This window comes from Rhipicephalus sanguineus, chromosome 5 (genome assembly GCF_013339695.2).
Source record: "Rhipicephalus sanguineus isolate Rsan-2018 chromosome 5, BIME_Rsan_1.4, whole genome shotgun sequence".
Taxonomy (NCBI): Eukaryota; Metazoa; Arthropoda; class Arachnida; order Ixodida; family Ixodidae; genus Rhipicephalus; species Rhipicephalus sanguineus.
In genome coordinates, this window is record NC_051180.1 from 33,312,915 (window position 1) to 33,365,685 (window position 52,771).

General features: G+C 44.2%; 3 protein-coding genes across 3 annotated transcripts; all 3 read right to left on the bottom strand.

Moving 5' to 3' along the window:
* Positions 1-1,516: 1,516 nt before the first annotated feature.
* LOC119393448 (glycoprotein antigen BM86-like) lies at positions 1,517-21,036 on the bottom strand. Its single transcript, XM_037660475.2, has 14 exons — positions 20,946-21,036; positions 20,465-20,533; positions 17,417-17,548; positions 16,590-16,718; positions 16,324-16,455; positions 16,131-16,240; positions 14,981-15,033; positions 13,818-13,960; positions 8,435-8,608; positions 6,907-7,011; positions 5,989-6,061; positions 5,769-5,824; positions 2,488-2,575; positions 1,517-1,667 (listed from the first exon to the last, which is right to left on the bottom strand). Exons 3-14 carry the CDS (start codon positions 17,532-17,534, stop codon positions 1,631-1,633), a joined length of 1,218 nt encoding a protein of 405 aa, XP_037516403.1. The 5' UTR covers positions 17,535-17,548; positions 20,465-20,533; positions 20,946-21,036; the 3' UTR covers positions 1,517-1,630.
* Positions 21,037-25,723: 4,687 nt separating this feature from the next.
* On the bottom strand, positions 25,724-31,746 carry LOC125758588 (glycoprotein antigen BM86-like). The gene is made up of 6 exons (XM_049415915.1): positions 31,444-31,746; positions 30,387-30,475; positions 29,888-29,940; positions 27,443-27,582; positions 26,610-26,780; positions 25,724-25,785 (listed from the first exon to the last, which is right to left on the bottom strand). The coding sequence occupies exons 1-6, from the start codon at positions 31,595-31,597 to the stop codon at positions 25,724-25,726; spliced, it is 669 nt and encodes a 222-aa protein (XP_049271872.1). The 5' UTR covers positions 31,598-31,746.
* A 328-nt stretch (positions 31,747-32,074) lies between these two features.
* LOC119394610 (glycoprotein antigen BM86-like) lies at positions 32,075-39,631 on the bottom strand. The gene is made up of 7 exons (XM_037661929.2): positions 39,499-39,631; positions 37,276-37,389; positions 36,949-37,080; positions 36,044-36,151; positions 35,013-35,078; positions 33,244-33,375; positions 32,075-32,343 (listed from the first exon to the last, which is right to left on the bottom strand). The coding sequence occupies exons 3-7, from the start codon at positions 36,974-36,976 to the stop codon at positions 32,162-32,164; spliced, it is 516 nt and encodes a 171-aa protein (XP_037517857.2). The 5' UTR covers positions 36,977-37,080; positions 37,276-37,389; positions 39,499-39,631; the 3' UTR covers positions 32,075-32,161.
* Between the last annotated feature and the right edge of the window lie 13,140 nt (positions 39,632-52,771).

Consider the following 52,771-nt stretch of genomic DNA (forward strand, 5'->3'; position numbering starts at 1 on the left):
CTCCACTGTTGATTCTATCTTGTTTTAATGATGACTAATGTTGGCTAATGTTGTAAAATGATGGCAAGGTTTTTGGTTATGTTGAAGGCCAATTGGCTATTGTTGGCTAAATCTTCCTGGTCTCCTCCACTGTTGACTGAATGTTGACTTATTGATAACAAATGTTGGCTACCGGCTGTTGTAAAGGCGACATTGTATTACTGAATATCAGCCCAGTGATTCAGTTGTCTACCAATATTTCTATGCGATAACCACCCCTTCACTGACACTTGCTCCGAGGTTTTACGTCATCGATTTGGATTATCGAGCCTGCTTTCGCACCGCTTACTACCGACACTTACTACTTATTGCTTGCTACCGGTACGCTTAACGCGCAGTCTGGTAAGCATAGAGGTCATGCGTGGCGTATGAAGGTCGTATTTATATACTGTCCGCTCGCTGACTGATTGAGTTCCACACTCATCGTGAGATCGCTTTTTTTTTATAAAATGCGTGATTCGCTTTTTTTTAATAAAACCACTCGTTCGCAGTGCCACCACTCGAATTTTTTACCCAGTCTGAGTGGAGCAGCTGCGAACGAGTGCGTTTTCAAAGACCGGCACTTTCCTGCTGTTCATTGCGCCTTCAGCTAATATATTGCTCGAGGGATTTGGTCATCGGCAGCATCTGACTGTCCCTTGTATTTTGCCTACCGGTTTCTTAACCTCGCTGTAAATGAACCCATCGCTTTTGTAGCAGTATGGTTTAAATGCGACTAATAAGCTCATATGAAGATAGTGACAAATTAACTACTCACTCTAAGAAAAAAAAATAGTATGTGTGACTCCTTTCGGGAAGTCTTGACTTGCCACGTGACTCACTTTAAAGAGACACGTTAACTCTTTTGTGGGTCACACGACTCTCCTAAGAGAGTATAATGATCTCAAAAGAGAGTTGACGTGCCTCTTTAAAGAGAGTCATATACGTGGCAAGTGAAGAGTCCCCGAAAGGCGTCAAAAGGGACTCGTTTTTTTCCCCTTAGATTGCAGGAAAGTGCCATAACGGGTAAACTTCGAAGGCTCTCGCTGCAATAAATGCATGCGTACTCTGCTTGTGTGAAGGCATCACCACCTGTAGAACAGGACGACTTCGAACGATATTCTTGAGCCAATTTTCAAAGAAACACTGATAATATTTATGGTCTTTCATTCCCTTTCATGTTGTGCATTTGGAGGCGAGAATGTTCGAGGCCCGTGTACTTAGATTTAGGTGCACGTTAAAGAACCCCAGGTGGTCGAAATTTCCGGCGCCCTCCACTACGGCCTCTCATGATCATATGGGGGTTTTGGGACGTTAAACCCCGGATATTATTATTTCTTGTTGTGCATTATGCTACCCTACTTTGAAATCCTGCATAATAGAATGGTTCGAAGTGTTTAACATTTTGATACCTCGTCCAAAGCCCGATAAAGCATAAATTATATGGTTTTGGATGTGTGCAAATTTGATACAATGACATGTCCTTCCCAAATGACACAAAATTGTGTTTATTATCGTGAGCATGGTGCTGCGGTTGAGATCCAGCACGTATCATACGTGCCTTGACTTGACTTGGATGCCTTGTTTCCGAGAATGTCTTTTTCGTACTATGTTACATCTCCTCGCATGGTGAGTTCCTGTTCTTTATTCTGAAAGAAACACAGAAAATGCATCGACTAGGGTTAACTCATTTGAATGCAAATGCAGTGAATGCAAATACACATTACAGGGCTAAGCTACAAATTCCTGCGTTCACAAATCGATTTTCCTTTGAAATTGAATATCGCTTTCCGCATAGGCGTTTCAAAACTGCTATTGAAAGCAGTTTTAATCAAACAAACTGAATTAAATATTTACTACGTATATTTGCTCCATTATAGGCAGCTTTCATTTACATGCAATATGTCAGGTTTGAGTTTTATGATTGATACTTTCGTATTCCTGTAAAAATATGATCTGCAAAGGTGCAAAGTGCAAAGGTATGCACAATCTTGTTACATAGTCTAATTACTGTACAAATTTGGCGCATGCCCACTTACACGTAATCCTGCTTATGTGCTTGCATAATGCATAGTAATATTTTTTTTTGTTAAATGCTTTCGCAAGTTATCTACAGCGTTACGAATGACCGGGATGTCTTCAGGCTGTATAACCTTTTGCCACGACGCCTCTATTTTAAAATAAAAAAATGACTAAACATTCACTTTCAAAACTAAAAAAAATCATTGTTTCTCAGTCATAAATTTTCGGGGACCCCTGTGCACCGGTGGAATAGGTGAGGTACCCCTTGCAGTGAGAGAAAGATCGGGTCGGGTGGGGGGAGGGGGGGGAGAGTTCACAACACATTATGCAGCGTGAAGTACGTGGCTTTTATTTAAATGGGTCTCCCGTGGAACCCCATTTGAGAACCACTGCTCCACGATATTTCGAATCACAGCCACACACGCGTATCGCGAAAGAGACACTCACCGTCGTATAACAACGGCTGCGGCACCAATACAGATCACGATGAGCACACTCAGAACAACGCCCACTGCAGTCAGCTTTTTCTGTGTGTCTGTAACGGTACCGAAATACGCCGAAATAATAATTAGCTGCCACACGTTTAAAGATCAGTGAAGACTACTTTGATCTGCTCGATCGCCACGCAAATACAATTCCAAAGTAATCGTCCAGACTCAACAACACTTTTAGTAGCTGAGCTTCAGGCATAAGACTATATATATACGCAGTTCCGAGTAGTAACCGCCATCTTTGGCGCAAGTGGGAATCGCGGGCACAAACACGGCATAATGTGCTCACGCGCATACATAACAAGCACACATAGATAATGTAATGTAATCTTACTCTAGTGATTTAGCAGACGACCAAATATTTTGTTAGATGTTTTTATAAAATCAATTAAGTTACGCCAGAACTGTCGCTGCGAATTGTTTTTGCGCTGCTATCAAGTAAAACAACGGTCTCCTGGCGACTCATGCTTTGTACCACAACACTCTAAGAAAAAAAAGAGTATGCGTGACTCTTTTCGGAGAGTTGACTTGCCACGTATAGGACTCTCTTTAAATAGTCACGGTGACTCTCTTGGTGGGTCAGGGTCAGCTCGCTCTAGGAGAGTCCCCTGACCCTCTAGGAAGAGTGCTAAGACTCTCATCGGGAGGATCACGTTACCACTTATAGGGAGTCAGACGACTCTTGCCGGTAACGCTGCTAGGGGGGTCAAGGGACCCACACCGAAGCATCAAGCGACTCCACAAGTACTTTAAGCTACTCATTTGATCCTTGCTCTACTTTTGCGCGACTACTGTTGAAAATAGTGGAGTATTCATTTTAAGCAAGTCCAATAATACTTGCCGTTCTGCCCAGCGACTGTAATAAAAGAATAATTCAGTTTTAGCATTATTTTAATACAACTCGTCAAAACAACACATATTTTCCAGCAAAGTTATATAGAAAGCGCGAAAAGATGGTCTGTGATTTCCAATTAAGAAGTTTGGGTATTCCTCATTTACATGCTTCTATGAGTATAGCCAACTAAAATGTGTGACTGTGATGTGCACAGTGTCATATGGTGCTAAATGAACAGCAGAAATCGCAATCATGTTTCCATATTTATTCCTTGTGATTAAGAATAAATCAAAAAGTGGTGACGGCTTGAGGCACCAGACTTGTGGCTTGCTAGGTTGTCGCTCCTGTCCAGCGTGAGCACATGAAAAACGGTATCTGAAAAGCAGAACGTGATATTACGATGAGAAAATTAAATTGCAGTAAAGGTTTGCAAAACGTACACAATAAGTGGTTCACACAGACATAATAAAGGCTAACAACAAAACAACAAAGCACATCCTCCGGCAGCCAGGGGCATGCCGTGAGCGGTTATTGACCGCATGTTTTACAAAAATAACCCATCCTTAAATACTCAGATAAACAGATGCGAGTACTAGGGCCCGAATGACACCCAGCGCGTGCGTACGACGTCTATACGTCGAGATCAGACATGTCATATGCTAGAATTAGCGCACATAACTCCTACAATCACGTACACTCATTCGATTCTGTTATAGCGCCCAACGTCATCGCGGTGTATGCAAACCACGAAAACAGCAAACAGAAACGAGGGAAAAGAGTGCGCGCCGGCGGCCGCAACAACGCGCGCCGTCGAAATTCTAGAGCTTTTTCACTTTACCGGCGAGGCGTGTCCAACTTGAATGACTACCGCGTACGTTCTGGAAGCCACCGTACTATATCTGCACCTCAAACTACCGTCTTTAAGCCAACAAAAACCATTACATATAGTGCGTCTGAGCGTTCTGTACGCAGGCTTTTTTTTTCCACGTTCCCACGCGTGGAAGCACGCTGCACACTCAAGGTCGATGGAAATGTTATTATGAAGTAGACTAAAGTGCATCTCAAAACGACATCTTGCACCTTCAGTAGTGCAGACACGACGTGCGATCAGCAAGAAATGACCCTCGATTATTTTTCCATCGCTCACTTTATGGGAGCTTGTACAGCAACGCGCATAACGGTGGCAACTCGTTAACTGACAGCTTTAATTGGGCATCCGCAACAGCCTCGCGGATACAGGCTACTGTTGGAAATGGCTGGCAGGTTCCGCAGAGCTGCTGCAGACGCCAAGCTAAAGCTGTATAATTAGTACCTACGAAAGCAGTACACTCACCGTTAACTGGCGGCCGTTGTCGGTGTCCGCAGCTCCATGAATATTTCGCCCTCCAAGCGTCACTTCGTGTACGGCTCGAGCCGGCGTCAACACCACCGAAGACACGCAACCTACGCAACCACGCAACGCATTCCAATAGACCAGGAGACTGAGAGACTCAGACGACTGAGAGAGGAAAGCGGCGCGCCACCCCGGCGCCAATCCCGACTACGTTGGCGAGCAAGGCGCCACAACGGCGCCAAAGGGCGAGCGTGCGATATGTATGGCGTATACGGCGGCTCTTCCGTATAGCGAAGCCAATCGAAACGCGCTTCAGGAGGGTCCAGTGACTCCTTCCCAAATGCGAACTCTTTTTCTCTGCCTGTACCTTCCAAAAGGGGTCAGATGGACACCCGAAGAGAGTCGCGGTTCCATGACCCTCTTTTGACTTTTTTCTTAGAGTGAAGGATACAAGGTTGCATTCACTTAGAGATAGTGCAAGCATCAAAAAGCGAGTTTTTTTTTTTTTTTGCAACAAAGAACTCAAAATTATACGGTGCTTCTATAAGTAACTTTTTCAAGGGCTTCATCACTGTTCTGCACGATCGATTGGGTTTGTTATATGCTTACGTGCGAAGTACATTTGTGCTCTAAACTATAATTGGTAGGGTTCTTCATTATCCGTTTCGCTATCTCCTGCATTTTGTTGCGTCAGTATTTGCAATAACCAGACATAAAGCAAGAAGCGGCGGATGTACCTGGGTGACTGATATAAATGTATCACTACATAATTGAATTCAGGAAGCACAAGTAGCTTTGCAGGAATCGTGAATGTTAAGGGAATCTTTCTCAGTGAAGCATTTTATGCTTAAAGTAACAAGAAACTGACATTCATTTCATGTACATGTGATGTGTCGTTGTTGCTGGACGTCTGACTCACTATTTGCGAAGCTTTGTTTTTAACATACCATATATAGATAAAGAACACAAAGTTCCTAGCTCAGTTAAGAAGGCATATCCACTATATAAAGAGCGGTGTAGATGCGACTGCAACGGTGATAACATTGCGGAACAATTTTCTGGTGCTTACCAGCGTATGCTTGAAATGGAATTTCGCACGTCGGCCCCGTGAAGTACGGTGGACAACTGCAAAGGTATAGTTCATTATATTCATTAGATTCATTAGATTGGTTACTGATCATTTAACTTATCTGAATGCTACATTAATTGACCAGATTTGCATGGTAACTCTTGTTTAAAGGCAAATAAAGCACATGCGTTTTAATTTTCGAGAGCGAGCTGCCATTTACCTGCAGTAGAAGGATGTCTTCACTCCAGTTTCGCAAGTGCCACCATTTTTGCATGGTTTCCTAGAGCACTGAGCTGCAAATAGAACATACAACATGCCAAAGTTAGTGCTTCGCACTATACTATGCCCCAGAAAGCCTGCTCATCATTCATTCTCACATAACAAAAAGGCCACTCATATTACTTACGTCGCAATGACAGCTTTTTTGCATTCTCTTTCTCAATGAACTTCTCACGCTCGCAAAGTCTGAGCATTGTGAGTTACATATACAAGGAATTTCGGGCCACGCGAGGATAGTTATTCTTTCCGTCTTTTTCGGTAACAAGAATACTTAAGTACAAGGGAGGTTCTACGCTATCATGTTCTAACATACAGTTAACAAGTGCCGCGACATAAGTAAAGAAATGGCTGGCTCTCACGTAATCGAGAGTAGATCTAAGCATGAAATGGCTACCGGCAGAGCAGGTTGGTTGTAGATGATACCAGCCACAATTTTATTATTTGGTCACGTCACGACGCAGGCTTGAAAGCTTACTGAGCAGGAATGAACTTGTTTTGAACTGAACATCATTGCAAGAATGTATAATACAAAATGGATAATGGAAATAAGGATAGCGACAGTAGTTGGTGCCGCTTTTGTTTTACTTTCACTTAATGAATGACGTCTACCGTCTTGTGCTGGTCAGACTCGGGGCTTTCGCTAATTTGCACAATTTTGTCTGGTGCTCATTTATGAACTATAATATCAACCGCAATAGTTTGCTCGATAGTAATACCCTGTTAATACCGCGGTGCTGTTTTCCTTAACTAAGAAAAATATGATAGATGTAACGGTGTTTCAGCTGGCATATACAGCTTCGCGCTGACTTCGGTTTCCAACGACAATGAATCAAAAGGAAGGCACTGGCCGGATACTCACGGACACACACGCCCTCGGCGTTCTTGTAATAGTTCACGTGGCACACGCATTTCCCTTCCACGCACTGACGTTCCGGACCCGTGCAGTAGAGCTCGCATTTTTGCTCTGAAAAGTGAGATTGTTTAAATAGGCGTATTCCACGTAAACCTTGTAAAACGCTTCCTGTGTCAGCCTAACTTCGTCCTTGTTTGCGCTGCTTCAATATAAAGTAAAAGTGATTTAGTAATTGTGAGATCTGTGCTTTATTGGTGCGGTGAATAGGAACGAGAGTAACACGAAACACCAGCTTCCCGTGTTCTGCCGATTGTTTTTGAGGCAGCACAGCTTACAGTGAGTAATCTGCACAGCGCGAATCCCAGTAACCTGTACAATAGAAAATCCACGCGATTAGCCTACTGAGGTTTACGCAGTGCATATAACGTCAATAGTACCAGTAAGTTATTGTGTTCCTGTGCACGGTTACGTATACTTATTTTTAAATTGCCACATGGTATTTACTTATACACACAGCTTAATTTGTGTCCTTTAAAATGCGTTCAGCCAATTCCATAAAATAAACTCCAGACTAAGTAAGTGCACAGTTGGAGATCACACTGAAGGTTGCCACTCGTTGTAGCCCTCGCCGATATTGAACTGTAGCATCTTGAAAGAATAGACAAACATATAAAATCGAACGTCCACTTTGTTTGTGTGTCGTACTGTTTTCACAACGTATGTGACACAGACAGAAGAAACTACGGGCACGGACTAGGCACACTTGGTCTGCTAGCCTGCGCAGGAGTATGGAAACTAAAGGTATAAAAAAAATTGAAAGTAAGAACGAAGGTTAGGCGAAAGCAACAGCCGAAACCATATTGAGAGGCGCTCATCACGAACTTCTGAAAGGTGGCAGATCGATTCAGGCCGTATTGAGCAACCGCAGCAACGCATTCACTGCTTTTTTCGGCAATGTCAAGTACCGGCCGTATATATAGCTCCAGAATGTTCGAAATCAACTTTAAGTCCACAGCGCATATCATTATATGTAAAGGCAAGCACTGGTTGTCGTAAGAGAACGAGGAGACGGGGAGGCCGTCACCAGAAGATTACTAAAAAGAGTCTGCAAAATAGTGAAAGCCAACACGTTGGTGGACCATCGGCTGCGTCGCGCTTAATAGGCGAGACCTCGCTCGAAAGCATATTGGCCAGTCGATGGGTGTTAAGGAAGCCACATAGGAATGCTGTGCACTGCTAGCTGCTTTCCTGCAACCATGACGATACTTGCCCTTATAAGGCGGTCACGACGTCCGCCATTGGAAATGACACCGTTTTTTCACCTTTTCTATCCTTCGAACAAACAGGGCATGAACACCTCACTCACAATCTATTTATACAGACGAGGAACTACGTTATATGTTCGCAAGGGCATCTAACGTGACGGTAGCTCATAAAAAGTTGCGTACGTAGTAGAGCGATTACACCTTAGTTCTTCGAATGCGATTATACAGAGCAACAAAGCAATGTGGAGAAATTACATGCGTAGTCTCACCTGTGCATATGTCGATATCCAGCATGCCCTGGCTGAAAGACGCCATGGCTTGGTATCTTTCCGAGCAATGCAGGGCATAACGTCCATTATCTTCTTTTTTACACACGTAGAGTCCTTTCAGATAGTTTAGGTTGTCAGTAAGGTAAGTTTCGCAGAGATCTTCCTCTTTGACATCTACGAATGGCAAGGGCAAAAAACACAATAAGAGACATAAAAGACGCGTGAATAAGCTTGCTTTTTATTTCGTCCTAGTGATGTAGTGAATGTGGTGGGGTTCAAATCACGGTCGTGGAGGCCTCATTTAGATGGAGGCGAAATGCTAGAGGCCCGTGCACTTTAGGTTTATGTGCACGTTAACGAAAACCAGATGGTCAAAAAACCAGAGCCCTCCACCACAGCTTCCCTCATATTATTCATATCGTGGTTGTGGGACGTCAAACCCCTACAATTATTATTATTATTATTATTATTATTATTATTATTATTATTATTATTATTATTATTATTATTATTATTATTATTATTATTATTAGATTAGATTAGATTATCCGCATCAGCCGAAACAACAAGCTTCAGCAGTTACGTAAACAAATCTCCGAGATTTGCCTTCAAGCGAGGTGATTACACGGGCCTCTATCATCACTTGTCCACCGTTGAGTGGTCACAGGTTACTGACAAACCAAATGTTGATGAGCAGGTTGATCGGTTTACGGAGCTTGTACTGAGCAGCATGCGTAATTTTATTCCCCAATATACACCTAAACAACGTAAATATCCCCACTGGTTCTCATCTGAACTTATCAGTGCACTGAAGCATAAAGATCACGCACACAGGAAATCTAAATGTTCTCCATCCAGCGAGTGGAAGGAAGAGTTCAGCTTCCTTCGAACTCTCTCTAAACGCCTATATAAACGGGATAATAGTTCGTATATTGAATTCTTAGAAAAAAGCGCCTCTGACAGGCCGGCTGAGTTTTGGAAGTATGTACGTAAACGGTCCAGCAAAAACGGAGAGTCCTTCAGACTACTGGACTCAAATGGGGTAGAAGTGCATGCCGTCGCTGACTGTTTTGCCACGCATTTCTCATCCGTTTATAAGGCCTCAGACTCTAGCACTGATATCAGACAACAGCCCAAGGCGGTTAGCTCATCCAATGCTTTGTCGCTGGATGAAAATCTTATCTCCGAATGCATTAAGCGCTTAAAGCCATCCTTATCATGTGGGCCAGATGGCATCCCCTCCGCCATACTAAAAGCTTATGGTAGTATATTTGTCCCAGTACTAACTACGATATTTAATAACTGCCTGGACACTTCCACATTTCCAAGCATGTGGAAAACTGCTCGTGTTTTTCCAGTATTTAAGTCGGGCTCTAAAACAGATGCTTCTAATTATCGCCCGATTTCTCTACTATGTGCCACATCAAAGATCTTCGAGCTGGCTCTTCACGGCATATTGTCTTTTAGTGTGAAAAACTCACTGATTCCTAATCAACATGGTTTTCTCGCTGGCCGCTCAACTACCACAAATCTTGCTAGTTTCATGACGCAGATCTCCACACCTAATTCTCGGAGAGGACAGGTTGACGTAATTTAGTGTGACCTGAGCAAGGCTTTTGACGTAGTCAGCCACACGCTGATTATGGTTAAACTTGCGCACTTTGACGTTGACTTGTCAGTTGTGAATCTCCTGCAGAGCTATCTGCTCAATAGATATTGTTATGTTGCCGTAAATGGCCAAACGTCTCCTTTGTATAAAGTGACTAGTGGGGTCCCTCAAGGGTCGGTATTAGGCCCACTCCTATTTTTAATTTACGTTAATGATGTTTCTTTTGCCATTCGTAATTCTTCTTTCCTCTTGTATGCCGATGACATCAAGATTTTTAAGGAAATTCATTCAGTTAACGACTGTCGCTTGCTGCAGTCAGACTTGCGCTCTTTTTCCGAATGGTGCGACGGTAATAACCTTTCTCTGAATACCTCGAAGACAAAATTCATGTCTATCACTCGCAGAACATCTAGCGTGTCATTTCAATACTCTGTCAATTCTGTGCCGTTATGCAAGGTTTATGAAATCAGTGATCTTGGTGTTGTTGTTGACAGCGCGTTAAACTTTTCTTCTCACGTTAAGCGTGCTGCTATGCGGGGCCTTCGTTTTCTCGGATGTGTTTGTAGAATATCTCGAGAATTCAGGTCTCCCATGGCCCTACACAAATTGTACACGGCAATATGTCTTCCGCAACTTGAGTATGCGTCCGTGATATGGAATGGCATTGCTCAATCCAGCGGTAACACCATTGAACGAGTCCAGAAAAAATTCCTCAGCATATATAACCATCGCTTTGCTAAAAATGACTCTGGATCTCGTTCAAGTACTGCTGAATTATTATCACTGCCATCACTTCACTGCCGACGAAATCGGTCTGATCTCTTATTTCTTTACAAGCTAGTCCACGGTATCATATCCTGCCCTGTACTTCTCAATTGTGTAAATTTTCGAATTCCGCGTAAGTTAACCAGAGAGAACAGACCGTTTCATGTACCCGCCTGCTTCTTCCAACACTCTACCGTTCACAGAATACAAAGTCTCTATAATGTTAATTTTCTTGATCTTGGCGTTTTTCATAGCCCACAATCATTGTTTTTATCCGAGCTTTGCACTGTTTTGACATAGTGTGGCACAATGTACAAAGTCTTCCCTTCTCAGTCTTTCCACATAGTTGTATATATGCAATCTAATTTTTTGTGCCCCGTCAATATATCTCGTGTTGTCTTATTTTACTCCTCCCCTTTTGTGTTCATTTCTTTTTGTCTACGTGTTTTTGCTCTTTTTATTTCTGAAAACTGTCTGTATTGTATTGTTTATTTTTATTGTTTTTTTTTTGCGTGCGCCAGCACAAAGACCTTACGGTTGTTCCTGGGCACGTTAAATAAATCATTGATTGATTGATTGATTGATTGATTGATTATTATTATTATTATTATTATTATTATTATTATTATTATTATTATTATTATTATTATTATTATTATTATTATTATTATTATTATTATTATTATTATTATTATTATTATTGCTTGTTATATGCTCACATAACTGGCTTCTTGTTTTGTAGCAATGGTGTTATGAAAATCTTGTTCCATAGTGTATAGATAGTGTTGTACCTCGCGTCTGTGTTCTCATGTCATAACACGGAGCTCAATGTCCTAAATTTTGTTTGTTTGTTTTTTTGTTTCAACCAGTGCTTTTCTTCGGAGGTACAAATGTTGCGCTCGATGGTATGAACATGTAGAAAAGCTGTCTTACTTTTAAATTCTGGTTTGATAATAATGCAGGAATAGAAGATATTGGGAGGTATGCTACCAATGTGATGAAATGCATTCGTCATTTTATGGAACAGTGAAAGAATAAGCGATGCCGTAATATACAAAGCTTAATCTACTGAAGAAAACAATAGGTTGCAGAACATCATCAAATCGAAGTATTGACTAAATTAGATATTTAACTTCGTAGGGAGCTCATCAAACGTACGTGACTGTCTCGGTAGTTGAAGTAACAAAAACATCTTTAAAAATTCGGCAGATCCCACGCCTTGTGAGAATCGGTTTCATGCGAAACAAGCAGTGAGTAGTTGTTTATACTGCATTTTTTGTCTTTGAGCGAAACGTTACGAGGTGCATCGACGTGTTTTTCTAAGCGTTGTAGTTGTGTGCCCATCGTGGCTTTACCAGGCACGTCGACGACACTGGCGTTTAAAGGGTAACTTATGGCATTATCGAAACGAAGTGCACATTACGGTGCGATGATGTGAATATCATACGTAACTTTCGTTAGCGTATTCCTTTGGGGTCAAGCAGCGCTTGAATATAGCTTGCTGAATCATAGCAATACAAATGTTATGTTTATTAGACTTCTATGAAAGCGGAGCCAACACTGGAAGCTTAATTGACGTTAACCCGGCGGGACGCCTGTATCATATATATGGCATAAATGTGCAATGTTTGTTATAAAATTAGATAGAAGCACAGTAACCACAATTGACGTTGCGCCAACATTAGACCTGCATGGGGTCTTTTTCGAAAGAAGTTTCAAGACACGGCGTGGCTCTGTGGTAGAATACCTGGCTGCCACGCAGAATGCTTGGGTTGAATTCCTGCTAGAATCCTGATTTGTATTCTTCGCATTCGTCGGGTTAATGCTGCCGATGTCGGTTTTTTTAACGCTATCGCATTTAAATGACCAATGTCTGTTCTCGCCGTTCCTGGGCAGATAAAAACTTTCAATCACCTGCGGCGCATACCCGCTTACCGTGACCTGTGGTATACGGGTATGTGCCACACGTGTCTGGAGGAGAGGTTTTGACGACGTACGCCATTGGATTTTCACTTCATTCATGTCATGACCAGACAGTCATATTCGTCAAACCCTCTTACCCTCCCATGCCAATTCTGGTCTACGCCAAACTAAGGATGCGATCACGAGAGCACCCAGACGTAGGTGTCTAGATAGATAGATAGATAGATAGATAGATAGATAGATAGATAGATAGATAGATAGATAGATAGATAGATAGATAGATAGATAGATAGTAGATAGATAGCTAGATAGATAGATAGATAGATAGATAGATAGATAGATAGATAGATAGATAGATAGATAGATAGATAGATAGATAGATAGATAGATAGATAGATAGATAGATAGATAGATAGATAGATAGATAGATAGATAGATAGATAGATAGATAGATAGATAGATAGATAGATAGATAGATGATAGATAGATAGATAGATAGTAGAAGATAGATAGATAGATAGATAGATAGATAGATAGAAAAGCTCAAAGTTTCTGAGGTTCGCTAAGAAATGCGTCGCATTTAAAAAACCAGACATAACATCTTTTCCTAATAGGCCTGTGCCAGCCTCATGAACTCACAGGCATTGAAAGAAGAGACACGGAAAACCTACAATTTAAGTAAATTTCCAGAGAACTACATTTTATGTGGGTGGCAGGTACATGAGATCGAGCGCACGCAGAATAATTTCTAAATTTTACATTTACAACACCATATAAAGCCTCTTGAAGCAAGAAGGATGAAGTTTAGCATAGTACACAGGTGACCCACCATTCCTTCAAATGTGATACAGAAACTCCAGTAGACACTTGGAATAGAGTTCCCTGTTGTAGTTTTTTATGAGAAACATCAGGATCAGATCCGAGGAAACTGGACTGCGCAACGTCATTGTCGCTTTTACTTTGTTTGCGATGTTTAGATTATCGGTGACTGTACTGTGTTTTGCTTGATCAATATTTTTGCATAATATTCTTATCAACCCCAAAAACAAGGATGTCTCATTGCTTGCTGCTTCGCAGGTCACCTACCGGAGACACTGTCCTTGACGATGTGCAGAGCTGGCGGGAAGAAGCAGTCATCATTTCCGTCGGGATGCTCACAGGTGCGGATTTTGTCAAGCAGTACACCGGGGGGTTCGCTTCCAAAGTTGAGCTCAACCTTGTACTCATCACTGTTGGCGTGAAAATGACTAATGAAGGAAGTGTATGACTATGCAAGGGAGCGTCTACATAGAGATCCTAGCTTACGAATGATTTATGTAAGTGTTCGCTGCAGTACGCAATTGGAGGTAATGTTGGTCATCGCTGCTGCACCGAAAAAAATATAACGATGAAATTTATGTGCAGCGATGTGTTTCGTCTAACGCCGGCAGTTGTATCTCCACATATTGGATATTCTTAAAGAGACAATGCTCTCTGTTGCACATTTTCTATATGTGACGTAAGAGAGCGAAGTAAATGACGTGCCGTTACCATAACAATAGCAGCGGCATAAAATTTTTCAAACTCGCAGTTGCGCCGCAAGGACGAAGCAATGAATGCCACAACACCAAATTTAAGTGTTCGACGAAATAAGGCTAGCAGCTAACTTCTTTAGCATCCTACTTGGCGTGACTCAGCAAAACATTTCCGTAAGGAAATGCGGCTGCTCCAGCGAGCGAAGCTACGTTTGGGCTGTCTATCGCTTCAGCGAAACCGAGCGGTGAGAACACGGCATGTACAAAGTTACGCGCCGTCTGCTGTTCAAGGCACGCTGTTCAATGTGCGCCGGTCAAAGTACGCAGTTCCTGTCGGAGCCACGCAGCCGCCATCTCAGGGACTCCTCATGGACCTTTCGCGAGACTGAAGACGGTCGGCGCGTTTTCTCACCCCTTAAGCTGCGATCGTCGGCAGCCCTTGCGCGCTTTCACTCGCACATTGAGCATACGACGCGCCGGGTGATGGTATCGCCCTTGGTCTTTAAATGCGACCTTACGGCAACGGCAAAAATGCGCCTGGAGTGTACACATAATTGCAACCGCAATAAAATGAAGGAACGGGGATATGTGTTTCAGCACTTGTAGTACTGGTATTAACTGACTGATCTTGAAACTGATAGCTAAAATATATAGCAAAACAAATAAAAGAAAACAAATTAACTACGCGGGATGATGTGCGCCATTTGAAGGGGAGAAAAAGAAGTCTTTACTCACGAACACTGAAGAATGCGTACGCCAGTCAGCGAAACTCCGTACACTATCTGCATCTGCAAAAGCACAATGCAAGAAGTACTGGTAACTTGTAATCTATGTTTCTCTGTATGGGTCTTCAATGTTATTCGAACATTAAGCTGAAACAAGGACAGCGAGTGTGGCACCAAGCTCCTGTCATATTGACAAAGTAGTCAACAGTCAACAGAGCGTGTCCTATGCTGTCGCGACTCTGCAAGTCCATGTTCGTTGTTCCGATTTTCGCAGAAATTTGATATTTTTTGCGCCACTTATATATGCACAGAAATCTATAACCACGCGGATTTCACCCATAATTAGGCTTTAAAGCGTAGAGGACGCTGAATTACATTTCTTGGAGTTTATTTCACTTATAAGTAGTATAAATCATTTCTTCATGTTTATTTCACTTACAATCAAATTACATTTCTTGATGTTTATTTCACTTATAAGTAGTATAAATCACAAAGGATCAGTGTAATGTAGGAAACGGGAATTGTCACGATATGCGCTTTTTGTGTTTCCTCGTGTTCGAGAAAAAGTGCACCCACTCCTAGCTATATCGCTACCACCATGAAATAAGTTGCCATAATAAAGCTTAGCGAGTGTGTGTGTGTGTGTGTGTGTGTGTGTGTGTGTGTGTGTGTGTGTGTGTGTGTGTGTGTGTGTGTGTGTGTGTGTGTGTGTGTGTGTGTGTGTGTGTGTGTGTGTGTGCGTGTGTGTGGTTGCGCGCGTGTGTCCTACTCGGGTGCAATTATTTTGCGTCGAAAAATGTTCAGCATACACCGCACCAACTCTTCAAGAGTGTCTCTTTGCAAGCACTTCATATAGCTCGAAATATATTTGTTATCACAGACGGCCCTCAAATGTAGCATCTGCACATTATATTGACTCTTTCAAACAAACATTCACGGTATCACTTTAACATCGAATGAAATAGAACTATGCAAAGTATTATATCTAAGAAAAAGTTGTAGCTGTGCTTGTAGAGGCATAGATTCGTCGGTACAAGAAGTATTGTGGACTTACGAATATCTGTGCTATATGTAGCCCGGTAAAGCCAGTTTAAATGAATGCTAGTTCACGCATTGGCATGTGTTGCGACAGCAGGACACTTAACATCTGGCTCACGTACCGCTTGCTCCACCATGTCGTGCTTGTCACCGCAATCACCAGCAGCGTACTCTGCACTCGGAGAGTTTGTATCGTTCACTCGAAAGCTGGTAACGTACTTATGTATCTTCTCTGAAGGCAAAGAAACATGAATAAGAATAGTCAGGGACATGAGCAATAATGAATCGGCGAGAAAAATCGGCGTACATTCTCACCTAAAAAGCACTTCTTTTCGTCGTCATGCCAACGAAGGGGCGGAATGCACGAGCACGTCTCGTTATGGTTTTCGATCTTGCATTCCCCGAAGATGGATGAACACTCGCTTTGTTTTGCTGATGTGCATGAGTCTGAAATAAAATTTTAAAACCCGTGTGTACACTTTCATGTGCTGGTGTACCTCAGAAAAACACGCACTGGGTGAAAAATTTTGTGCGTGATTGGAATTCGAGATGACAGGCGTCAGGACTTGCGGTACACTTACCAATGCAAGTGCCGTTAATTTCTACGGTGTAGTCTGGACAAAGACACACTGCCTTTCCTTTGTCGTAGAAGCATGTTTTTTGTTCACTCTCGCATTTGATGACGTCCTCTTCACGACATTTCGTTCTCTCTTAAATAATAAAATTCAGTAAAAGATACTATAAAAACGGTACACATTCTATATCAAGACCATTGTCCTATTTTGCGAAGCCTTTCGTTCGCAAATGCCCCTTGCAATTGAACATTGAGGCTTGGTAGTGGTATGTGCAGCATAAGGATTGGCTTAAATGTATTTTAAGAATTCTAGAGGAGAGCGCTTTCTTGATTATGGGCCCAAAAAAGCTATTGTCGCGAAGGTGATCATAGTCTTTATCATCTCATTACCCAGCTATCAAAAGTAGTCCGAAAGCAGAAAGCAAATATTTTACAGCTAACGTAATCAAATCTAACGTAGCTGGGAAACGCTTGCCTTAGGGTGCTTGCTTGAAAGAGTGCTAGTCATAATTAGCCTTTTAGTTACTCGCGGCTTTTATTATACACGGCTGTCCGGCCTTGTAAGCTATTTTCCTGGCGCACTCCTCGTATGATTTGCTATAGTTTAGCGCAGACATATTCAGAAGTGTAGTCAAATTATTGACCTTAAATATGAAAGTAAAAAAAAACAACAACAATAGGATTATCATTTGAAAGCGTACACATAGCGTCTCTAATGTTTGACACGGCTCTTGACGTGCATCAGTTAGCGAATTTGGCCGGAATGAAGTCCTCGGGTACAATGCGTGCCTTTTTAAAGTTAACCGTGGCGTTGAAACACACTGTTTGACTTACCAACACAGGAGATGCCGTCATTTGCGAGTTGCTGTGAGGGGCTGCAGTCACAGGTATAGTCAGCCTTATCTTCAGCCAGCTGCGTACATCCATGATCGCATATATCTTTGGCATGCATTGTGCTGCATACGTCTAGAAGAGAGCATTAGTGACATCCCTCAGTTTAGCAGGTCCATATGTATTTTTTCATAAGGCTAAAGAGCAAATAAAATGGAAATGCTGAGGTGGCAAAACATGCAGATTTGATGCGACATAAGTCTTCTAGACGGAAATGCTTGGAATTCATAAACAAAGGCAAGTTAAAAAAATTACAAGTTCATCTAAGGTATTAGAAAAGAAAATAAAGCAGAGAAAGGAAGGAAGGAACACAAAAGGGAGAAGGCAGGGAGGTTAACCAGGCAGCAGTCCGGTTGGCTACCCTACGCCGGGTGAAAGGTAAGGGTAGTGGAAAGATGGGAGAGTCAAAGAGAGGGGGAGCGAGAAAAAAAAATCACAGCATATCCACAGAGTGAATGATGATGAGTGGGCGAAGCTGCGGAGGTTCATCGGTAAACCGTGAATCTTCCGTGAATTCTGCCCAGTACATCATCACCGACGTGAGATAGGGCGCGTTTATACTAAAGGTTCGATGAGTTATGACGACTTGCAGCTCACTTTAATTTTACATGTACGCTGCGAATTTTCATTGTTTAGAAAACCATTGCTTTAGAAAACATCTGGCGTCTTTCGTTAAGCAGCTGGCGTCTTTTCCTTTTGCTTTAGAAACATCTGGCGTTCTTCCGTTTTGCTTTTACAAAACATCTGGCGTCTTTCGTTGGTTTATTTCATCAATGAACGGCGTTTTGAACAAAATTTTTATTGTTTAATCACGCACAGGAGAAATCTCATCAGGCACTACCTTGGAGGTAAAGAATGGCTGCTAATGGGAATGAGAGACAGAAGAAGTCGGCTTTTAGCTACCGCTGCGAATTTTTTATTGTTCAACAACGCACAGGAAAAATGTCCCACCGGCACCACCTTGGAGGTCAAAGCGTAAGACTGGTTACGGACTACGACTACGACTACGAGGGACGAACGGGTGCCGCCTTAAGGAGCTTCGCCCCTAAAAGGAAATGATCAATAAATGCGCTGACACGTATGTGGCGGTGGCACTGTACAACAGTCATAGGCGTTCACAAAGGCTCGTAGTCCTTAAGAAGCACAAAAGTGCTTTAACTGCCTTGTGGGCCGCCGAGCGATGGGGACGGTGCTCCAGCAGCATATTCACGGAGAGCGGCCGATCGTCCAATCGTCGCATCGCATCAGAAAGAGTTCGTCTTTCACTTTCAGAGGCAAATCGAGGGCAGCGGCATAGCAGATGATCGATGTATTCCTCAGCACTGCAGACCTCGCATGCAGCTAAATAAAACTGAGGGTTCAATAAAGGGAAGTGATGTCGAAACGTAGTGCTCGCGCACAATCTTTTATCTTCTGGAATGTTTATCTCAAAGCTAGTGCACACTTCTAAGACTTATTTGTGAACACGTGCTGTGAATGCCAGCGCTCTTTGTAAACAGGGGGTGGGTGCTCGAGCCGACGTTTCGACAAGTGGACTTGTCTTCTTCAAGGCTGGAACTGATTTCAGTTCCAGCCTTGAAATCAGTTCCAGCCTTGAAGAAGACAAGTCCACTTGTCGAAACGTCGGCTCGAGCACCCACCCCCTGTTTACGAATTTTTTTTTTTATCGCAAGCCTCCATCTTCCCCTTACTGCCGTTTTTTATGGAGCGTCCTTTGCGTGACACAAAGTGAACGTATTTATCCCGGCAGCAGTAAACAGGCGCTGTGTTTGCGCCATCTATAAAATTATCAATTCATGTAGGTTCGGGCATTCCTTAACAGGCTTTAGGGCCAAGTGAATTGAACGCTTTTTACAGCAGAGCTGCCATGCTCGAGGTTTGCCGTGTGTCGTAGATAGAAAATTATGATTACCATGAACCGGCACGTGGTTAGTCATCGCCCAAACACTCTATACAGATGGTTAACAAGAGAAGCTGAAATGGGCGGCCCCTATTAACCAGTATAGTATAGTATAGTATAGTATAGTATAGTATAGTATAGTATAGTATAGTATAGTATAGTATAGATAGTATAGTATAGTATAGTATAGTATAGTATAGATAGTATAGTATAGTATAGTAGTATAGTATAGTATAGTATAGTATAGTATAGTATAGTATAGTATAGTATAGTATAGTATAGTATAGTATAGTATAGTATAGTATAGTATAGTATAGTATAGTATAGTATAGTATAGTATAGTATAGTATAGTATAGTATAGTATAGTATAGTATAGATAGTATAGTATAGTATAGTATAGTATAGTATAGTATAGTATAGTATAGATAGTATAGTATAGTATAGTATAGTATAGTATAGTATAGTATAGTATAGTATAGTATAGTATAGTATAGTATAGTATAGTATAGTATAGATAGTATAGTATAGTATAGTATAGTATAGATAGTATAGTATAGTATAGTATAGTATAGTAGTATAGTATAGTATAGTATAGTATAGTATAGATAGTATAGTATAGTGTAGTATAGTATAGTATAGTATAGTATAGTATAGTATAGTATAGTATAGTATAGTATAGCAAGGGGTGGAAAAGAGAGAGGTGAGAGGTTAAAAGCCTAGCCAAGCCAGGACCAGCTAGGTGCCCACTAGCTCTGCTGTGACCCAGCCTTACGTGACTTATAGTGCAAGCTGCATTAATTTTTTTTCTATGTGACTGTTTTGTTACCAGCACAATTCGTTTTAATCTGATGTATTGGCGAAGCAGCATTGTCTGGCAGTTTTGTTGATAACATATGCGGCTTTTGAAACAATTAGGTTCCATTTATAAGGTATTTGTGCTGAGATTTAAGGATACCTCTATAATTGGCTTCCTGTACAAGGTACCGTCAGCGATGTATTGTAGAAGAACTGCAGTTCATCCTGTGACAACATGGAATGTATAAATTTGTAGATCTCGCTTAGTGCATGCAAAATACCGCTGGCTACTCACGCTTGCAGTCTTTAGTGTCTGGGTCAGCGATGTAACCAGGTGGACAGAAAGACCCATCGGCAGGTGTTCCTGAATATCAATAGAATTTTTATTATCGCTATCAGTTGTATCAAACAACGAGGTTTTATATAATTTAATAAAAGACGAACTGATGAAAATTATTCACTATGAGAATTTCCACATTCGGACACCTATGCGCAGTCAAGGTTGTCATTGATAAATCATCATACATCGCCGCGATCTTTCTGTTGTTTAGCTTTTTTCAAAGCCGGCGCCTCACTTGGTTCTACACAGTTTAAGAAGCGTATGTAAATGATCAATTGAAGAAATCAAACGACAGACATCATATCTTCTTGATAAGAAGTAATATCTTTCAATCTACGAACGTAATCGTGTCCAAAACAAGTATCTCGCTGAATTTCAGCGCCGTAGGCCGCGATGTTTTTTGTACAGCGGCGAACTGTGTTAGCTTTATACTCACGTTCGCAGTGGTCGGTGTCCCAGTTTTGGCAACAGCGGGCGTCCCGGTGTGATTCCTTCAGCAAACATACATCCTTACAGGTTAAGGTAGTGTTCAGGCATGCGATGGCTGAAATATGAACGCTCTTTAAGATCTATAAAAAGTAGGGATGGGCGAATATTCGGGTGTTTTGAATATTCGAACGAATATTACAGTATTCGAATTCGCTTCGATACGAATTTTAGATTATTAGAAATTTCGAAGTATTCGAAATGAACGAATATATGTATACATTTGACTGCACATAACCACCTGTAAAGGTGGTTTCGCTGCAGCGTCTGGTTGCTGTGCCATGAAACAACTCACCCAGGGGAAACCTGCACTGCTGCGAAGCCACACTTCAAGGTTAAGTGTACATATTTTAAGTTCAAAAGCGTGTTATATGGGCTTATATGCGCTAAGTATAGTAATTTTTAAATTGTAACGTATTGCACCACTTATACCTTGCACCCTATTGCTATTCAAATTTTGATACTATTCAAGGCTGCTTCCACTTCATATCAAACCAAAAAAGTGACATTCACTCATACCTAGTTCCAATCATAAAAAAATATTGTGCAAGGGTCATGACAAAAATGCTCATTTTTCTTAATAATATGCGGTAAATACTGTTCGAACTATTCGATTCGAAATTATTCGACCAAATCACTATTCGCTTCGGATTCGCTTCGAACCTCAAATTCACTATTCGCCCATCCCTAATAAAAAGACGTTGACGAAAGATGTTCTAATATCAAAATTTCAAAACATAATGGCGACAAATCTTTAGTTTGCGATAAACCTTCGACACATGTTCGGCCTGCACACTAATCAACAGAGGCGTAGCCAGAATGTTTTTCAGGGGAAGTGCGAGGGTTCAACTACCATTTATGTAGGTTCGCGCGTGCATTTGTATGTATATATATACACATGCAAAACTGAAAAATTTCGAGGGGGGGGGGGAGGGCGTTGAGCCTCACCCCACCTCACACCCTGGCTACACCAATGCTAATGAATCTGGCAAAAAGCTCAGCTCGAAATTGGCACAGATGCATAAACACATGAAATATCCCATTCATGAAAGAGTAAGACGTATAATGCACGCATAGGAGTCGATTAAAACATAGTTACTTCTCTTACGAAGATACGAATTACGTACTCTCACAGACACGTGCCAGCCATCGTAAGAAAATGCGATCATGTGTAAGCGAGCGCGCTTTCGTCACTTATGGCAGCAAGCGAATTACGCTTCAACGAAATATTCAGGCAACCATTCTATTAGCTGGAACTTTTCCAAAAGCACTCTAGCTGCACACTACTTACGCTTGCAGGATCCGTGGATGAGTTTAGTGTGCGGTGGACACTCGCATGTGACGCTGTTGTCTGTATTTATCTTCGCAACCTTGTCCTGTTCTGCACATCTTGCGCGGACAGCCTCTTTTACTGTGAAGTTGAGACCGTGTAAAGTAACCGATTAATATCGTAGGTTAATCCAGTCAGGCATGGATATAAACTCTATAGTCTACGTATGGTATGGTATGGAAAAACTTTATTTAGGTCCGTCGGGGCGTGAACTAGCACGTAGCGGGCCGCTCCCACGTCGGGACAGATAGGCCTAACGTTATCACAAAAAATTATGTCTTATCGCGAAATTATGTGAAATTGCACAGGCTGATGGTCATGTGATTGACAGGAGAGATAATTGGCTTTTTATTTATTTGTATTTATTTATTCAATACTGCGGACTCGTGGTACAACAGGGTGGTCAGTACAAACACAGAATGAGTAGCAATGGCATAACAACAACAATAAATGCTCAAGAACATTCCTTTGCAATCTGATCACTTGTTTATTATTTATTTATTTGATTTGCGTACATAGATACACATAGACAGAAAGAAAAGAAAACTGGGGGACGCCTAAGCTTCGCCCTTAAGAGTTGAACGCGATAGCGATATACGGCCCCATCCTCATTATGCTCTGTTTCGCTTGTCATTATGTTCAGTCGCCCGGTCTCGCACGCACGCACGCACGCACGCATGTACACACACGCACGCACACACACACACGCACACACACATAAACACACACACGCACACACGCGTGCACACACACACACACACACACACACTCTCTCTCTCTCTCTCTCTCTCTCTCTCTCTCTCTCTTTCTCTCGACATACATATATAGTAAAGGTAAAGGTTTCCGCCCGCTTCAACAGCACTTTTATGACAACAGCGTACCCACTACGTGTGTGTAAAAGAATGCGCGCACTAATGTGTGCGCCTTTTGTAATGGGTGGCATGCTTTAAACCGGCAGCAATTACGCGCGTGATACGTTTTCGAAGTTTCGAAGTTTAGAAGCGCCTGCCTAGTCTTTCGGGAGGAGGGAAGAGTAAAAGAGGAGAGAAAGAGGAAAGAAGAAGGGAAAGTAAAGGGAAAATTCACGAAGACTTGGACAAAAAATAGGTACAAACACGAAAAAAAATGTCTATAAACGGGTGGCCAGATCCGTTTGGTCCATAAAGGTCAGCAGAGCTCGATGGGCCCGGTCGCGTCGAGAAACACACCCTCTCGGATAGAGGTAATAGTCAATAGTCGCGCACTTAAATGCAAGGAATTTTTATTCCTTAATCAGTAGGGCCCGCTGCGTAACAAATGCAGGGCAGTGTAATATAAGATGCTCAAGTGTTTCACTGGAGCCACAAGCTGCACACCACGAACCGTTTACACACCCTTGAAGGTATAAGCGTTCGCGCACCAATGCAGAGCCGACTCTTAGTTTATATAACAGTGCTCTGGAACGACGAGGCAAGCCACGACCCCGTAAGTAAGACATTTACATTCACTAACGGCAGGAAAAATATGGGGCTTGGGCGTTTTGTTGGTGGTGTCAGGAGGGCCTGCTAGTTAGGGGTGTCAAATACGTGGCTGGATCTAAAGCTGCTTTGTTATTCAAAAGTGGAGAAAGAAATTGGAATCTAGATTTTTGCCTTCGTACTTGTAATAAGGGAATATTATCGTCTTGCATTAAATCAGGATTATTAGGATTATCTATCCTAATAACAAAATGGGTGACGCAGGAACGCGATTGTGTACAGTGGAGGGCTATAACGGATTGAGTGGTGTGGGCGATTATAGAATTCGCGGGCTCAAAATGAAAGATGGCCTATGTGGCACTCCTTTAATTGTAGATCGCTGAACGACGCCTTCACAATACAATGGACAGTAAATGGGCCGGAAAGGATGACTGCTTTCTTTTGCTTACCTCTGCAGTTCAACTGCAAGTCGGGATAGTCGTTGCATTGGCAGCTTGCAGGAAAGGTGCCGTTCTGATCCACACACAACCCTCGCTCGCACTTGTGCACTCTGCAGGACTTCATATCTGCGGCAAATGATAAACATGATTGAATATTAATGTAATCATGCAGCAGCTTCGCTAATTGCTAAAACGGTCACAACGAGCTGCCACTGTTGCGCTATAAAAATTAATAATCCTACACGATAGCACTACATGAACGATGTAATAAGAGAACAACTGATCTCTTATTCCAACGTAAACTTAGAGATATATCATTAATTTCTGCTGTACAATCTGCCCAGAGATATGTAAGCGCATGGCATAAGGGCGAGAAGGCTACTTACTGTAGCAGCGTTTCTCCGTCGCATCAAAGAAGAAATCAATGCCACACTTGCAGGTGAAACCCGAGTTGTCACTGTACGGCTCACAGCGCACGTCTCCGCATACTTCGGCGCCGACCGTGAGGCATGGGTCTATAGAAAACAGAGCATGATGTCCGAGTCGGCATCGTGATCAACTGATGACTTTCGGAACATCATTAGAGTCAACTAATCGTCGACACTTTCTTTTACAATTTTATGTGACAAAATTTCTCGGAACAACAGCTTAGATTTAGCTCTACGTACAGCCACCGCTTCGACATTGTGGGTATAGTAGTGGTAGCAACTTTATTCTGAACTCTGGCAAATTCGTGGCCTGGGCCTAGGCCGCCCCCGAGGAGGACCGGAGACCCTGTCTCCTCGCCGCCTCACGGGCTTGCTGGATGGCCCACAATTGATCTTGCAGGTTTGAGCTCCGCAGCGCGCCCGTCCACCGCGCCGCAGCTTCATCTGGGGAGACTGCATTTTCTTCGCCTATAACCGCACATTTCCAGAGAATGTGCCTAAGAGATGCGTGAGTCCAGCCGCATAATTTGTAGTTCTCATTTGGTGCGTATTTTCGTTTCCCGCCTTCTTCGTTTAACGCGCCTTCACTAAATGGAAACCACAGATCTGCGTAACTGTATAGTATTTTTTTTCTTTGTGCACCAAAAGCGTACAGAAGGACTATTAACTTTAAAACAGTGACTATACAAGGTAGGAATATAAAAATTTCGCCGTTCCTTCTTTAAAAAAAAGGATTTATTCAACGAATATCCATAGGTTATTGAAAATTTACTATGTGTAAAACTGCAAGATATTGTTTAAAAAAAAACATTCTATATTTTGCGCGGCGTACCACGGTAAACAACGTCATCGCCACATATGGTTAAACACATGACAGTACGCATACATTTTATACGTGCAGTTATGTTTACTAAGGACACAGAGGGCTAGTTTCCGGCTCCGTTCTCTACGGAATTACTCAGCGAAACCACATGTGCTACCTAACTATTCTCACTGCACCTCGATGCAATAGCCATGTGGAGCACATCTTTTCTTTAGTGATTTTAGGTAACCACTAAGGAAAAAAAATGCTTTCATTTATTAGCGACGCACAAGTGTTGCTTACCCTGTGGTGGTGTGGGAGCCTCGGGGTCAACTGAAAAAAAAAATTAACAATAACAGCATACGAAAAAGAAACATTAGGATGCAGTTCACTGATTGCAATATTTAGTTTCAGCCCGTGCGCAAGGTCTCTTTTTTCTTAAGAAGCAAAGCAATTTTGCTCAAGGGGCCCCGAGGGCAACTTATATATGTGCCGTGTATTTCAGGAGGAGGCGGGGGCGGTGGGAAGGAGGGGTATGTCTTTATGCATTGCTAAACATAGAGGGGGAGGCAGATTCACGTTAAAATATTAGTGACAACACTTTGCCTCTGACTTTAAGAACATGTTTTAGCATAGTTGTAGACATTAGCCATGTCATTATTGCAGAGGAACGTCTTTTAGCCCAAAGAAAGTAAACTGCTTTGTTTTACGCAATCCTAAACTCTATTCAAGACAGGTCAAACGAGGAATAAGGCTTGAAGCTAATAACTGTATGAAACAAGAAAGGAGCGACTAGGAACAAGCATTTTGACAAAAGTACTTGAGAAAACGCCCGCTCAAAAGTCAAGCAAGACACTCTGCGAGATTTACTACAAGAATCTACGACGTGAATAATCTACGTCATAGCAAGTCAACTTTGTATATTACCGTCCTGCGTTATCTACTATGCTTATTTACTTTAGTCGGAGCAGAACATACTCTATATTTGTCCTCGCGCCTTTAATAAGAGAGGCGATCGTCTTTTATCATTGAGAAACGAAGGAATCATCCTACACGCTTCGCTACATTTTCTACACCTATCCCGTGTCGACGTGAAATGCCTCTGACGAGATGTGCCGTTTTGCTTCCGCAATTCATTGCAAGGTGACGCCACTTACCTTCGCAAATGGAGCGCTTGAGGCGACCCTGTGTCTTTACCTTCACCTCCCGATAGCCCTGTTTGCACTTGAACCAAAAGATATCGCCAGCCTTGACGCACTCGTTCACGCCGTTGTAGGCGTTTTCCTGGTCTTTCAGCAAACTATCGCAGAGGTTTTCTTCCTCAATTTCTGCAATAATTTTTGCCCACAGTCAGAAGAAAGAAAACGTAAACGAGAAGAGACTTCCGAATTCAGTCTGTGCAACAAATTATGCGAACCATCATCTTTGGTAATCGGCAAAACACGTATGCATCAATCATCTTAGTGTATTTGTCTTCACAAAATTGATTCCTCAAAGTCGAAACCCTGTTTCAAATGAGGAAATAAAACGACTTGTTCGCCCGTATTGCCTTATATGTCTAAAATATTACTTAACCAGTGAGAGTTCTAAGTAGTGTACCGAGATATCACAACTGGAATATCCCTTTTAGTCGAACCCTCGGTACTTAAAGAATAACTTTGTATTTTAAAATTCAACGTAAGAAAGACGATTCGTCTGGCTCGGTAACGTGATCAACGTGTTATTAGCAGTACTGACACGAAGAGATGCCGGAAGATAGGCTTATATAAATAATATTTACACTGGGAAAGTGGATTCAGCCACAAAAAAAATGGCGAATCAAGGAAAAAACACTTCGACTTCCTCTTCGGGCGCAAAGTAAGCGGCTAAGAACAGTATTATTAATGCTTGAGCGTTATATGCAGCATTTATACTCGAGTTTATCGCAACATTGAAATGTCGTTTTTCTTAGCTCCTGTCAGCATACGACGGAACTTGGTTAAATGCTTACCTGTTGCTGAACCTCTTACAATAGGAAGCATCGGATAAAGCATGCAAACGTCTCCAATCGGGTGTTCGCACGCTTGAAGTCTCTTTTGCAACGGCTTTGGAAGTGGATCGTTCAGAATGAGTCGTGCCGTGATGTTGTCTCTGTAGAGTAGAAAATTACTTTCGTGTACCCTGTGAAGGCATATTATCGCAGGTAACGACCTGGGCGTTACGTGAACAATCAGTACAAACACTTTGTTCGCTCTAGTGTGAAGCTCAAGTTGACCCCAGAGAACTCAATGTGACGAGAACTCGCGTTCCGTAGCGGTGACGAAAAAAACTTGGAGGACGCTTGAGCTTCGCCTTCAAGAGCAAAACGCGATAGCGTAATAGGGCCCAGTTCGCATCGCCTTCTCACTCGCTTGCGTGCTCGTTTCGCCTATCGGTGGACACCTGAACCGTGCATTGAAGAAGGGAACATTTGTGCGGGTAACATTGATCGTTTGAAATTCTCATTTGCGAAGTGCCCACTACGCCATAATTCATCATTTCGCGAAGTAGCGAAGTAACCTCTTCGCGTCCGTACAGCATTACGCTAACTTACACTTGCAAAGCTGCACAACTTGTGCAGCTTCGTGGCCTGTGCTGATGCTATGTCTGATGATGGTGATCAATTACGCCTCAGCGCTTTGTAATGGGTGAACCTTTAGACCAACCATTCTTTGCGCGCTTCGCATGGTGTGACGCCTGGTGGGACATTACACACCTGCAACGCAATATTACAAGTGTCAACGCGTCTCTTCACACTACATGATGCTTGTATAGATGAGGGTTGCAACGTGGGCTTGTTGGTTACTCATATGAAAGGCTTTTGGTGTAGCGCGAAAGGACACAGGGACACGAGAAGGCACAAAGGAACACCACACAGCGCTTCTAGCAACAACATGTTTATTTTCAAGAACCAGACCGCTTATATACCATCAAAACCAGGCAGACAGCTGAACACGTGGCATCACTCAGATAATGCGCAACAAACCACTTCACCTAAGCAAAAACATGACAGGATAAAACTGTAAATCAACGCTTGCGCAAGAACCCCAACTCCTTAGGTGACAATGTTATCGATGGCTTGCTCACACACAACTCACCAAGCGCATCGATAAGCTCGGCTTCAACTATAGGACGGGTGATCTCTTCTTTATGTTGACCAACAATGACGGTGTTCATAAACAATGGTCGGCAACCGCATGCATGAACGTGGAGCGCTAGAAACCCATCAGGCGCCAGTCTATTTGATTTGTAATGGTGCTCTCTTAATCGCTCATTGACGCACCTGCTGGTTTGGCCGACGTATTGCTTGCCACAAGAGGGAGGAACACGATAAATTACAAAACTTTTGCAATCAACAAATTTGTTTGCATGCTTTTTTGGGCAACCAACGTTTTCTGCTCTAACTGTATTTGTCATGGCGCACAGTTTCGCAAGCTTAACGGGCACTGAAAATACTACCTTAATATTATCGCGTAGTGCCACCTTCTTGAGATTATGTGACAGGTGGAGAACATGTGACAGCTACGCTTCGTTTGGGAAATGGGAGCTATGTTCCCATTTCGTTCGAATCATTCGAAACTAACCAAGAGAGAACACCGTGCAAGAGAGGTATCGCGACGATGTGTCTCAGCAACGCATTGAACAAATCTTGTGCCCACGTAACGAAGCATAGCTTCCAGAAACAGGTATCACGCCTAAAAGAATCTGGCTATCCTGATCATGTTTTAGTGTTTGTCGCACAGATACAGTTAAAAAGAAGTCGCGGAACTTCAAGCCAGTGTAACGCACATGGCCGCGTAACGAGAGAAACGAGACGCACCGCTGTAATCCCCTCTGTTCACCAGCTGTCACTTAATCTCGAGAAGGTGGCACTACGCGATGATATTAAGGTATTCTTTTCAGTGCCCGATAAGCTCGGGAAACTGTGCGCCATGACACAGTTAGAGCAGAAAAAGCTGGTTGCACAAAAAGGCATGAAAACAAATTTGTCGATTGCAAGAGTTTTGTCATTTATCGTGTTTCGCTCTCTTGTGGCAAGGAATACGTCGGCCAAACCAGCAGGTGCGTCAATGAGCGATTAAGACAGCACCATTACAAATCAAATAGACTGGCGCCTGATGGGTTTCTGGCGCTCCACGTTCATGCATGCGGTTGTCAATTATTGTTCCAGAACACCGTTATTGTTGGTCAACATAAAGAAGAGATCACCCGTCTTATAGTTGAAGCCGAGCTTAGCGATGCACTTGGTCAGATGTGTGTGAGCAAGCCATCGATAACATTGTCACCTAAGGAGTTGGGGGTTCTTGCGCAAGCGTTGATTCGCAGTTTTATCCTGTTATGTCTTTGCGTAGGTGGAGTGGTTTGTTGCGCAATATCTGAGTAATGCATATCTGAGCATAAAAGCATGATCACTTACGTGCAATTGGCAATCGTCACCGCATGCACCTGGTAACCAAGTGCCGTTCTCATCTGAAAACAAAAAAACGTTACAACATAATGAACTAAACCTGAACTGAAGGCACTCCGGGGAATTCAGCTCTTAATACTTTAAGTAACCTAAAATTTACACACACACACACGACGGCGCACTAAAGGTATGGTAGAGTACACACATCCTTTCCAAACACACAAAGTGTCAAACGTTGTGTGTACCATCACTGCTTTCAGTCTGTTCCAACCTCTCTTTCTTTCGTCTCCTCATTTCGCTTTCTTTTACTTTCTGTTGTAAAACAAACCGAAGTATGTTTGCTGAACATACGACAGTGTGTTTAGCAAACAGCAACTCGCCCAAGAGGAAGTTATCCTGTGCCAAAGAGTCACTTCAGCATTCGAGGGAGAGTAAAGTATCCCGCGCTGAACTCTTTCTTACGCGACATATGAAAGCGACAACAAAAGATAGCTAACGTGGTACCAACCGCAGCTTTTACGCGTGGAGCGTAGACACTACAGTTCTGAGATTCAAGGGAGGTGTTGAGCTTGAAGGAGACAGTGTAGTAATACTGACCTGCAAAGCAAAGCAAGACATCAGGTACTTATAGACTGCTCGTTTTTTTTTTACTTTCTGATCATATACAATGACGCGCACGCACGCGAATGAATTATATCCTGAGTGTTAGTGGCTGAGCGCCGGGTAAGACGTGGATAAGCGAAGGGCCATTGGACACACACACGTGTCTGTGTGTCCAGTGTGTCTTATTTTAAACACATTCGCTTCCGATGTAATAACAAGCCCACATTGCCACCCTTAAAGCATATGAAGAGGTATATGAATATAGCGCAAGGAGATAATATTTTATCTGCACGTTCAGCTAAAATAACAGATAGAAATAGTAACATTTGTGAGTATAATAAGTGCCTAGCTGACTAGAACTTTATCCGAACCGGTCGGCCATGATTTGGTCCGGGCTGCGGCGACCACATTTCGATGGAGATAAAACGCGAAATCGATCAGGTATTTAAACTTCGCGAGCACGACAAAGAACCCAATGCTGGTTGAGTTAATCCGTAGTATCACGTTGCGGTGGACTTTCATGATAATCAGACCATTGTTTTGGCACGTATTTTATGAAGTTGTGAAGAGCTATTTGATTTGAAGCATACGAATAAGCTCCTACTCATCAAAGAGAAGGAAGGAGAGAGAGAGAGAGAAGGGATAGAGGAAAGGCAGGGAGTTTAAATAGAACGCTTGCAAATCTAACTACGACATCCTACCTAATTGGAAGCATTATAATTAGCGTTATGCTTTTATTCCGCTCCTAAATTACCCCGACGCAAGAACACAACTACCCTACAGTAGTTTACTTCTTTTTATTGGCAGTATTAGGCTGAAACGCCATTTCTTTTGATTATTTTTTCCTGTCAACTTGACGCGCCGGCAAAGAAGACACGCCCGTCGATAAAGAGAGGTAGATGCCCATGCACAGTCAATTATGTATCTTAACCTTTGGCAAGCATGGTAGTTAGCGTACTCACGTAATGTGCATGTCGCACCGTATACGTCAGTCATCCGGTGTTTCCAAGGGCAGGAGCAGTCTTCTTTACCGTGGGCTACTGAACAATCCATGAATCTCTCGTGACAGTCGGAAGCGATGCACTTGCCTGAGTGAGTACACAACAACGTACGCATATAAAGGCGAATTCAGTTTGCGATTTTTGTTCGACTGCTTAAATCAAAGACACGCCTCGAGAAAAATAAAAAGCTGATATCCCACATATTTGGCTTTGTTTTTGTTGAGGTAATATAGGGACACTACGATGTGTGAATGCAGCGACGCGCACCCCTTGTCACATGAAAGGTTGCGTTTGAGATACATAACATACGCTCGTATTCGTAGCACTGATAGTACCGATCATGTATGATAGGTATAACGTACTCCTGTTGTTGATCATGTTGCCCTGCTTTAGGTCACGTGACCGCTTTGTCTTGCTTAGGCTATGGTATACCAAAACTTCTTACCCCTTTAATAATCAATGCTGTCCAGAGCTGAAGCTCGCGAGTCCTTACGTCCACATTTCCCCCTGCATATGGCTTCTCTACCTTACCTAAATTCTTTGGTGACTAATGGCTCTACAGAATACACCTGCAGCAAAGCTGACTCCTCTACAAATTTTATTTCTGGGATAGTGAAAAATTTTCAACTTTCCCTTCGATTCTAAATATGGGCCAGTCTGTTCCACCACAAATGTTTGTTTATACTCCAATACTGTTCGGCTGAGCCGTTACAAGTGGACTCTTACTAGTGCAGACATCGTCGACGAGCTGCTCGTTTTCTGTGCATTTGCATACAACCCGTGTGCCTTTCACGGAGCACGACTGGTCTGATCGGCACAATTGCTTTTCCGTGTCGTTGCAAGAGCGAACTTGAGAAATCTCTGAAAAAAAGAGAGGGTATTGCCCTAAATTGCAAAAGAAGATAGAAGAACGAGTAGACGAAAAGATGTGAATTAAAATGTTGCACTAAAAATTCGAGCATGATAACATGTGCACACTAAAAAAGAAAAGGACTGCCTGTTAGTTTTTTTGGTGAGTACTGACTTGCCACGTATATAACTCTCTCTAAAGACACACTTTAACTCTCTCTCGGAGAGTCGTCCCTCCCACGATGCTCCGAAGAGAGTATAATGACCTCCAAAAAAGATTTAACGTGTATCTTTAGAGAGAGTAATATACGTATCAAGTCAGGAGCCACCGAAAAAAGTAACAGGCAGTCTACTTTTAGAGTGCACTTTACGGGTAAAGTTGATATACGGGTAAAATGAGGGAATGCCTCGTAGGTAAGAATTAAAAAATCAGCAGTGCTTCTTGGTTTGAAAGTATAAGCATAGCTATAGCGCGTGCATGTTCAGTTGAGTAATCTCACGGCTCTTCGAGTGAATGCTAATGAGTGAAATTTAAAAAAATGCTGAGCAAATCTGAGGTGTAATGTCGAAGATGGGAAAACACCCTTTACATCCCTCTACAGTAAGCGTTGGTGTGGCTTGGGAGGGGGGCGGCGGGTGGCGGGGGGGGGGGGGGAGGGGAGGCAAGTGCCCCTTTAGCACCCTCGCCGACGCCCATGCATTTAGTTCTTATTTTTTCGCACCTTTGGAATGCCAAAATTCATTGGAAGCACGCGAAATAAGATTTCTAGACAGCCGTGCTGTAATATCACTTATTAGTGGAAACACGTGTGGCTTGACCGAAAGCATCGCCGCATTAATTGTTATGTACATATCCGTGGCAACACTATGACAAATTGAGTCAAGCTGACAGCATTTAAGTGTCATATGTACCTTCGCACGTGACTCCATCGTCGGATAAAACACTTCCCTCCTTGCAGATGCACTCGTAGGGTTTCTGCCCTTCACTGGGTCTCCGGCACCCGTGTGGACAGAGCAGCCTTGCTTCATGTAACGTACACGCATCTAATTAAAGAAAAACGAATTATTGATGGAGCACTGATGCAGGAATGCGAATAATTACAAGCACACCAACATTACGAGGACCAGGGCTTCTTCGAAGTTAAGAAGAAAATGAAATAATTTGACCCCTTTCCGAAATCTTTGGGCAGGAGAGCTTGTGACACCCGTAGGTCCAAGCAACTAAAGAGAAAAACCTATTTCCAGCTATTACCAGGAGCTTTCTTGAAATTTCTTGAAAACAGGCGAGGACACAGGAAAAGAGGATCATGACACAGGACGGTGTCCTTTGTTTAGCACTCTAGCTTGTTAAACATCAATTACAACCAACACACACAAGTTTCTTTTCTAACGCAAGTTAATTATTTGCAGTATTATAATGAATTGCCCATGGGGAAGTGGCATTAACTAGCAAATGCGGTGTCTGTCAGAGTGTGACTAGCACGCTGCATGTGCCTCACTGAGCACCTCAATATGTGATTCCTTAAGTAGTCATGCTTTCTGGCTTTTTTATGCGGCCTGTGCTGATCCTGGGACAGGCACTGCAGTGGAACGGTAGAAAACGCAGTGGGTGTACTGGCGTCTTGCGCAGTTGCCACAGTCTTCTTGGACGATTGAAACCACTAGCTGAGCGAGTTGGTAATCGAACATTTCTTTGCGATCTGTGCTGCGTGACCCTGACTAAGGAAAGAAAACGAACAGAACACAAACGCTGACAGACAACCGTTACTTCTTTGAAACAGGTCCTTGGTATCAATAAAATATCATCACGTGACGCGTACCTGCTTTCTTGGGCAGGTACCATTGGCGGTGACGTGGGCAGGGCCAAACAACTTCAGCGTTTTTTTTTTGTGAACAAAACATCGATTTGTCACATCGGTAAGCATAGGCAACTTGCTCTTCAGTTAAGGATAATCTTTAAAAGTAGCGTGACGTGGACTGCGGCAGTCCACGAACTCGAGGATCATATCATGACAGGTGCATCCAGCGTGATCCCACGCACATTTGGCACGCACATCCGAGTTTGTATACAAATTATGCATGACGTATAAAATCTTCAGTCCGCTAAGAAAGTGGTTATGAAATAAATGGACTAAATGAAAAAAGGTGTCAACCTTGACATGAGATTCAGCCACCACTTAGCACATGGTATCTCGGCGACCTATCTACCGGATATTATCCCTTTGGGTAGAAGGCTCTGTAAATATCAGGCAGTCTACGCTCTGTACCCGTTCGTGTCAATGTCATAGATAACGTTGTCTTTGTTAACACTGCCCTAAAGCAATTGACACTTCACTTCGATGTTGCCCTGCTGTATTATATCTTGCAGAATGCCTAGTGTGCACCCGTCGATAACGTCAATGACCAAAACGTTCGGGGGGTAGTTTTTATATAGAGAACTTCATTCAACGTGGTCGATGTACTTAAATGAACACTGCGTTTAGTCTTTCAATAGAAGAAATATTCCTAGGTACTTCCTTGAATTCGTCTCGCAAACCATAATGCGCCACACGATGCGCGTTAGAGGAAGAGCGTAAACGTAGCCAATGTGTGTACCTTAGTGTCATCAGTATCATTCATACCAGAGATACTCAAGATTGAGAAGCCAAATCAGACGAAATAGATGAAATATTTTATCTTACCAATGCACCCGTCATCGTCGTCCCAGGTTGTACCAGGAGAACAGAATGTCTGTTCTGGAGGAACCTCTAAAAACAGCAAGAACGGAAAATTAAACGTTACACTGCTAGACTTGCCAACGTATCCACAGTTTTCTCGCCAGGCTCTCGTCGTCAGCCGATAAGTATACTAGGGTTATTGCATCATGCGAGAGCGCGGAATTGTGCGCATGCTGTGGCTGCCACATGTGCAAGACCGCTCCTTCAAGAACAGTCACATTTCCGAGCAATGTGCAAGGTCACTTGCTTTTTAAAGCGAGGACGGGATTTTAAAGGCTGTATTATACGTGCGCTTCTACTTCCTCATCTTCGTACGTACTCATCATCACTACTCGCACCCTAGTAGAAGCGGCGTAGCTGCATCTGTTATGAACGAGATAAGTAGTAAATTTGACCTGCATGATCAACATTGCCACGGCCACATCACGGCGTGTAAATGCCGATAAGGCAGTGCGGGCTCTTTAGTTAACCGAAGAGACGAGAAAAAAATGTTCGCTCTCAGTATCCTTAAAGCTTGTCTATTCGTGCTGCTCTCAGATAATTTCGAAAACTATAAGTTTGAAAAACAGTTCGTCAAAATGTTACGCGTTTTGCACTGGTATTTAAGGCTTTCAAATTATATTATTCTTTCTATGTATTATCCCATTTCCTTTGTCATGCAAGCATCAAACTAAGAAACAAGGAGGTATACTTGCCCAGTTGGCACAATAAAAACTAAAATAAAACAAAAACACGAAAAACTAGATGAAGCAGACCACCTGGTCCTGTTGTCTTAAACTGGTCCTTCGTATTCTCAGCTAGTTTTTAGTTTATCGAACTGAATGAGTAGAAGTTGCTGTCGTAGAGCGAGGTTTCAACAGTAATTTACTAAAGAAAGACAGATGACACAGAAAACAAAGTGCAGCTTTCATCGAGAAAGTAAAGCATCGGTACATTGCACATTAGATGCACATTATGATCTTTCACAACTCCTATGTAGCGGCAAAGCCACGTACTTGAGCAGTCTTTCGGGTCCCAACCTTTGCAACAACGCGAGTCTCTGCCAAGCAAACCTTTATTGCAGAGGTGAGAGCAGCTGATTCCCGGATGCAAGCAAGTAGTGGCTGCAAAGAGCACACAAATAGAAAGTGGTTCAACGCTCAATATTTCAGAAAATAGAAAGCTTAATGGCAGGTGATTAAGATACGCTTTGCACAACATGACCCCAGTTGTCTAAAAACACCGTACGGTTACTTGTGCTCTCGCACAACTTTGAATAATTATAATCTACCTTGCATTCCTTGCTTTCTCTGTGTATCGTTTAATGAAATATGTAATTCCATCTGAGTATAGATACTCCATATTACATGCACTTTTCTCTTTCCAGTTCTCCCACGATCGTAACCCTCTTATGTTTTGCTTCATATCGAGAGCAAAGCAGTACGCACGTCTTCTTATAGTTCAACATTTGGCAAGTGCTGACCCACTACACAGCTCCCTTTAGAGACTTACACGAAAGACGTAGTAATGTAACAATGACGCCGCAGACAATGCGAATGGCGTGTAAACTTTGTGACTGCATAGGTGTGACTGCCCAATAACGATGAAAAAGTAAGTAAAACCGACTAAATGTAAGAAAAATGAAAGCACCGTCAGGCTGGCCAAGGTTACTTGGCACAATAGTCCATGTGCACAAGGTAAGCCCCCTTAGGAACATGCAACCTACATAGCCAAAAGAGCAATCGGTGATGACAGACGCCAGTGCAATCTTTCCTTGTATGAACATCAGCAACCGAACGACTAACGTCCAGAATTTAGGCGTCTTTATGCTGGGAACTGTTATTAGAGTACACTAACAAATATATGTCAGAGCCCACAGTAAGAAAATTTTAAAAAAGAGAGCTGCATTAGGCCTACTTACGAACGCATTTCCCCGCCGCTTCATCCATGGCCGCCCAATCGCCGCAGTCGCATATGGGTCCTTGCTGCCACTTTTCAGGCACTCTGGCTCGACCTCCTTTCTTTTCACAGTCTTCCCGAAAGCTTGGCTCCACTGTAGATGATCAATGTACGCATTATGGGAGTAACTCAAGCGTAAAGTTGGACTTAATACACCTTAGAGGAAAGCTTTAATATTTGCTCTCGAAGTTACAGGTACATTAGTTTTCAACATCATGTAGGACTTTACTACATGGGCAATGATGTTTTAAGCATGCTGTTGGGGGATAATGCAGGCATCACATCTTACCTTCACATTCTCTAGTAAGGTTGGAGACGTGATCGCAGGAGCAGGCGACTGTCTTGGAATCTATCGGTTTGCAATGACCTATAGCACATTCCGTGGTCTTGCAAGATATCTTCGCTGGAGATTGACAGATAAGGATGCGAACGTTTATTAGCTTTCAGAGCACAGTTTCATCTAAAAATGTCTGAGTGAAAAGGACAGATGAAGTAAAGTTGCTTGCGCGCTCTATTAAGTGCAATAAGAGGCAGTTGTAGCGGAATGTGAAAAGACTTCCTTTCGGCAATAGCTGAGACTAGTCAGGCGTCAGGTATGGCCTTAGATATGGGCGAAACCAGTGAGTCGTTGAACTCTTGATTCTTATTATTTACGAAAAAGCAAATTTGTCCTTCAAAAGTGTCCACAAAATACGCTTAGCCTGTCTTTTGTAAATACCAGTTAAAATTACATGTAATTGCAAAGAGATTTGTATTACACAAGACATAGCTCCATGCGTGGGTAGCGTTCAAAATGGGACAATAGTTGCTCAAAAAACTAACTCATGTAGGCATCCCGAATGAGCTGTTTCATTGTTTATTCTCCTTGATAAAACTCTTCCCACCTGCGCGTGCTGCAAATTTTCCTACGAGTGCAGAGGCTAAAATCTCCCTCTACCATGTCCGATAACTAACACATACTTTCACAGTCAATAAACGTGCTGGCGGGCACAAGCCTGCCTTGTCAAGGCTGACGTTCTATTCAAAATCAATAAATAACTCGAAAACTCAACGTAAATGTTACAAATAAACCTTACACTAGATAACACATGCAGTGTGAGGTCTACCGGCAAATGAACATGAATTTCGCACAAATATTACCTACGAAAAATCTAACGCAAGGAATTTTCAGCGCATGAACTTTGAATGTTCGAGTTATTCATGAGGAGGGCTAGAACTGCCGTGAAAGAAATCATGTCACCTTTCGAGTCACGTTGCAAGTTATTTGCAGCTTACGCCACTGTGGCATTTAGTTTTCATACTTCTGCACATATACAGCGGAACATTGTTGTCACGTTCAAGATATGTTGTAAAGGCTGTTTCGAAAGCTGGAAGAGAGCGAATCACAAGTTGGTTGCGTATGGACTGCAGTCGAACCCGCATACATCGAACTCGCAAAAAAAATAAGAATAAAACTAGAATTAGTTCGATATATTGGATAATTCGATATACAACTTTTAATGAATTATATGCTCGATCTCCACTCAAGGGCTAAGGAGTAGCTGGCGCCTTATTTGTGCGCCAACGTCTACTTTTACTTTACATAAAAAAAAAATGTGCTTGCGGTGTAAATTTCGGTGCGCAAGTTGGCTTCATGGCACTGCCCATTGATATTGTGAGGAAGATGCCTTCACGGCAATACGCGGCTTTGATTTTATATTTTGTATTTTTCCATGGCTTGTACTTGGGGATGCGGGGTTACATGCAGGGGCGGATTACACGCGAGAAAATATGGTAACGATGTAAATAGCGCCTCAAAAATTTCACCGACACATTGCGTGCTCGTCCGGAGCCGTAATCGTTACAAAGTCTGCCTTGGCCCTACTGTCGGCTCTATATTTCTATATCTTACTCAGAGTGCGTCTTGGTATGCTGTATGCAGTGGCGACATAAGGCTTCTTTTTCCAAATTCGACTGTATTGATTATCGCCAGCTTTGCGGAGAACAGCATCTTTTTTTGCTTTACGGCATCTACAGCATTAACAAAACGAGCAGAGAATCGAACAGCGACCCTGCACAATCAGCCGGCTGCGGAACGACGAGGTATCATGGGGTCGGAAAGTAGATGGTGGTTAGTGGTAGTTTCTACTCGATCCGCGCAGTGTCCTCTTAATCGCACTGCTCGGTCTCCCAGTTGCATGGGGGAAAGTCTTCTTCCGCAGGAAATGCCAGAACTTGTGAGGGAAAGCCAATTTCCCGGACGTTTTCCTCATGTGAAAAATAATTTGATTTGCCCGAGTTCGATATAGTCGGGTTCGACTGCATATACTTAAGTGAGCCATGTTAAAGAATAAAACCGCCTTGTTGATTCATCTAGAATTTAAAATGAGGTTACGGTTGTTTTTCATTTGTGAGGTGTAAGCATTTCAACGTGCATGCATACACATGACTCACGTAAGTACACGTGAATAAAAACACATACTGTTTTGACCTAGCAAAAATAATAGGGGTAAAAAGGCAAGATAAAACTTACGCAGACAGCCTTTTTCTGCCGCGTCGAAGTACGAGGTGTTCTTTGGGCATTCGCAGAAAAATACGTCGCTTGCACCAGGAACCACTTTGCACGGGACGTTGCAAAACGTGTTGCCAAAAGATTCACAAACACCTGCGAGGACCAAAGAATATACTTTGATAATAATATAATTGTTGGGGTTTAACGTCCGAAAAAGACGATATGATTATGAGGGACGCCGTAGCGGAGGAGGGGATGGCAAAGTGGGCGAGTTGGCTGAAATACATTGTACTTAAACAATAGCGGGACTGAGGAAAACAGAAGACGACACAGCGTCGTGTGTGTGTTCTCTTTTCCTTACTCTCGTCTTTTGCGCTGTTGTTTATGTACAATGTAGTGGAGGGCTCCAGAAAGTTCGTCCACTTGGGGTTCTTTAACGTACACCGAAACTAAGTAGACGGGCCTGAGCCATTTTCGCCTCCATCGAAAATGCAGCCGCCGCGGCTCGGATTCGATCCCGTGAACTCCGTGTCAGCAGTGGAGCACCAAAAGCACTAGACCACTGTGGCGGGTAAGGATATATTCTTAGGAGTTACATGTGCTTCCTATATTATGCACATGACAAAAACAGTTTCGCCGCAAGGGCGATGCAATGAATGCGACATCGAGAAATTGGAATGTCACACGAAGAACGACATGCAGCTCGATACTTGCAGCGCGCCACTGAAGCACAAAGAAGGACGCCCGAAAAGAACGCACACGCATGCACAGGGCAAGCGTGAACTAACTGTCACAGTGGTTACGTCTTTGTGCTGGAGCAGCGCGCTGCAAGTGTCGACAATGGAGAATTAGACGCTCTTGGATATTTCTTTTTCTTTTAAACTGCGGTGCGTGCAGTGACCTCTGTGTGTTTTCTGCCACACGGGGGCGTCTGACGCAGGTGTGCCCGGTGTTCTTTTTGTCGTTCCTACATCACGAGTGGGTACAGAAAGGGGCCACTTTTTGGTGCACGTCTCAAGGGCAGTTTTCATATTTAAAGAAAATGTAGGAGCGTTGCGTATTGGAAAACACGCTCAAGCTCTTCCGAGATCTTAGTACCACCAGCGGTAAATGATGTGTATAAATAACTGGCCGTTATTACGCTGGCACATGCATGGCGCGTGGTTGAGTTGTCTAACGCAGCGCGCTGGGAAAGGAGGGGTCGCTGGCTTGAATTCCCGGTCGGATGCTTCGGAATTTTTTTCTTCTGCTTTATTTTTCTTTGTGCCTTTTTATATATATACACACATATACATATCCGGGACATGACGGTGACGGCAAAAATCTGCCGAGAATGTCCATATAATTGCTACCGCAATAATAAACGACTTCCACTTTATGACATGAGGAATATTTGGGAACGAAAAAAAGCTCTTGCACTGCTATGGTTGCTCAAAAAGTCTCAAGGTACCCTATGCTTTTGCCTTAGACGACTCGAAGGCGAAAGCCATGTTCTTTTTCTTCTCAGCCTATGTACTGATCCTCCCCCGCCCCCCTCCGAGAGCTTTCTGCAGCTACCGTAGTCTTACGTTAGCTCCAGGATAGGAGACATTGCAGATTTCTGCACCTCGGCTGGTTTTGAACTGCCTCCGTGATGGGCCCACCTTTGTCCAAGTGGCGATGGGATGACATCATCATGTCACGTTACGTTATGTGACGTCATGATGACGTCATATGGTGACGTCATCGCGTGATGTTTATTGCGTCACTCGTGTTGACGCCGTCGCCGCGGGCCGCTGACGCCGACGGTCGATTATCACGTTTGGTGAGGTAACCGAGGTTTTCGCCTTAATACATTGATGTTGTTTATTCCTGATTCTAGATATAATACAGTTCCTTTTTCTATTACAACGCGCTATCGTTCAAAGGTGGCTCATTTCTCACTGCCAAAGGCGATCGAGGCGATCACAGCAAGTCTGTCGTTGGCTTCTACTTTCATCAGCTGCAACTTAATCAGCAAATCAGGTAGATAGAGATGAGCTAAAACGGGCCAGCGGTCGAAGTCGATGAATGGGTGTTCCTTAATTTCAATATGAAGCCTTACCACCTGTGCACGATAAGTTTAATCAAGAACCTTAATTCATTTACCTGCCATGAATCTGGTGTCCTTGGTGAACTTCGTTTTGTTGAATTATTGGAAGGAGGATGATTGTTGTTGAGATGTCAGTGGCTTATACGTGAACATTTTCATAAAAAGGAGGAGATCGTGCAGACGCACCTCGCTCGCCCGGCAGGCCAGAGTCATTTCGAATACCGCGGGGCTCCCAACGAGGAACTAGACGCGGACTTTTCCGTGCAGGAAATCAGAGCGGTCCTCCAGCTACTGAAGACCAAGTCGGCGCCCGGTCCTGACAAGATCACCAACCAAATTCTGAGGAACCTGAACAATGACGCCATCGAGAAGCTATGCCAGTACTTCAACGCATGCTGGAAAGAAGGTCGCATTCCGCACGAATGGAAGACTGCGGACGTGATTCTGATACCCAAGCCAGGTAAATCGCTAGAGGTTCGAAACATGCGGCCAATCTCCCTGACGTCCTGCGTCGGGAAAGTCATGGAGCACGCCTGTCTCAACAGGGTGACGACGGTCCTCGAAAAGCGGGACGCCTTCGGCACCCACATAATCGGTTTCCGGAGGGGGCTTTCCACGCAGGATGCTATGCTGCAGATCAAAGAACAGGTCGTTAATGCACCAAGCACGCATGTGCGCGCCCTGCTCGGATTAGACCTGAAGAGCGCCTTCGACACCGTGAAACACACGGCTATATTAGACAAGATAAGCCGACTTGATCTCGGTGCGAGGTTCCACCGTTACGTGAGCAGCTTCCTGAACGGGCGCAAGGCGACAGTCAAGATCGACGGGGCTCTGCCGCGAACGGTTGGCATGGGGGGTGCGGGTACGCCGCAGGGCTCTGTGCTTTCCCCCATGCTTTTCAACCTTGTCATGATCGGGCTACCGGAGCGTCTTGACGCGATAGAGGGTATCAATCACACGATCTATGCAGACGACGTGACCGTGTGGACGACGGAGAATACGAGCGTCGGCGAAATGCAAGACAGACTACAGCGGGCCGTCCGGGAGGTGGAGCGGCACCTCGAAGACACGGGTCTCGTCTGCTCTCCAGATAAATCGGAAATCCTGCTGCATAGACCGCGCAAAAAAGGACCTCACCCGCAGGCTGTAGTGGACGCCCGTCGTTTGGGCATCCACGTCACGACGCAGGAGGGGACCCGAATACCGATGGTGTCCAAAATACGAGTGCTCGGCCTGTGGCTGGAAGAGAACGGTGCCAACCGCGAGCTGGTTGCGCGACTGCAGAAGAAAGTGGCCGCCGCCACGCACCTTGTGCGACGGGTAGCGAAAAAGAGGAAAGGGCTGAAGGAACACAACGTGACAAAGCTGCTACAAGCGTACGCGCTGAGCCACATAGCGTACGTCGCCGCGTACGCCGACTGGAACAGGAGCGAAACCGACAAGCTGAACGTGGCGATTCGCAAGGCCTTCAAGACAGCCCTGGGTGTGCCCCAGTACACGGAAAGCCATAGGCTCCTCGAGCTGGGCGTGCACAACACGCTCGACGAGATCGCCGAGGCGCAGAGAATCGCACAGCTCGAGAGGCTGTCGGGCACCAGAACGGGAAGACGCATTCTGGACCAGCTCGGGATTCGATATCACGAGGCGCGGGGACTGAAGGAAGCATTGCTACCAGAAGTCAGGGACGCCATACTGACAGAAAACATCCCCAGGAACATGCACCCCGTGCACGACTTGCAACGCCGAAAACGCAGAGCGGTAGCGATCCTGAAGCAACACGGAAGACGAGAGGGCGTCCTCTTCGTCGATGCGGCCAGGTATCCACGGCACTCCGGCGACGGCAACGGGGAGCAACCACAACCACCGCCGCTCCAACAGAACGTGCGAGACGAACTGGGGGCGCCACTACCATCACCGTTACTACTGCTACGACAACAACGGCAACAGCGCCAGCGGCAACATCAACGACAAGGCCAGCCAACAGCGGCGGTACCTGCTTTCTCCATGGCGGTCGTGGATACGAAGGAAAAGGTCCGGGTCACGGCATCTGCGAGGCTGCGGTCGGCCGAAGCTGCGGAAGAGATGGCCATAGCCCTCGCGGTACTCCATGGAGGTGCGGAAGACACGTTGATTATCAGCGACTCAAAATCAGCGATTCGCAACTACACCAAAGGCTGGGTGTCCGAGGAGGTGGCTCGCATGCTAAACGCCAGGGCTGGGGACTTCAGGTCAGGCAAGATTACGGACAAAGCCCTCAAGTGGTTCCCCGCGCACATGGGGGACATTGCAGCTATCTACACCAGCAGCCGTAAAAGCAACAGCAGCAATGCCAACGGCCAAAGACCCACCGGCACCCTGCCCAACCACAATGAGCGCGCCCACCTCGTCGCGAGGCAACTTACCCGCCGCGACGCGGTTACCCAGGGAGCAGGCACCGCCATTGTTGTGAGGGACTCCGATGGAGGAACGGCGGTGGAGGCCACCGGCTCCGGCGCCGCCGCTATTGACACCACCACCACCTCCGTTGTTGCGGCAACCGAAGTCGTGCCGCAAGGAGCAAGGGACCAGATGTACGCCGACTGCTATGCCGAAGAGTTCCCGGCCACGTACCACGAGGTGCTTGGGCACTATAGGAAAGACCGCAAGATATATCCGGAACCCCACGTGCGTCTGGACAGGTCGCAGGCGGTTGACCTGAGGCGGCTGCAGACGGGTACTTTCACCAACCCCTACCACCTGCACCTCCTGTGGCCCGCGCTGCACCCATCGCCTGGCTGCCCGTGGTGCGAGCACGGACGGGCCGATATGGCCCATGTACTTTGGGAATGCGGAAGAAATGAAGATACACTACGAGGAAGGATGAGGACACCTGAAGGACCCTCTGAAGCGGGGCGCCTTGCTGAGCGATGGCGAACCGCCCTTCTCAGCGAGGCCCCCGAAGACCAGGAGTGGGCCGTCCAGCGGGCCAGGGCCGTCGCTGAGGACCTCGAAAGATGTTCCTCGAATGGCGGATCCCTGGCAGCCTAGCCCCGGGCACAATATCAACCGTTGGGCAAATAAAGTTTATTCAACTCAACTCAACTCATAAAAAGTGAGAGGAAGCCGCCGTGAGAGAAAGTAGAAAACCTTGTCATAGCATACGTCGTAGTGCTTTATGACTATCTGGCAACATTCGAGCAATTCAATAAGCAAAGGCGACGGAACCCTTTTCGTACTTCTCTTTTGTGTGGTTACTGGTTACTGAGCTAACGGCACTCACTCACTCACTCACTCACTCACTCACTCACTCACTCACTCACTCACTCACTCACTCACTCACTCACTCACTCACTCACTCACTCACTCACTCACTCACTCACTCACTCACTTTTAGTAAATTATGGATCATTGATTGATGCTTTCGTCCTCCAAGGGGCATAAAATTAGCAGATGGTGCTGACTTATTTACTTGCGCTCTTTGCCCATTCGCTCACTCAGAGCATGCTTTAGAAACATGGGCAAGATTATTTGATAAATGAATCGCTCGTCGATCAACAATGAAACAAAAAAATAAAGGGCGAGTACTGCCCTACTCTTGTTGATGTTGTAATCATTCCTTCTAATCGCCCAGCATTCTTCTCATGCTAGCAATCAGTCAGTCTTTTTGAGCGTTATCAACTTACCTCCCAGTTCTTTGAGTACAATGTCGCCTGGGACACTACAGTCCTTACAATCAAAAGCGTACGGGCATACGAGCCGAATACAATACTTCGAAACATAGCAGACGGAACAATGCCCATAAGTAACCGCACCTTTTGTAGGTCAGCTGAAAAGTTGACCAAGTGACATGAATTCCTTGAGACAGCTGATAGTGTTGGCTGAGTGGTTGCCACCGGTTTCTAATTGATCAAATGGTGTTTCCACTTTTCAATTACTTGCCAGTTATATCCATTTTTAAAATAAAGTGGGAAAATTCTGCGACATACAGTGGCGATTACTGCACTTGTTCTGTGTGGCGAGGCGAAATGAAAGACACCCCCTTGTTACCAGAAAAAACGAGCACTCATTTGTATATCTTTGAAAAGTAGCATGACTAAGTGCAAGAAGGGCACAACATACACAGGACGTCCGTATACATCTCGCATATTTCTTGTAACTACGAACCAACTAGTTTAGTTTAGAGCGCATACACGTAGCAAATAAGAGTAGGAAAAGAAAAAAAGATATGTGGCAAAATTAAGTTAAAATGAATTCTTATTTTTAGCTTTGAAAACAGCGCTGCTCATTACAACAAACAGTGCAGCGAGGGAAGATTGCATAATACCGCACTCAGACAACGATATACAAGCGTTCTTACACTGCTCCTCGCAGTCGTTATGCGGCAGCAGCGACACGGAATCGAATCTGTGACCACTTGTTAAGCAGGACAACACCATAGCCACTGTGCCACATTTGGGGTTGGCAATTTCTAAAACAAAAATCGTAGAGAGAGTTCAAGGATGGCGTTAGAGACGCATTTACACATGCAGGGGCATCCCAGCAACTGGTGCACAAGGTGTACCAGCTAACTTTACCCATTGCGCTGTCTGTTTTATTTTTCGTTGTTTTTTTCAAACTTGCCGAGTCACAGATGCGCAAACACGGTATAATTGACGAAAGTGTATGGGCTTAATAACCGCATATTGGGCGACTTATTGCTTGTCTTCTCAATAAACTTGTCTAAACTAAGTTGGGACGTCCCGTATATGTGACCGAACATCTGCGTTCAAACCGTGTTGGGTCCAGCATGGCAAAAAAATCAAATCTAGCGTGAGCATGTCGAATATTACTAACGCTTCTTACAGGTGGCAAGTTATCAAGTTTCTTTTCCCCAATTTTATGCACCCGCTGATCAAAAGCGCATATCTCAGCCCCGGGGGTCGCGTTTGGATGGTGGTCAAATGCTAGAGAGGCCTGAGTATTGTGTCATGTCGGTACACGTTGAAGAAAGCCGGGTGGTCGAAATTGGGTGGAGCCCTCCACTATGACGTCTTTTAGCATGAGTAGCTATGGGACGTTAAACCCATAAGCCAAATAACCAATCGCCCAGTCTTACATAACGGGCAGTCCTTTTTCACAAGAGGGCAACACATTAAAATGCAGTGCGAACAGAGCTTAACATGCTCATCTTTGTTTGCTGTTTGGTTTCTTCTTGCCAGGTTGACTGAAGATGTTAAAAATTCTAGAAAGTGCCTCGACAGCTCCTCACTGCTTTATTTGATATATTAACTGCCTGCTTGACAGCGACGTCTGGCCTGCTATCATTACTTTGAATATGTTGGCGAGATAATGTCAAGTTTAACGAGAAACTTTAGATTTTTTTTTTTTAGAACGGGTGCTTCTGCAAAGCTTCATTCCACACTTTTGTCTTGCATCGGACGCAGAAACAGCTTTTTTTTTTGCGTAACATTATCGGGTCCTCCGTAGTACGTAGTTGAGTGACACTGCGCACACCCCATCCTGCATTCCCGAATGATGTACTCACAGTACCGATACATTTAAAAGCTGGCTGCTACGAATGGCCTTGCTCCACTCTCCGACATATCGCAGTTTCTGTCACGAACCCTGCCCTATAGCTATACACTTCGCACCTCGTTATCTACAGAGATACGCGCTATGTTTGCCAAGTTGGCGTAACTCACCGGGGAGTTGTTGCACCGTTGTCGTCGCGGTCGATGCATTGGCGTGGATGTTGGCCGTAGCCTCCGTATGCATGCAAATGGCAGCGGCCAGTGCTATGTGGAGAAGCATCGTCACTTCACTGACTGCTCCAAATCCCCTAACGCTCTCCGTGCGGCTTACTGTGCATACTGCACGAACCCGCCGCTAAACGCCTCCAGCGGTCGGTTGTTATCGATATTGCATCCAGTTTATTGTTCTTTCTTTCTATTTCTAGGCTCAGACTTGCGGTCCCCAGCCGACTGAACATTCTTTTCGTAATCGCATCGATAAGTGCGTTCACGTATTCGGTGTCGTTACAGGAATGTCGCCGGGAGTGCAGAATTAAAGTCACCGGGCCTTGCATCGGTCTTGTAGCCGGGAAAAACAATGTGTACGAGCGTTATGGGGTGTGTCATCATCATGATGTGTGAAGTTTTTTTTTCATAATGTGTGCACATGCTGCGCTAGAGTATTCGAATGCTAACGTCAGCATTCTAACATTTGCTCGTGTAACATCTTGACCTTATATCTGTTGCTCGATACCGTATTTCTCGCAAGCCACTTAGGCCCGAACAAAGGGTGCGCATATCTGCCTTCATTTATCTTCTTAATGGACTGCACTATGAGAAGCGTTCAACGCACCCAAAGTATAGCTCAAGTAATTTCATTGCTCCCTGAAAACAATAATGTAGCTGCAAGTTCTGACGAAAAAAGATGTTGCGCGGTGTTTTAAAGCACTTTTCTGACATTCATTACAGCAGGCAGCCGCGGGTTGTTTCTGAATGATTTCATGGTATGAGTACAATACCTGTAATGGTATCAAGGACTGCGGCGTTCCTGTAGTGGAAAGCAGGCCACGGTGACAAATTACAGCTGTTGAGGCTCAATGTTGATGCGTATGGAAAGGCGAATGTTGGGCACTCCAACTTCTGAGTAAACATTGTGGCGGTGGCAGTGATCATTATGAGGATGATGATGACGGTGGTCAAAAATATTGCCGATATTTAGCATCATGATTACGTCACATTTGATGTTACCATAACGTAATTTGTGATCACCTGTGATTTCTAGACCGTTTCGTGTTGACGCCGATGGCATCAACGGTCACGTTTCACGTTTCATAAGTCGTCTAAGGATTTCGCCTTGAAACAGCCACTTCACACGTAGCCAATTACAATTTACAAGGAGGTCTCGTTTACCTCATGCGTACGGTGCCGCGCGATTGTTTTAAAGGCAAATGAATAAATTTTGACGAGCTGTCGTGAATGGAAGGAATGGGATCTACTTGTAAATAATATATCGGAGGTTTTAGGAGAGGTAGTGCCATTCGTGATTTATTTTGCTCAGTTTGTCATTGGTCTGCTTTTATGTACAAATTAATACGCCCTGCTGCAAAATATATTGATCCAAGCAAAGGTAGGACTGCTTTGAAATGAATGTACGTCGGCACCGAGAATAATGTGCCCGACATAAGGGAAAGCGGATCTAACCAGCCCTCATAATTTCTTGAAGAACGATTTTGGATGGATATCTGCCCTAGGTTCCCGAATCCATAGAAAACCTCCGAGCCAGACGTGGATGGAAGTTTTCCATCTGCATCACAGGTTAAAATCAGCTCCATCATGTTTTGCCAACAACATTCCGGTTGCATCAGTCTGTGACGTTTTCTTATCGAGGACCTTATCGGAAGATGAATAACCACATTATGGGCACCGAAAGGTGATTACTTCGACATGTCGCCAAATGCTCTCGCATACTATTGAAAAAATCGAGGACTCATACAGCGTCAACGTCGCTGCGTGTTTTGTTCTTGCGGTATTATGGGCAGCAGTCCTATACTCGGGATTATTACTGATCACAACGCAACGGTGTATTTCGGTTCGATGACGATATCGTGAAAGAAAAAAAATTGTTTTGGCTTCATATGTTTCGTCATGATTGCCGTGATATATTTGGACAACTATCCTGCATATTTTATTTAACATTGCTTGCCCTTCTCTACAATGGCCACTGGAGCAGTCCAAAGTGAAGAAACTAAGCGTCATGTAGGAGTGACATTGTTTTAGTAACATTGGTGACGCCAAGAACGATGCATCAAGCCAAAAAATTCCTAACTACTTTGAATGAGGTGGCCTCGCACCTCTGGACGTAAACAGCCTGGTCAAGGAAATAAAGTTTAATTCTCTTTCTTCTGAATCTGAAATCTGAATAGACATCCTGGTGACATCCTAGCTGTCAGTGACGTGCTCACGATATACTTGATGAAATAAGAAATTACCGTGAAATGTGATAACTAGAAAAGCATGGAGAAGTCATGAAGCAGGGTAGAAAACAACTGTTAAGCGGTTCTTAAAATTTCTCGAAGTCGATAAGGGAACGAACGTGAGGAATGCTATCCATGAACGATTGAAACCAGGATCGATGCTTATAGACGTCGATGAACAATCACTGAATGAGTAACATTGAACACAACTTTGGCTAGATACAACTTACCGGCATAACCACAAAGTAGAAATGCTTCACAATGTGGATAGAATAAAAAAGCGCAGCTTTCACTAGGGGCGCAAGGCTGGAACCAACAGCGGAGCTAGTGTTCTACCTAGCTCTTTTTTTTAAGTTTAGCTGGAGATGCTAAGTTTTTGCTAGTAGTACTAAGTATAGTTAAGCTTGGCTATCCTTCTCCGGTTTCGATCGGTTCCCCACACTACGCGCAAGAACATGTCACGTGACCAGCTGTTACGTGGTGTGATTTTAGTCACGTGACTAGCTGTTACGCGGTTCTTGGCGGGAACATGTCACGTGACAAGCTGTTACGTGACTTTTATAATGTGACTGGCTGTTACGTGATTGTTAGTCATGTTACTAGCTGTTACGATATTCTGGCGAGAACATGTCAAGTGACTCACTGTCACGTAATGTTACATGATTTTGATTCGCGTGACTAGTTGTCACGTGTTTTACGGTGGGAACATGTCATATGACTAGTTGTTATGTGATGTCACGTGATCTTAGTCACGTGACTAGCTGCTATTTTGAGTGATGTGACTAGTTGTAACATGATGTTACGTGACCTTATTCACATGACCAGATGTTACGTGATTTTGGCGGAAACATGTCACGTGACTAGCTTTACGTGATACGTAATTTTGAGTCACGTGACTAACTGTTCCGCGGTGTTACGTGATCTTAGTCACGTGATTTTAGCCACACGTGAACAGTTATTCATTCCACGTGAATAGAGGAACATTCATTCATATATAAGGGTGTTTCAAGAAATGTGCCCAGTATTTTTTAAAAATCACAGAAAGGAGGTATCTGCGTGCTACCTGCGGCGTTACCTTTACTGTGGGACAGGGCATTTTGAGATGCGTACAAACATTAATTACGGCAGTAATTATAGAAATTAAAAAAATTAACTTTTTAACGAGTGGAACTAAGTGGTCGAGTCAAATGGGCGAATGGAAGCCCTTCCTGAGAATAGCCCATAGCCGCTTTGAAATTTCTGAAAGGCGGCCACTGGTAGTCACCGCGGAGCGATGAAATCTGGCTCATTTTGCTGGCGATACCGAAACCTATGCACCAAAAAGCGCGTCTGCCATTCACTGCGGAAACGCCCTCCGTGACGACACTGTTTCCCTCGCACGCGGAGGGGGGAGGATGATAAGCGAGCGCCGTTATCATCCGTTGATCTAGATACTTCGTTTCGTGGCAACGCTTATCCTCCTCCCTCCCCCCCCCCCCCTCCCCGTGCGAGGGAAACAGTGTCGTCACTGAGGGCGTTTCCGCGGTGAATGGCAGACGCGCTTTTTGGTGCGTAGGTTTCGGTATCGCCAGCAAAATGAGCCAGATTTCATCGCTCCGCGGTGATTACCAGTGGTCGCCTTTCAAAAATTTCAAAGCGGCTATAGGCTATTTTCAGGAAGGGCTTCCATTCGCCCGCTTGACTCGACCACTTATTTCCACTGGTTAAAAAGTTCATTTTCCTAATTTCCATAATTACTGCCGTAATTAATGTTTGTACGCATCTCAAAATGCCCTCTCCCACAGTAAAGGTAACGCCGCCGGTAGCACGCAGATACCTCCTTTCTGTGATTTTTAAAAAATGCTGGACACATTTCTTGAAACACCCTGTATATACGGTATATGAATTAATGTTCTTTATTGCACACATATCGTTTAGGAAGTGTGCGCAAACAACTGCATGGTCCCATAGCCAACGGCTAGTGCGGGTCCCACTTAGAAGTATATACATATATCCGTCCGTTTGGTGCACAGTTGGGTATTTGGGACGACCTTACGTTTTTCCTGACGAAATACTGCTGCGACGCTACCTTTATTGCGATAGCAATTATATGGACAGTCTCGACGGGTTTTTGCTATCGCCGTTGCCGTCGCCGTCATGTCCTTCCGGTGTGAAGTCCAAATTGGTAAGATCCCCCCGCGCATTGTATGTTCGATCGCGGGTAAAAGTGCGCGAGCGGGGGCGACGACGCGGCCGAAGCAGAGTTCAAACAAGCCGGCCCATCGCTCGGAGGGTGCGTGCGATAACATCACCCCACTCGGGGGAGGCCTGTCGTCGAAGCAGACAGGAAACGCCCCGCCCTTCCTCAACGAGCCTTAAAAGACGCGAGGGGGGGGGGGGAGTGTCGCGTCGCGCGAGGAGGAACTTTGAACTTTGAATCTAAGGGCGCTGGCGCGCGCGCTATCTCGAAAGCCATCACAGCGGGCGGCTCGTATACCGTTCTACGTGCTGCGCTCTCAACGCGAAGTGACTATGCGGTGGTGGTAGAAACATTTATTGCCAGTGGGTGAACGGGGGGGCCAAGCCCCCTACAACGCACGTGGGTGCTCCCTCACTGTGAGGGGGCACCCTTACAAAGCGAAGGAAAGCCCCTGAAGCGCAATCCTCTTCATCGCGCAGGAGATGATCCGGCGCTGATCGAAAGCGCAAGTACTGGTCATGATGAACTCCCAGTAAGACACCGCCACAGCCGGTGATGGGGGATGAGGGAAGGTGGGGCATGTGAGGAGGATGTGTAGGAAATCTCCTGGTTTGCCGCAAAGTTTGCATGAAGAGAAGAATTGGTCTGGGTATCGGGCGTTTAGTAATATGGGGTATGGAGCAGTTTGAGTTTGTAGGCGTCGCCAATGTGCGGCCTGTGTGACTATGCGCAGAGCATCGCTCCCTGGAGCGGCCGTATTCTCTTACACCAGCGTTTTGTAGTTAGGCGAGATCGGATACAAAGCAGTTAGCTGCCAGCCTCACTTCGTGTAACAATACAATTTGTTGCTATCGCAATCATTGCTTCGCCCTTGCGGTGAAACTGTGACTTTTTTTCGAATTTCGTCACGTGAGCTTTCCGGTCTGACGTAACCCCGATGGCGCATTTTCTGCGCGCCCGGAGCGCTCAGTTTCGGTATCGCCTGGATTGGGACCTCAATTTCGATTATTAATATCTCAAACTAAATATATAGATATAAAAATAGATATAAAAAATGGCTATGCTATAAAGTGTCACCTCCTACAACGTTTCAATATAA

Excerpts from the sequence above, each read along its gene's own strand:
- LOC119394610 (XM_037661929.2), bottom strand. The coding sequence starts at position 36,976 with ATGGATGAAGCGGCGGGGAAATGCGTTC. Across the intron at positions 36,152-36,948 it reads AGCGGCGGGGAAATGCGTTC|CCACTACTTGCTTGCATCCG; the intron begins GTAAGTAGGCCT and ends TGCTCTTTGCAG. Across the intron at positions 33,376-35,012 it reads CGACGATGACGGGTGCATTG|ATGCGTGTACGTTACATGAA; the intron begins GTAAGATAAAAT and ends TTCTTTAATTAG.
- LOC125758588 (XM_049415915.1), bottom strand. The coding sequence starts at position 31,597 with ATGCGTACGTTGTTGTGTACTCACTCAGGCAAGTGCATCGCTTCCGAC. Across the intron at positions 27,583-29,887 it reads GTGACGATTGCCAATTGCAC|AGACAACATCACGGCACGAC; the intron begins GTAAGTGATCAT and ends TCTACTCTACAG. Across the intron at positions 26,781-27,442 it reads TGTAAGAGGTTCAGCAACAG|AAATTGAGGAAGAAAACCTC; the intron begins GTAAGCATTTAA and ends AAATTATTGCAG.
- LOC119393448 (XM_037660475.2), bottom strand. The coding sequence starts at position 17,534 with ATGCATGCCAAAGATATATGCGATCATGGATGTACGCAGCTGGCTGAA. Across the intron at positions 16,241-16,323 it reads CGAAAAGAAGTGCTTTTTAG|AGAAGATACATAAGTACGTT; the intron begins GTGAGAATGTAC and ends CTTTGCCTTCAG. Across the intron at positions 1,668-2,487 it reads GCAGCCGTTGTTATACGACG|AATAAAGAACAGGAACTCAC; the intron begins GTGAGTGTCTCT and ends TGTTTCTTTCAG.